Source organism: Phascolarctos cinereus, unplaced genomic scaffold (assembly GCF_003287225.1).
Source record: "Phascolarctos cinereus isolate Bilbo 61053 unplaced genomic scaffold, phaCin_HiC Scaffold_7;HRSCAF=346, whole genome shotgun sequence".
NCBI lineage: Eukaryota > Metazoa > Chordata > Mammalia > Diprotodontia > Phascolarctidae > Phascolarctos > Phascolarctos cinereus.
The window spans coordinates 149430630-149502718 of NW_027556180.1; the positions used below are offsets into that span (position 1 = coordinate 149430630).

At 37.5% G+C, this 72089-nt stretch overlaps 1 protein-coding gene across 1 annotated transcript; it reads left to right on the top strand.

Moving 5' to 3' along the window:
* The first annotated feature begins 1152 nt into the window (after window positions 1-1152).
* RAP2A (RAP2A, member of RAS oncogene family) lies at window positions 1153-42814 on the top strand. Its single transcript, XM_020964018.2, has 2 exons — window positions 1153-1553; window positions 38925-42814. The coding sequence occupies exons 1-2, from the start codon at window positions 1240-1242 to the stop codon at window positions 39160-39162; spliced, it is 552 nt and encodes a 183-aa protein (XP_020819677.1). The 5' UTR covers window positions 1153-1239; the 3' UTR covers window positions 39163-42814.
* Window positions 42815-72089: the final 29275 nt, after the last annotated feature.

Below are 72089 nucleotides of genomic sequence, written 5' to 3' on the forward strand. Positions count from 1 at the left end.
CTGGTTGGCTGGTGCAGATCCAGGCTTCGATGAGATGCCGTTCAAACCGGCTGTTGCTAAGAGGCATGCTCAGTGTAGCTGGGAGTACCTGGAGAATCCGATTCTCCGGGCTTTAGCGACTCCCGACACAGGGGGCGGGAGGGGGGGGAGCGGGTCAGAGAGAGAAAGAGAGGGTGAAGCCCTAGATAAGCATCGCGGGCGATTAAGAGGACAGACTGAGGTGGGAGACAAGTGGCAAAGCAAGGGGGAGGGCGGGCTTTGGCAGAAGATGGACCCGGCGTGACCTTCCTGCTGAAACAGATTGCCGAGATGACTTTTCCCCGGCTGTGGGATGCATGTGATTTCCACACGCCGCTGCAGTATCCCGTGTTTAAAAACAAGCATACAGCCACAGTTGGAGAGTTATGTCTTAGGACGAGTCCCTGCCCATCTCTCTGCGACCCTTAGGGGGACTGACAGTCACCTCCAAATGAAGCCTTTCCGCAAGGGGGTTCACGCTCTTGTGACCAGGGGGCACTTGCCCCCCAATCCCGCTCTTTTTCTTGGTCAAATGCTAAAACCTGGACGAGCGGATGCCGCACGTTTCCACTTGTTCCAGCTTAGGTTAGGGTGTGCGGGCCTGCGGAGGTGGGATAAGGTTGGTTTGTTTGTTTGTTTTCCCTTCTGGGGTCGGAAGCTCAGGCGCTCCACAGGCTGCACCGGGAGCGGGCGCCTCGGGGTTGCCTAGGTGACGGAGGAAGAAGGGTGGAGCTAGCTCCCATCCCGGGCGCCGGCCCCGCCTCGCCCCGCCTCGCCCCGCCCCCGGCAGCACTGCAGCTCGGGAGCTAGCGCGCCGCCCGCCGCCGGGCCGCGGTGGAGGAAGCGGCAGAGGAAGGAGGGCGGGGAGCGGCGGCGGCACGGGCACTGCGGGCCAGCGGCGGCGGCCCGGCGACGGCTCCTGCTTCCGCTCCCGCTCCTCGCTTCCCTCCCGGCGGCGTTCGCGGGGCTGCCTGTCCACCGAGCGCGGTCCATGCCCAGGGCCGCCGCTAGCGCTGCTACTGCTGCTGCCGCCGCCGCCGCCCAGGGGGCTGCCGCGGCCGCGAGGCGGTGGTGGGGGCGGCGGCAGCGGCGGCGGCAGCAGCAGCCGCCCGAGGACACGGCGGCGGCGGCGGCGGCGGCGGCGCGTTCTGGGGTCCCGGCTCGGCGGCCGTAAGTCTATGTCGGCGGCCGAGGAGGCGGCGGCGGCGGCGGCGGGGGACGATGCGCGAGTACAAAGTGGTGGTGCTGGGCTCGGGCGGGGTGGGGAAATCCGCCCTCACTGTGCAGTTTGTGACCGGCACCTTCATCGAGAAATACGACCCCACCATCGAGGACTTCTACCGCAAGGAGATTGAGGTGGACTCGTCCCCGTCCGTGCTGGAGATCCTGGACACGGCGGGCACGGAGCAGTTCGCCTCCATGCGGGACCTGTACATCAAGAACGGCCAGGGCTTCATCTTGGTCTACAGCTTGGTCAACCAGCAGAGCTTCCAGGACATCAAGCCCATGCGGGACCAGATCATCCGAGTCAAGCGGTAAGGGGCCGGAGAACCCCCCACCCCACCCTGGGGAGGCACCCCCGGCTTCCCACCGTCCACCCCCTGCGTAACCCACCCAGTGCAGTGAATGGGGGGGGTCCTGCAGACAAGTTCAGGTCGGAAATAGAGGGGAGGGGCGGCCACCCGGCCTGAAAGACCTGCTCCGAAAGGAGTCGGGGGAGGGGTCGCAGCGGGCGCCTACTTGGAATTGTCTCTTTGGGTGGGTTTGTGTGCCCTTGGGTGTGTGTATATGTGTGTGTGTTGGCCTTTGAGGCTGTTTGTGTGTGTGTGTGTGTGTGGTGTGTGCGCGTGCATGTTGTTGGGTATGTTATGCTTTCAAGTTTGGCTCGTGCTTTGTTTCGCCAACTAAAATTTTGTCAGCTTAGGTCTAGCGAATCCTTTGAGTAAAAGAGCTGGCAAAGAGTCCAAAAGGGAAAAAAAAAGTTGAAAGACTTTCCAAAGGGGGGGGTTTGGAAAAGGGGAGAGGGGCGGAGACAGGTAAGTTCTGGAAAAATAGTTGCTTTTTTAATACAAGTGATTTGGGTAAAAAAAAGCAATTGTTTTACTGTGTTTCACGACAGGGTATTGCAAAAATGTTAAGGTGAAAGGGCAAGCGAATTGATGCCATTTTCACTCTTTTGCCGTTTTGCTTAATAGCTAGTTTTGAAAATGATTATTAACAAAATTTTGGATAGAGAAAGGGTACAATAGCTATCCGCAAGCCCTGTGGGTTTACAAATATGCATAGCCTACATTAGCGTGTGGGCGCATAAAAAGGCTATTAGAGAATTTAAAGAAATTGGAGGGAGTTTTTTTTTTACTTACAAAGGAGATTTTTCTTTCCCGAATGGTTAGCAAAAAGGAAATTCATTGTAAGATTTGCAGGGGAAGTTTCAGTACCTTTTTTTCTGAAATGGGGATTTTTCTCGTTTCTTTTTCTTTTGGCCTTTGTATAATAGGTGCTTAATAAATGCTAGTTCACTAGCTGGCTTTTATCCCCAACACCCTTCTCAGTGCCTGGCATATAGTAGGTGCTTAATAAATGCTTGCTGAATTGAATTGAAATCCTTTTTATTTCTTCTATATTGTGGACCATTTCATGCATTTGAAATATGTGTACCAAAAACCTCTGCTGTAAGATTATATATTCTAACATACACAGTGATCTCAATATCAAACTTGCTAATTTAAAAAAAAAGTATTTGTAAATTTTACTAATTGTCAGTCCAACTTTGGACACCTTATTCTGGCATCTGCAATCACGTTATTTTCTTCTGATTCTCATCAGTAATTAAAGTTCTTAACTCTGAAGATATGCTGATAAATTTGTTAATGTACAATCTATAATAGAGCTTGATCACTAGTTTGTGTTTTCATTTGCCCTGCCATCTAGTTCATCCTACTGTTCCCCCCCACACACACACACACACTCTCCCCCCCACAACCTATGTGGATGTACTCAGATGCCATATACTTTTAAGAGAACAGTAAATCTATTGTGAATACAATTGTATTCTCTGTTGGGTTCTGTAGCTACTTTGAATGGGCCAGAGCCATGTATCCTGTATTCAATGAGTACTCAGATATTAATTGAAAATGAGATTACCTTTAATGCAATTTGTGAGCGTAGAAAAGTAGAAGCAGTTTTTTCAGTAACATACTCAGTATACTCAGTAGTTGCATTAAAATTTTTAAGTTTCTTCCAGAATAACAAAATGAAAAACCAAATGATTATTCAGCCTTATGCATAGCTGAAAATTTTGATTCTGATTGTTTTTTATCTCCTTTCTTCCGCTTCCTTACCCTTTATCTTTGAGATGATCACTTAGCTTCCCAGAGAGGCTATGTCATTAACTTCTGTGGTACACTTTAGTATTAGTTTGTATTATCTGTAAGGATTCACATTTTTAAAACAGAACAGTGCCAAAAAATGTTTTCTAGAGCAAGATTGTCTGGTGAAATTGCCTGTTCTTATGTAGTGACTTGATGCTCCCAAGTCCTTCTTTCAAACTATATCAGATAATTGAACTTTTCTTATTCCTTCCATCCAGGAGCTAATTGGTTACTGTATGAAGAGCATTGGGTTGAACCTAGCTAGAGATAATTTACCCTGTAGACTTTACAGTTAGGGGAAATGACATATACACAAATAACTCAATGAAAATTAATAATATTGCAAGAGGGATGCAAACATTGACCTGTGAAAGCAGGTCCTGGGAAAGGCAGAATTAAGGGGTAGAATCAGGGAAGGATTTAAGGGGAAAATAGAATGTAAGAATTCAGTAGGCAAGCCAAGGCTGGAGGGGAAGTAAATTCTAGACTTGGGGAAAACTGAGCAAAGTCATGGAGATGGGAAAGTGCAGAAATGGAAATATTTGAGTAGAGAACAGGAAGAAATCCAAGGTTGGCAGGAGCATAAAATACATGAAGGAGAGTGAGTAGTATAAGATTAATCTGGGAAGGTAGAATAGCAATCCATGGAAGAACTGAAATGGCCAAGAAGTTTCAACTTCACTCTTTAGGTAAATAGGAGCCATTGAAGGCCTTGGAGAAAAAAAAAAGCCTCTGATCAGCATGCCTTGATGTCACAAAGTCAATACACTAGCTCTTACATTTACAAGAAGAAAAAAAAAAGCCCTTAAATCTTCACTCACAGCTTATATACTTCTATTTTTGTTTTTGTTTTTGTTTTTTGGCTAGGCAGTGGGGTTAAGTCATTTGCTTAGGGTCACAGTATTATGTGTCTGAGGCCCATTGTGAACTCAGGTCCTCCTGAATCAAGGGCCAATGCTCTATCCACTGCTCCATTTATTCCTATTTTTAAGGTGTAATGGTAAGTTTTCATTTTCTGGTGTATAGGTTTGTTGCAAATTAAAAATTGACAGAGAGGAATGGAAGAGCCTTTAAAGGGAAGCTCACTGAAGCAGGAAGTGACACATGACAGCACAGGAAACAGGAAGGAAATAGAACTTAATCAACAAGCATTCATTGAGTGCTATTGGAGGCTCGGGTATAAACAAAAACAAAAGTGAAACAGTTCCTGCCCTCTAGGAACTTACATTCTGGAGTGGGCATGTATGGCCTTCAGTCTACATGTACACATAATAAATACACAATAATTTGGAGAAGTCACTAGCAATTGTGAGGATCTGGAAAACCATGTAGAAGGTGATCCTTGTTAACATTCTTGAAGGGAATAGCCATTTTACAAGGCAGAGGAAGGAAGGAATATATTCAAGGCATCAGCCAGTGCAGAGGCATAGAGAGGGGGTGTCATGTGAAGAACAGGAAGAAGGGCAGTTTGGCTGGATTATAGAGTGGGAGAAGATGTTGTTCAGTCATTTTTTAGTCATGTCTGATTCTTTGTGATCCCATTTGGGGTTTTCTTGGCAAAGATACTGGAATGGTTTGCCATTTCCTTCCCTCATCCCATTTTACTGATGAGAAAATTGAGGCAAACAGGGTTAAGTGACATGCCTGGGGTCACACAGATCAGATTTGAACTTAGGAAGATGAGTCTTCTTGAACCCATGCCTGGCACTCTATCCACTGGCCACCTAGTTGCTGTGGTAATATGTTACTCCAAATATACTCCAGAAAGGTAGGTTAGGGCCAGGTTGTGAAGACCTGTAAATATCAAACTGAGAAATTTCTCTGTGATCCTAGAAGTAATAGGGAACTACTGACATTTTTGAGTAAGGGAGACCTGGTCAGACCCATGCTTTAGGAAAATCACTTTTGCAGGACCTTTTGGGCAAGAGGTAAGAGGGCCTGAGTTAGGGTGGTAGATAAGGGAGTAGAGAGTGAGAGATGGTATGAAGGTAGAAATGACAAGGCTTAGATATGTGAGGGAAGGGAGGCTGAGGATTCACATCCAGCTTGGATGTCTGAAAGTTATGGTGATGTCCTCAACTGAAATAGAGAAGTTTTAATGAGGGATAAGTTTGGGGAGAAGGCTAAGTGGACAAACCTCAGTTTCCTGAGTCCATAAATGTCACATAGCATAGTTTGATCATAGAATCATGAAATTTTAGAATTGAAAGGTCTCAAGTGGCCATATTCATACCCAAAAAAGTACAACCCATAACCTAAAAAAGAATCCCCACCAAGACACATCCAGTAAGTGATTCTCCAGTAGCTTCTGTTTGAAAACCTTCAATGGAGAGGAACCTAGTGCCTGAAACCACCTGAAACGACCTGTTATACTTTGGAACATCTCTAATTGTTAGGGAGTTCTTGCTTATATTGAGCTTCAATTTGCCTCTGGTACAATTAATTTATATTGGCTATATTTAATAACTTCTAACCTACCAAGGAGAAAAATCTGCTTCCAAGTAACATGTGAGCTTACTCAGAATGATCCATAATGATTTTTCAAATATGAATTTGCTCCTGTTTCTTTTTCTCTGGGGTTAAGCAGAACAAGTTTATAATGTTGACCGCAAGTAATTAAGAGAAGTTTACATTACATTGTTTACTCTGATGAAGGGCAGGATTATGTAATACATCTTTAGTGTTTTCTGTCAAAAATGTTTAAAATAAGAGAAGTTTAGGTACTTCAGCAAACTTTACAAATGAACGAACTTGCTCCATTTCATGAGAAGCAGCATGAGGTAGTAGTTATCTCAGTTATCCACTTAGAGTCAGAATGCCAGGAGTTGTGTTTCTATTCCAACCTGGACCTTTGTGTTTCTATTCCAACCTGGACCTCGTGACCTTAGCAAATTCATGTAACATACCTAAGTCTCAGTTTCCTCATCTGTAAAACAGGGGTAATAATACCTTCACTCATTATCTACCTCACAGAGATGATGTGAGTTGTGTGAACTATAAAGAATTATTAAAATGTGGGCCTTGATTATGGAGTCTTGATTAATGCTGGATAAATAAGGAACTGATGTTTTTACTGTTAGGCTGAGCAGTTTATCAGGACCATAATTTGAGTATTTCATTTTGTCAGGGAGTTTGCCACTCTTCACATCTAAACACTGCCCTTGATACAGTATGGCTTAGAACTGACAACAGCAATTTTGTCACTATTTGAAATTTATTTCCTCTTCTTACACCTGGGCCTACCGAAATCACTTCTGCCATTCTTCTAGTCTCCCAGATTCTTAACCTCACTGTTATCCTCAGTTCCTCATTTTCTACTCTCTTGTTAATCACATGATAAATCTTGTTATTTCTGCCTCCACATCTCACATCCAACCCCTTCTTTCTGCTCACATAGCCACAACTTTAGTTCAAGCCCTTACTGCTTCTTACTTAGACTCTTATAGACTCCTGTTGGTTTCCTACCTCTCTTCCACTTCCACCCTTACTTTTCCCAGCTGCCAAAGTGATTGTCTTTCAGGGCAGGTATGACCACATTGGCACCCCCAAGTTACTATGATGAGCTTTATATGGGAGCTAAAGAAAAAAGAACCCACCTGTTTTCTTATTCTGACCCCACTTTTTTTTTTAATTACACAGCATGTGTCTTAAGTTCTCTATTTTCTAGGCCTGTACCATCTTGTTGAGAACACATACATACTAACAAATAATTACTGTACGACAGAAGACACTTAATATTTCTGTTCCTCAGTTTCTTTCTCTGTAAAATGAGATAATCTCCAAGGTAATTAGATAATTTCATAGGACTTGAATGAAAGGCACCTCAGGAACCAGTTAGTCCAATCAACTTCCTTATTTTATAGATAAGGAAACCCAGGTCCAGGAAGATTTAAGTGTTTTGCCCCCAAGGTCAGGACCTTGAACCCAACCCTCAATCCAGAGTCCATCCTCTTTCTGCTAAAGAATTTAAGGAAGCCTTTGAGATCACTTCCAGATACTGGTAATATAGAAGGTTTAATCTAAAAGGTAGATTTGGCTTGGGAATTGAAAGATAAGAAAGATTTGGGGTACAACGGAAGGCAGTATGACATTCTAGATGAAAGAAATAGCATAGGCAAAACCACAATAACAGGAAAACCAAAGCATTCTTTTTCAAGATGGCTTCTAAGTGATGAATTGGGTAGAGTTCCAGGCCTGGAGTCAGGAAGACTCCTAGTTCAGTGCTGGCCACAGACACTTACTAGCTGTGTGACCCCGGGCAAGTCACTTAGCTCTGTTTGTCTCAGTTTCCTCATCTCTAAAATGAACTGAAGAAGGAAATGGCAAACCACTCTCATATCTTTGCCAAGAAAACTCTAAGTGGGGTCATGAAGAGTCAGATATGACTGAAAAACAACTGAACAACACTAGCTTAGTGTGGCTGGCCTTGGAGGTAGGGCAAAGTAGTAAAGTGAGATAAGATCACAAAGGTATTTTGGGGCTGTGGGAGCAATTGAAGGTGTTTGAGTAGAGGAGGGACATGAAGGCAAGTTCATCACGAGGAGGCATCTTTTCATTCTTCCTACGTGTATCACCAGCTCCTAGCACATAAGAGCCTAATAAATACTTGTTGATAGATTGATCAAAGCTAGATGTTAGTAAATACACTTAAGTGCATTTGGAATTGATTGCTTTATCTAAAAAGTAGTCCTTAATGGGATGGTAATCTTGGAAGGCAGTCTCTAGTTGGTCACCCAGGGATCTGTCCATGGCCTGTGATTAGCATTTTTTTTTTTTTACCAGTGACTTGAAGCATGAATGGCATGCTTATTAAGTTTGTGAATGATACACAACTGGGAGGGGTGGTTACTACTTGGATTACAGAATCAGCATCCACAGAAAAATCAGCCAATTAAAATGATGGGATGAGTTTAATAGTATGAAATTCACTAGAGATGACTATAAAGCCTTACATTTTTAAATAAAAACTTCATGTAAACTTATAGAGATGGGAGCACTAAGGCTGGTGAGGTCTATGTGGGAGAAATCTGGGGATTGTGTTAGACTACAAGTTTAACATGAGTTGATGGTGCAGGCAAGAAAGGTAATGCTCTTAAAGAGACATAATGTCCCAGTGGAGAGACCTGATAAGGCCTATTATGGTTTACATGTCTCAGCATATAATGAGACTTGTATTCACTTCTTTGGTAGGTACAGTATTTTAGGAAGGATATTGACAAGTTGGAAAGGTAAGGAGATTGGATATCCTGCCATACAAGGATCATTTGAAGGAATGGGTTTAATCTGGTGAATAAAAGACCTTGGAGAAATATGGTAATGGTCTTTAGATATTTGAAAGGCTGTGATGTTAGAATTGGATTAGATTTGTTCTGCTTTATTCAAGAAAGCAGCAGCTAGAGTATGGGTTATAATTGCAGAAAAGGAGATTTAAGCTTGATTTAAGGGGGAAAAGCTTGAAAACAATTATCCAATGTTGCTCTGAAAGATAATGGATTTCCCATCATTGGAGGTCTTTGAGTGAAGACCCTATAAATAACAATTGGGAATGTCATAGATAGAGGACTGAGATAAAGGACTTCTGCAGTACTGTCTAACTCTGTAATTCTGTGAGTTTGTATTTCAGAGTTTAAAGAAAATTAATCTGTTATCAGTTCATGGGATCAGTTGCAGGGAGAGGTAGGTGGGTGTAGGGCTGTTGTGAGACCAGTTAAGGACTATGGTGATATCAGTGAAAGTAGAAAGAAAAGAAAGGATATGTGAAACATTATGGGAAAAAAAATCAGTAGAAGCCAAGTAGAGGTTGAAGAGTGAAGTTTTAGATGATCCTGAGCTTTTTTGCCTTTATGTCTAGGATTATGGTACCATGAATAAAGCTAGGAGGGAACCTGGTTAAGTATCTGTTAACTCAGTTCAGTTGTGTGCTGCTCATGCACCAAATTTAAGACAGAGTACCTATTTTCATGAACATTATAATATCATTACAGGGCTAAAATACAAACATAACTATAATACATAATGTTATTTAAGAATATTAGAGAATTGCAAAGTGCTAATATGAGGTTAGTAGAATAGATAATAGAATAGGAATAGTACTTCAAGAGGTAATCTAATCTTCTGTTCCTTTTCCCTTCCCCCATTCTCCCCCTCTCTCCCATTCTGCATCCCCAACTTTATTTTACATATGAGGAAACTGAGACTCTGAAAGATAAAGTAATATGCTCAAGATCACATAGCTTATACTAAAGGAGAACGTTGTTGGACAGGCAGTTTTAATGTGGGGCTAGAATTTGAGCGAACAGTCATAGCTATACAAACAGATTTGGAAATCATCTGTGAGCAATGATGGTTGAGCACCTGAAGGTAAGACTGAAATGAAAGGATCACCATCATTTTATTAGACTGTTTCACTCAAAATATTTTTCTGATCTAATGAGAAAAATCAAGTTTCTTAAAGATACTTAATAATACTAACAGTGGTAATGATATAATGAAAGACATTTCAGTAAGAATGACTAACATTTTGTGTGTGTGTGTGTGTGTGTGTGTGTGTGTGTGTGTAGGTAGCTATGTCAAGAGCTTTTTTTCTTTCAGTATGTGAAAACTCGGTTCGTATAGATGCTCACAGTACAGAAAATCGATTGCAATCCCTCTTATACTTAGTGGACAGTCTCAAGAATTGCTTTGGCCAAAAAATTCATTATCCTGATGCCAACCTGGTAATAAAGCTCTCACCAAATCTATCTTGTACAAAAGATAAAGTTCATTACCAGTTTGGCACTCAAAGCTTTTCCACTTTGGTAAGACCTACCAGCCTGTTTGCAGTCGGCACATTGTTTGAGAAGCCGGGGTCACCTTCACAGTATGAGGAGACCTGACGGTGGGACTAAAGTGTGGGCTTGAGAATTTATTATTTCAAATGCTGGTTACCTACTATATTGTAGCTTTATGTTTAATTGAAAATCCTTTTTGAAAAATTGTGCATATTGCTTCAAGTGACTGGGCTGAAAACATTTGTACCTGAAACTACTATTTAGGATTACTTGCCTAGTAAGAAAAATGTAATTTTAAAAAGTCCTGAATTACTTGATTTTTCTTTTGTTGGTAGTCTTTTGAGGATAGCCTTTATGGAGTGCTATTATTATCCTCAATTTTAATTATCATTAAATAAAGATTTAAAATGAGCTTCTTAGAGTTTAAGTTATTCCAGTTAACTGTACCAAATATAACTCCATATTCTTCTGAAGTCATTGCTAGGGAAGTACAGTAATTGTGAAATCAGCATCTTAAGTCTTTGAAAATTTGATGTATTTAGTTACTTAATGATAATTAAGCCTGTTAAAAATATAACTAATCATGCATTGCAGAAAACTGTGTCTGAATAAGCTGTTTTAAATAGATTACAACATGTAAATTAAGTATACTTTTAAATTAGGCATCTTTTTCATTCAAAATGCTGAGCTGAGTTCAGTGGTAAAAATTGAATATATACAATTATATATTGTGCTTTCTGTAGTAAGTTTTAAAGTTTTAACTCACCGAAAATTAACTTTTGGGTTTCTTAGTGGTAAATGTGTTGATTTGAAGTCTTTCATTTCCAAATATCTAGTGCTGTCTATTATATTTGTGCTAAATAGCTCTCAAATTACAGTTTACTTCCTGTTTTACAGTTTATATGACAGAGAGCTGATCATCTGCTTAGTACATGTTATTAAAAGTAAAAGAAACAGTCTCCTATTTAAAAGATTCAGGCAGAATTATTTATTTTCAAAATGTTTTGATTCCTTTGTCTTTTTTTTCTCTTTAACCTCCAAGCCCTTTCAAAACTGATTCAGAACTGCAGTGACTACTGAAATAGATCATTGGAACAGATGGTTAGTAAAGGCTATGGCTATTACAGAGAAGTGGTATTTAGTTGTTAAGCAAAATGATGGCATACCCTGAGAATATTTATTTTTAAATGTAATTTAGTAAAGCATCCTTTATTGTTTTGAATATTAGAAATATGAATTCATACTCCTTTTTATAACATTATTCTTAGCACAAATAAGCAGAATATCTCTTGTCTACTGCAAATAAAACGGAGGAAAGGGATGTCGTATAAGACATTCAAGTTAGATAAATGGAAGAATATCCTTGATTTTAAAGGTATTTCAGGCCTAAAACATTTTGCCACTGGAGATTTAAAGAAACATTTCCTCAGGAGGTTTAAAACAGAGATAGCTCATCATCTATCCAGGGTAATATTCATCCTTGGTCATTCAATCAACAAGGGTTTATTTAACACTTAGTATGTGCCAGGCACTGTGCTAAGTGCTGAGCATACAAAGAAAGGCAGAAACATTGTCTCCTCCCTCTAAGGAAACATTCAAATAGGGAAGACAGCATATAAATAACTGTAAGACAGGTCTCTGAGGGAGGAGACAGGAGCAGCTGGAAAATCGAGAAAAGGCCTCTTGTGAAAGTAGAATTTGAATCTTCATATGAAGACTAGTTGAAGAAACAGACCAAAAAAAAAAACCAAAACTAAATCTTGAGAAGAGAAAAATCATAAGGGATAGGACAGCTCTTTAAGGACTATCGTGTGGGAGAGAGTAGGATTGGAAACACTGGTTGGAAGTTGCAGATGCAAATCTTAAGCTCTAGGTCAGGATGTATTTGGTGTCATAATTGAGAGAGCACTAATCTTGGAATAATTATGACTGGAGTTCAGATTTTGCCTGAGACTCATACTAGATGTGTGACCTTGTCAAGGCACAACCTCTGTTCTTATCAGTTTTCTTATCTACAAAACTACATGGTTGTATTCAGTGGCTTCAAGTCCCTTCCAGTTCTAAATCAATGATCCTATGATTCCTGTCCATCAGAGAGGCCAATGATTGGAATATAGGAGCTGAATAAATTCTTGTTGACTAAATTAGAGCTAACCAAAATTAATGGCTTGTAATGTGATTTAGCAAATTTGGGGGGTTTTTTGACCGTGCATATTTGTTTTAAATATCCTTCTCACCCCCCAATTGACTGAAAGATGTGGAAGGGAGAGAAAATAGCTTTGTTCATTGAAAAAATTTTACTTAAAAAAAAAACCACAAAATATAAATGGCTTGCCTTGGGAGATCATGGGTTCTTACTGGCAGACTTCTGGAACAGATTGGACAACTACTTCAGGGATGTTGTAAAGGGTATTACCTTTTGGGTAGAGTTTAGATTAGATGAGACCTTTTCTATCTCTAAAATTCTGTGATCTGCCGTTAAAATAAAAGCACAGAGGTATGAATTCAACATGTGTTTAATATAGTTCAGTTTTGCTGGTCTGTAGAGTATAGGAGGCAGCTAGATGGTGTAGTGGACTGAGCACCAGGCCTGGAGTCAGGAGGACCTGAGTTCAAATCCAGCCTCAGACATTTAACTAGCTGTGTGACTCTGGGCAAGTCACTTAACTCAGTTTACCTTAACCCACTGGAGAAGAAAATGGCAAATCACTCCAGTATTTTTGCCTAGGAAACCCCATGGACAAGATGGTCCACAGAGTTATGAAGAGTCAGATACAACTGAACAGTAGGGTATGTAGAAAGAATAGTATGGTACACTTAAAAAGGTTCAGGGGTACCAGATTTGGGGGAGGGAGGAGGCTGTAAATGTTTGGCATAGAAGTGGGAATTCTAGTCCAGAAAGTTCTTAAGGTCATAGATTCACTTAACTAGAGCCAGGACTGGAAGAGCCCTCAAAGCCCATAGAAGACTCGACCTGATCTTTGCATAAGAAGGTTTATTGTGTTAGTATGTAAAATATGTATTGGGGCAGGGAAAAAGTGGGGCTGGAATGTCCCATAAGGAGCTGTTGAGAAGGGTAGTTTAGGGAGATAGTGATGTGGCCAGGTAGAGTGGTTACAGAAATAGAGAAAAAGGAGTGGCCTTACTTAGTAGATGTTATGAAAGATGAAATTGATTGGGTCTGTAAGATTGAGAAGAGTCAGAGGTAGCCTCCAGCTCTGAACCTGTGCTGGCAGCAGGAGAAAATCCATACAGGCCAGCTTTTGGCTCTAAGGAATAGATAGTGGTGGGTGGGGACAAGTGGATGCCCTCTGATTAGAGAGGTCAGAGCAAAAAACTCCTCCCAGAGTCTCCACATTAAGGAGGGCTCAGAAACCCTGGAAACTTTTATTTCTCATCTGCTGCATTCTGGATTCCATTCCATTATCATTAGCTCTGGCCCTCCCAATTTTTAGCTTCTTTTTGTATCTTGTCTTCGCCTGTTGGATTGGTAAGCTTGTTGAAGGCAAGGACTCTCTCTTTTTTGTTATCTGTATTCCCAGCACTTAGCACTGTGCCTCACCGAGGAAGGTACTTAATAAATGTGTATTGTATTATGGTATTGTATGTTTGATATTGGTTGGATGCAGCACAGTAATCTGATTGAGATTGATGTAGATTACGGTAGCCCATGAATGACCTTCAAGAAAATAGTAAGGACCTAGTCATGAGAACTAGAGATCAGGGTCAAAATTCTAGTCTCTTAGAGAATCAGGGATAGACAAAGTAGGACCCAAGTCCCAGAAGAAATGGAATATTCAGCAACTACTCCAGTATGAGGATACAAGTTAAGGGAACTGGTTACTGGAAAACTTGTGTACTGGGTAGAATTGCTTGTAAGAATCAAGGCAAGGGCTTCATTACTAGAATCAGAGCGTAGGTAAGAGTGGGACTGAAGCAGTACTTTGATGTTTGTTGTTTTGCCTGTGCTGTGGGTCACTGGATTCTTGTGTTGCCCTTTCTTAGAGACCAGCTCTGTCCTAGAATCTAGGGAATGTAGATTAGACTAGAGCTAGTGGACAGCCCTACTTATTCATGCTGGAAAGTTTTGAAGGCATGGCATATCATTATACATATAATATTGGAGTCTTTTTGGGGGGTGGGGCAGGAGGGATGGGGTAAGGTTTAGATTTGTGATTTCATCCTGCCCATTCACTATAGTCAATCAGTAGTATGCCAAGATACATTTCTTAACTAGGGAAAGAAAAAATTTACCAGATTTTAAAAGTGTTTTAATTATAATTAAGTTCTCGGTGAATGAATTTTATCTCTAACTTTAAAGCATTGTCAAATAGTCATTAGCAGAAAAATGTACTTTAAAACTTAGTAATGCTTGTGCTAATTTATTTTATAAAGTGTTATCAAATGGATTTTGTTAATTTTTAGTAGTTTTTGCCAAGAATTTCTGTGATAGAGTATACTAAGAAGATAGTTTTGTTATATTTCCTGATTAAAGTTGGATGGTTTAATTCATGTACATATTTCTGACCATCTGGCTCCAAAAAGTCTCTTAATGTATTGGTTAGTTGAGTTCTCTAATGTATAGCTTTCAGCTTTTATGTGAACCAGAACCCATGTGGCCAATACTTTCGCACATACAGACAGTTTGTTTTATCGTGTACATGCCCAAGTTTTGAATAATGGGCATCTAACAGCTATAAGGAAAGGTGCTGGTAGAAATGCCTACTAGTTGTATTTACTTATTACGTAAAGTCATAGGATTTAGAGATCATTTAGTTTAGTACTCTCATTTTCCACTTGAACAAATTGAGTCCCTAAAAGGTTATGACTTTTCCAAGGGAAGTCCTCTGACTCCAAATCTGTTGCTTTTCCCACTGTGCCTGTGAGTAAGAGAGAGAACAAAGAGAAGAGATTTTAGGCTGGTGATTCCCAACTCTGGTTTTGTTTCTACTTCTCTAAAGTTATTATATAATTCTCCAAAAATGATTAAATTCAGTTCACATTAATTTTAAAATATGTAATTTTAACTTGGATATTTGCAGAAGGGGGTGGGGCATGAATGTAAACAAAGAAGGGGTATGAAGCTCTAAAAATATTATGAGTCTCACTGATTCAAAGGGGTCTGGTTTGTGCCGGGTTGAGAAGAGAGCTTCCAGGAGACCTGAGCTGCCAAATGTTTTTCTCCTTCTCTCCCCCAACTAGATTATCAACACAAGTGTGGAGGAGGACCGTGTCTTAATTCACTCGAATACTGGCACATTATTCTTTCCGTAGTTGGCACTTACACATTTATTGAATTAAAGTCAGAGAAACCTCTGAGAGGTGGTAGAAGAGATACCTCGAATTTTAGGCCTCTAGTGTCTTTTCCTTCCGGATCCTGAAACAAACTGAGCATAACTTTCCCTGAAACCTTAGTCCCAGGACTGGTCCGGGAAGTAATATTTACTTCAACCCGCTATAGCTCTAGCACCATAGTTTTCCTCAGATTCGCAATGAAATGGTTTTTCTCAGCATTCCTACTCTTTCTAAACTGGTACAGCTTATATGGGTACCTCCCAGAAACCTCTGATCCCAGAGTTTGCAAGGCATTTTACTTGTACTTCTCTTGGGCATTTATATAGTCAAAGACAACTTGCAAAACTCCCTTCCTTCCCATCTTAGGGCCTTTCAGTTCCTTTGCTGCTGACCACTGCATTCAGACACATGGAGAAAGTATTTGACATACTAACAATAGTCTCCCTAATTGTTCTGTGCAAGAGTCAATCATTTTGGCTTAAAGGGCTCACATCTCTAAGGATGTGCTGGGTTAAAAGTAAATTAATATCCTGATTGTGTGAAGAAATTATTTCAGCCAAGTAGGTGGTTTGCCAAGCCAACTGAAATTTGACCCTTTATTGCTTTGAGGTAGGTTAAGCATAATACATAGGTACAAAATATGGCTTGAGGGATTTCTTGATGGTCTTCTGGATTTATAATTTTTTATTTGATTATGTTGTTGAACCTTCTTTTCTCTGATAAGTTTTTATTTTTTCCTGTCTGTGCTTTTCTTTCATTTATGAAGTTTAATTCTGACGTAATATTGGATTCTTTTCCATGAAAGTGCTTCCCATGGAGGAGTTTTAACTTCTGATATACACACACACAAATTAGCTGTGTGACTAACCCTGGTCAAGTCACTTCACCTTCTTAGCCTCAGTATCTCATCTGTAAAATAGGGACAATCACACCTACCTCACAGATTTGTTGTAAAGATCTAATGACAATAATATAGGCAAAATGCTTTGCAAACCTTAAAACTCTATACAAATGCTCGCTATTGTTATTGATTATTTTGATTGTTAATTATTGTTAACAAATATTTGAATAGAATTGGATCCATTTATTTTGTCACTTCTCTAACACATGGAGGCTGGCCAGGTGGTACAGTTGATAGAGCCGTTGGGTTGGAATTAAGAAGACCTGAGTTCAAATGCTATCTCAGACACCAGCTATATGACCTTGGCCAAGTCAGTTAACCTCTGTTGGCCTCAGCTTTCTCAACTATAAAATAAGGTTAATAACAGTACCTCCCTTCCTCTCTCCCAGGGTTCTTGTGAGGACCAAATGAGATAATATTTGTGAAATGCTTAGCATAGCACCTGGCACATAAGTAGGCACTATATAAATGCTAGGGATGATGGTGATGATGATTGCTCCACAGTTTCTCTCTCTATAAAACCAGTGTATAAAAGCCCTGCCAGTCAGTCGCTTCTGGGAAAAGAAAAGATAATATGTTCTGATGATATTTTTCAAACAGTAAATTAAGCCTTCTAGCACATTAGGTTGCAACGAGATATAATAATGGAAAGAAAGCTGAGTCTGGAGTCACAGGGAGGGGATTCAGATCCCACTTTGGATGTTTCTTTGTCTGACCTTGGGCTCCTTAACTTACCTGGGACTCAATTTACTCAACTCTAAAATTAGGGGGGTTAGGCTATAGATGACCTCTGAGATCTCTGGTTTAGGTCTGTGATTCTTGTGAAGAGTCTCTCAGAATGATCTGACAGCCGAAGTTTACAGTCTGTACCACTGGAGTCTCTGCATGAATTAGATGGCAGACCTTTCAAAAGGGTACATCATGTTTAGTGTTACATGTATATCTTATGTTGAGTGTTTTCCTTTATGCCTAGTTTATCTTGGCACACATGGGATCATTTCATAGATGGTGATAGTATCGAACTATGTATCAAGACTATAATCTTTCAGTGATACATTAATTAAATTAAATATAGGTATAATTAGCTGGGGTAGTAACCTTATTGCAAAGGAAAATAACTGGCAAATAACCATCTTCAGTATGATAAGTTATAGTAGGGTGCCGTATAGAAAAATCAATTTTTATGTGGTGGGAAATATTATAATGAAACATCAGGCTCAGAGTTGGGGAATTTAAGTTCTAGCTTTACTATAAATTTATAAAACCTTGGAGCAACCATTTTCTCACCATGCTATAAATTTTTGGTTACATCCCTTCTCTTTAATATTTGAAATGTCAGTGAAACCTCTGGTATTGTTCCCCAGATGAGGTATTTCAATATGCTTTTCAAATTCTTGTGCCCGTTGTCCGTTTTGGTTGAACTTTCAAGAATACCCATTGAAATTCTCAGTTTTTGATCTTTAAAATGAAGTGGGATGGACTAGGTGACCTCTGAGTTCTGTGATCTAATGCATTCTGCTCTTAAATTTGTATGAAATCACCTTGTTGTTCAGTCATTTCAGTTGTGTCCAATTCATTGTGGCTCTGTTTTGGGTTTTCTTGGCAGAGATACTGGAATAGTTTGCCATTTCCTTCTCCTGCTCATTTTACAGATGAGGAAACTGAGGCAAACAGAGTTCATTTCTGACTTGCCCAGGATCACACAACTAATAAGTGTCTTAGGCTGGATTTGAATTCAGGTCTTCCTGACTCCAGGCCTGGTGTTCTTTCTGTTGTGCCACCAAATTATTCTCACTTTGGTTTATGTCTCTTTGCTTTTTTGATTCATTGTAGATACTATAACATTTAAAATTTTTGAACAGAGAAGTGATGACCTGATCTCTGGAATAAGTTTAACTTGACTCTAGTATAAGTATGGGTGGGGGAAACAGTAGAAGCCAGGATTAAGGAGCAAATAACTGATGATGATGAGGCATATAGGTTTTTTTTTCAAGAGGCATGGCAATGAAAGGAAGGACCCAGACGGGACTGTAGGTGAAGGCAATTAGAAGGATCCAGGGAAAGCTGTTTTGTGTTTGGTTTGGAAGAGATGAAGATTAGGGAGATTGGAACTTGTTTATAAGCAGATGGGGGGAGGGGTAAAATCTGAAAGCGGTTTTTTAGTCTTTCTACCCAGTAGAGATATCTTTTTCTGAGATGGGGGGGAAGAAGGAGGGAAAATGGGTGATGATACTGAGACATTTTAAGGAATGGATGGAGGAAGTTAAAGGAAATGGCCTGATATTTTCCATGAAGCAGGAAGCTAGTCATCTACTATAAATGTAAGAGTTAAGGGGTTAAGGAGAGAGGACCTATGGTAGGTAAGGAGAAAGATAAGCAATTGTAGAATAAAATGACTGCCAATTATCCCATAATATAATCTGAATAAAACAAGATCTACAAACCAACTTTGCTTCGTGGATTGAAACAAAAATCAGTAAAAACGGTCATTATCAAATTTCTTAACTTTTTTGTGTCATTGACCCCCTTTGGCATTCTGGTGAAGCCTACAAACTTTTAAATGTTAAAATACACAGGATCACAAAGGGAACATAACATTGAAATTCAGTTATCAAAATACATTTTTTTAAGAGTTCATAGATTTCCTGTCAAGGACCTCTACTTTATGATGTTTATAGGCCTCTGGGTAATTCTGAGAACTTGAGTCTGTTGATAACTTCACGTGGTGGTCAAATTCCAACTGTACACATATCTTTTTGAAAATGTGTGTCGTCTGCTGTACCTAAAGCTATGTGGTGATTCTGTGAGTACGTGGTAGCTAATTCAGAAGTACTTATCAGTCATCAGCAGCAGCGAGATGCCGCTTTATCCATTCCTCTTCCATATGGCAGTAATGACTTTAGTGAAGCCTGTGGGATTTTCCCAGTGTTCCGTGCATCCGTCTCCATCAAGACTTCACTCTGATCCTTCTCCATGGTGTGCAGCTGAGCTTGGTTTCTAGAAGTCTGTGTTCATGGAGCACCCTGTAGCTTTGAGCACAGGTCCCGTGAGGGATTAACTATGTATGGTGTTCTATCGCCTGAGGAGCAGCCTAGCTAACTTGGGAGACACTGATCATTAAAATACTAGGCCAGTTGAGATGATAATTTTTCTTCACCCATATCCACTGACAAATACTGCCCATTGATGATGTTGTAGAAGCACAGTCTTCAACAATGAAGAAAGTACATACTCTAATGAAACCATTAAACCTTTAAATTAATATTAAAACATCAGTCATCTACCTGTTTAAAAACTCTCGTAGACATAGGTAAATATACCAGTAAGTACTCAATAAATATTACCTAGCTAAGAAATTTTAAGTTATGCTATCAGACCTAGATTGTTATTCAGCATTTTGACTTAAGTTTTACTGATGTATTTTGTTTTTATATTACGTTTACAGATTCTCCTACTTCACAAGCAGTCTCTTGTAAAAAGGAAAACTAATAATAGTGATATCAGCTGAAAATGCGTGAAATATTTAACATGTGTAGCACACACACATATACCTCATACCTCTCTCCATTAAATAAAAATATATTTTCTTTCATTTCTACCTCCCATCCAAAGGGGGGGGATTGGGAAAGAAAAAGAAAAAAAATTTCCAAGAAATATGCATAATCAAATAAAAAAATATATCTCTCAATGGCTATATACAGAATTTTGACTTCTTCAAAAATTGAAATAAGATTGAATGATTGCATTTTGTTAAGTTATCTCCATTTTATAAACACTTATCCATCTAGACTGTAAACTCCTTTGGGGTTAAAGATTATGTCTTATTTTTCTGTAATCCTAAATACTTAACATATAGCAGAGCCTTGTACATAGTCAATGAATATTTGTTTTTATTTTTGCTTTGAAAATGGAAGGTATGAATGCATATATTTGGATTTATAGTGCTTTCAATTACTTTTCTGTAATTTTACAGGTGAGAAAAGTGAGTCCATTTCACTCTTCATTGGTTAATACAAGTGATGGATATAGTGATGGATGTAGGATGAGATATATGCATTCTCAGATGTGACTATGGTGATTTGGTTTGCTGAACTACACATATGTTACAAGGCAGGGCTTCTATTTGGAAATGGGGAGGGAAAGTGTTGTGTGGGTAGTTAGAAATATGTCCAAAACAAGAGTATCAATAAAACATTTTTAAATGCATACAGAAAAATAAAAAGACATGCAGCAGGAGATAACAACAGGACAATTTTGTTACTATCTTGTTTAGTATATGCTTCTTTTAAAAAAAAATTGTAGCAGTTCACAGTTACTTATACAGTCTTATTTTTTGTATATTGAAATATGTGTTTGATTATTAACTTTACAATATACAAAGGTGATTTATAAAAATACTTAGGCTGGCATAAAAGGTATGGCACCAGAGGAGTGAATCAGCAGGAATAAGAGATTGGAGTGACAACAAAGAATTAATGACCACTTAATTACAATACTAAGAACTTGAAGCAAGAATACCAGTAGACAGCCCAACAATGGATATCAATATTGAGCAGTAATAAAAAGATATGAGAATCTAAACGGGGAATAAATGAGCCCAGAGGAGTTACAAAGGATACACCAATAATTAGTGTCAGAACTGGAACCGTTGTCTGTAAGATATTCTTGATGGTGCTCATCATGGGGCTGCTCTGGTCGTACCTGGCTCCATGTGCTTACCATTTCCTGGAGAGTCACTTTTTCAAATGGGTATCATACTTATGTTTGTCACTGAATAGCTTTTATCATATTGTTAAAAAAAAAGCTTTTGTTTGTGGTTTTTTTTTTAAATTTTTTAATTTTTTGGTGATTGCCGAATTGAATCACTGGATAGAGTGCTGACTTTAACATCAAGAAGACCTGGGTTCAGATTCTGCATTCAACACAACACTGGCAGAACTGCCCAGCATTGTGCCCCCTTTTGAATTTCCTTCTGTTCTCTTCTGTGTGTTTTTTCATGTTTCATCGATGCCTTTTTATCCTCACAGTCACTGCCCACCCTATGGTCACTTCCCATGCCTGAAACTAGGAACACTCCTCTTTTAACAAATAATTACAATTAAGCAAAATAAATTGACACATTGGCCCTGTCCAAAAATGTAGGTCTCATTTTGTACCTCTGATCCATTAACTCTCAACCCACAGGTTTCTGAGAAGCGTAATTTACCATCAATTTTCTAAAGTCTGGATGGTCGCTGCACTGAGCATTCTGAAGTCTTTCAAATTTTTTTTCTTTATGTTATCATGGTTAATATTCTTTTGTTTCCCCAGTTCTGCTCACTTCCTTCTACATCACTTCTTATACATATTCTCATGTTTCCCTGAATCTGTCATGTTTATAATTTCTTAAAGTAAAATATTATTCCGTTACATTCGTGTACCATAATTTGTTCAGCCATCCCCCAGGATGTGTACTCACTTTGTTTTCAGTTGTTTTCTGCAACAAAAAGTGCTGCCACAAATATTTTTGTATATTTGAGTGCTTTCCTTCTGTCTTTGACTTCTTTGGGACCTATAACATATATCAGTGATGTTGCTGGATCAAAGAGTAGTTACTATTTATTGATTAGATAAATAGGGTTCTAGATCCATATTGGTTTCCAGAATGGTTGTACCAGTTCACAGCGCTCTTGGCAGGGCAGAGGTCTGTATATTTTCCCATGACCCCTCCACTTCAACAATTTCCATTTTCCTTTTTTGTCATTTTTGCCAGTCTAGTTCATGTGAGGTGGAACTTCAGGGTTTTTTAACTTCAGGGTCTTTTTTCATACAAGAGCATATTTTAAAATTTTACTGAGTTTACTTTTTTTAAACTAAATTTATATTGATATTGTTTATTTTTGTATTACCTACTCTACCCAATGTATCCTTCTGCCCTCCCCTCTCACAGGGCCATCTTTTATAAGCAAGAAAAGAAAGAACAAACCAAAATTGTGTGCATTGTTTCATACTCGTAGCCCTTCACTTCTGCAAAGAGATAGGGAAAAGAGGAATTGTCTTTCTCATGGTTGTTTTTGGAGCCAAGCTGTTATTATTTCACAGCATTCATTTTCCATTCTTTTGATGGTGTTCTTTCCGTTTACATTGTTCTCATTTATATTTTTTCCTCCTTGTGCCTTTCTTGTGCATGTTTCTTTGTATTCATTTTTTTTATCGTACAGTAATATTCTGTTACATTCAGGTACCATAACTTGCTTACCCCTTCCCCAGTTGGTAAGCACCAGAGCATCTGATTTTGGTTTATATGGGACCTTTGTTTTTGTCACTGACCTCTTTGGTGTACATGCCCAGCTGTGGAATATCTGGCTCAAATGAGTATAAGCAATTTAATAACTTTCTTGGCATACTTCAAAACTGCTTTCCAGAATGGTTGGGCCAATCCACAGTTCCATTAATAGTCCATTAATGTGTCTGGCTTTCCACCATCAGCACCAATTATTAACATCCTTTGTCATCCTTGCCAAATTTATGGGTATGAGGTAAAACCTCACATTTCTTTTTGTTTGCATTTTCTTCATTATTGGTGACCTAGAGAATTGTTTCATATACTTATTGATAGTTGCAGTCTTTCTTTTGAAAACTGTCTGAACATGTCCTTTGAGAAATTACTTACTGATGAATGACTCTTGTTCATATGTATTTATATCAAATCTGTATACTTTCCAAAAAATCTTAGTATGGTTTTAAGCTTTAAGAGTTTAATCTCATCTCAAACACTAACTAGCTGTGTGACCCTGAGGCAAGTTTTTTTTTTTAATTTGCACATTAGCCGTATTGTAAAGAATAACTAGAATCAATGGGAGAAACCACAAGAAAGAAGAAACAAAATAGAAGGAAAAAAAAGCAAATAGTATGCCTCGGTCTACATTCACGCTCTTTAGTTCTTTCTTCATTGTGGATGGGATTTTCCATCATGAGGCCTTTGGAGATGTCTTAGATCCTTGCATTGCTGAGAAGAGCTAAGTCTATCAAAGTTAGTCATCGCACGATGTGACTGTTAGTGTGTACAATGTTCTCCTGGTTCTGCTCACTTCTCTCAGCATCAGGCCATACAAGTCTTCCCAGGTTTTTCTGAAGTCTGCCTGCATCATTTCTTATAGCACAATAGTATTCCATTATATTCATATACCACAACTTGCTCAGCCATTCCCCAATTGATGGGCATCCTCTCAATTTCCACTTCTTTCCCACCACAGAAAGAGCTGGTATAAATATTTTTATACATGTGAGTCCTTTTCCCATGTTTATGATCTATTTGGGATACACCCCTAAAAGTGCTATTGCTGGGTCAAAGGGTATGCACATTTTTATGGCATTTTGGGCATAGTTCCAAATTGCTCTCCAAAATGGTTAGATCAGTTCACAACTCCAACAATGCATTAGTGTTCCAATTTTCCTACATCTTCTCCAACTTTATTGTTGTCCTGTTTTGTGATCTTAGCCAATCTGATAGGTGTGATGTGGTACCTCAGAGTTGTTTTGATTTGCGTTTCTCTAATCAGTAGTGATTTAGAGCATTTTTTTGCATGTGACTATAGATAGCTTTAATTTCTTCATCTGAAAACTGCCTGTTCATATCCTTTGACCATTCATCAATTGGGGAATTACTTGTATTCCTGTAAATTTGACTCATTTCTCTATATAGTCTAGAAATGAGGCCCTTACCAGAGACACTGGTTGTAAAAATTCTTTCCCAGGTTTCTGCTTCCCTCCTAATCTTGGTTGCATTGGCTTTGTTTGTGCAAAAACTTTTCAATTTAATGTAATCAAAATTTTCCATTTTGCATTTCATAATGTTCTTTATCTCTTGTTTGGTCATAAATTCTATTATTCTCCATAAATCTGACAGGTAAACTATTCCTTGCTCCCTGATGGCGTTTTAATAGCCTAAAACGTCACTAAGACTTTTGGGACACCCTGTGTAACTTGGATATTGGACTTTTATATGATCTTTGTGTAGTAGAAATTATCTTTTACTTTTATGATCATTATTATTCCTTGTGTTAAGAATTCACCCCATGTATAATTGTGAAAGATCTCTCTTTCCTTTGTGATTTGTCTGTGTGACTTTTTATATTTTGATAATGTATCCATTTGAAGTTTGAATCTCAGACTTGTAGGATAGTACTGCCATATAGTATGTTACAGTCATCATACTAATTATTAAGCACCTACTATGTGCCAAGCACTATGCTAAGTGCTAAAGTACAAAAAAGGACAAAAGACAATTCCTGTTCCCCAGGGAGCTCACGATCTAATGGGGGAGACAGTAAATAACTGTGTACAAATAATGAATATACAAGGATTAATTGGGGAAAGTCTCAAAGGGAAGGTATTAAGATTAAGGAAAACTGGGAAAGAGTTCTTGAAGAAGTTGGACTTCAACAGATACTTGAAGGAAACCAGGGATTCTGGGAGACAGAGATGAGTAGAGAGAACATTGCAAGCGTGAGAGGCATGTATTCAGTGAAAAGGCTCCGAGTTGACAGATGGAGATTTGAGCTGAGGGCTTCTTGACTCCTAGTCCAACACTTTACACACTGTGACCTAAATGCCTGTACTTTTCAAACTGTTTTCACCTATGTTAATTTCATTTAATCTCATCTCAGACACTTAAGGGCAGCAAGATGAAGCAGTGGATAGAGCACTAAGCCTGGAGTCAGCGAGACTCATTTTTCTGAGTTCAGATCTGGCCTCCGACACTTACTAGTTGTGTGCTCCTGGGCAAGTCACTTAACCCTGTTTACCTCCGTTTCCTCACGGAGCTGGAGAAGGAAATGGCACACCACTCTGAGTGTCTTTGCCAAGTCATGAAGAGTTGGACACAACTGAAATGACTGAACAACAACAGACACTTAGTAGTTATGTGAGCCTAGGCAAGTCCCTTAACCTCTTTTTCAGGTTCCTTCCTCACTTGTAAACTGAGGGTGATAGTAACAGCACCTACCACCCAGGTTTGTTAGGAGGATGAATTAAATAATATTTGTAAACCACTTTGCAAACCTTAAAATGTTATATGAGCATTAGTCACTATTTCCCCAAAACTATTTACGTATGCAAAAACTGAGATGCTAAATGTCTTTAAAATTATTTAAAACTCATTGGTAACAAAGTAGGGGATAATGATAATAGTACTATGTCTAGATCCCTTTTTCCTCACCGCTTTGAGAAGTTGGTAGCACTGTTAGGGAAACCTGTGTTTCCTGGCTCCTAGTCCAGTTTTCTTGCAGTATTGAAAACTAATCATAAAATAGACTTTATTGTAGACTTTAGTATTCTAAAACCACCAACATAATTTCTTTTCAAGATCTTAGTTTTGTTTTGTTTTGTTTTTTAAATCAGAGGAATTATTGTTGGTTTTTGCTTATTTAAAGCACTCCAGGGGCAGGTAGGTGGGTGCAGTGAATAGAGTGCCGCTCCTGGAGTATGGAGGACCTAAGTTCAAATCGAGCCTCAGACAGGGACTAGCTGTGTGACCCTGGGTAAATCACTTAACCCCAATTATCCCCCAATTTGTTTTTAAAGCACTTTAAATCAGAAAAAACTGCATTGTCAACCAGAGCCAGTGGTCTGGCCAAGTTCCCTAAAACTTAATAGATTAAACCATAGGTTGCTGCACATAGGCCAAAGACTCTAGGATGAATTGTTAAAAAAAAAAAAAAAAGAAAAGAAAAAAAGAAAGAAAGAAACCTTTGTGGTTGACCCTAAATTTGCAGTTGCCCTTTCTAGAAACAGAATGCTATTGAGATTTATATGTGTGCTGAACCATCCATGCTAATAGTATATCACGTAAACCATGCCATCTTAATGATTTGAAATTCTGTTAATGGTAATATTGAAAATCAGCAGTTGATGTTCTATCTTGTAGTTTTTCATTTTAATTAGTAGATGTCTCCTTTAGGTATGAAATGTGGTTTTATGATGTGTGATATGCCATCCTTAATTTCAAAAAGCAAGCTTCAAAAAATTATATAGCACACCAAGAAGAGAAGTAATACCTGGGGAAATTGAAAGAAGATAGTATGAAACCCCCAAAGAATATGTGTGTATGTGGGTATCCAAAGGGATAAATAAGATGATAAATAAAAGGACAAACAAAAGGATAAATAAGATGTATGATAAGAGTTTGAGGGCAGGTGGGAACCACTACTGGGGAGGATGCCCTAGTTTGTGTGTTATTCCCCACCTTCATCCTAGAAAACAGCTCTTTGTTGGAGGGGAAAATAATTGTTTTGGGGAGATAGGTTGGCAACATGATTTAGTGGAATTGAGCAATAGACGGTTTTACGAAACCTGGTATGTTACGTTTTAACCGTCACTAACCCTTGGATAAGTCATCTCTGGGGCTATTTCCCTGGGTGTGAAACAAGGGATTGGTCTAGAAAAGGATCCCTAAGAGTCTTTCTGAACCTAAATTTTGAAATTATAGTTGACAAATTTTCCTTACGTGCTAAAAGACAATTTTTAATCATTTAAATGGATTGAAGTTAGTTATTTACTTGGATCCCAGAATTCAACTAATAAAATCAACCTTATTGTATTTAGGGTTGTGATTCATTTCACCTGCACAACAGGACATTTTAAGTACATTGTATGTGAAGTGTACTACTCTCATTAGAGAAATAAAATGCAATTATATCCTTGCTAGTGGAACATAAATCAGTAGTTGTAGTTGTCTGGCTTGACACTATTGACAGTGTTATTTCCCATGCCATATTTCTCTTGTGTTCAGTTTTTCAGTAGGCCTCACTAGTAAAATAGCATATATGTAGTACTTTGTGATGGAGTACCGTTCATGCTGAGACTTGCCCTCCCTGAGGCCAAATGGCTTACATAATGAATTGACTGCCTGTATTTAGGGTGCTTGTCACTAATGGAGAATGAATGAATGTTCCAAAGACAAGGATTGCTGCTGCTCAGATTCCATTAGGAAAAACTCTGAGGGACTGTTGAAATTCTTCTATTATGCTGAAATTTGTTGAATCAGATATTGTATGATTTAACATTTGGGTCATTGGCTAGTCCTTGGAAACCTTTAGATTTCAATTATAATGTTTGTTAATGGTGTTTAATAACAGAGTTGGCTTTGTAGTCAAAGGAAGACCTAGATTCATTCCTCACCCCCACAGGCTCTGTGATGCTGGACAAGGCTCCCTCTTAGTACCCCCATTCAGCTCTCTAAAACTGTAATTGCAGATGCCAGTCTGTGTTGGCAAAGGGAATTTCTTAGACCAAATAAATCACAGGTCTAGTACTGTCCCCACCTCCACCTCCCTTCAAAAAGAAAAGTTTTAATAAAATTTGACTGTAATAACAATGTGCAGATGAGAACCGTTACCTTCTCCAGTAGGATAATAACTTTTTTTTTGGACTGGACCTTTATTTTTACTGACACAGGAATTGTTAAACATAAGTTAATATAAATAGTATTTCAAAAGAGCTAGTTATAGACTCCTTGCACTGAAAGGGACCTCACCTCTTCTAAGCAGTGCTCAAATTATGAAACCTGTCTAGAATGCCCCTGAGAAGGGTTCATCTCTCCTGTACCTAAGGCCTTTAGTGATGCCAAACTCAACACACTTCCTAGGTGAATCAGGTTATTCTCAGTATCCCCTAATTTTCTGCTTTTGCTTTGCTGAAACTCCTTTATACCCATACGATATACCCATATTTCTAGGCCCACCACATTCTACATGAGAGGAAGCACTGTGGCATAGTAGACACCAGACTAGGTTCTCATGGTGTCTCTGATCTGTATGACCTTAGACAAGTGCTTTAACACTTTGTGGGCACATTATTGATGGCTCCATTTTCTGACCTCTTAGAGCAATGTATAGTCTTGAACAAGAGAGGTGGCGTGATAGGTAATATGTGTGTCACTGGCAGAATTTGGACCCAGATCTCCCTGACTCCAAGGCAGGTAAAATCAACAAGCTTTTATCCAGCACTTACTAGGCACTGTTCTAAGTGCTAAGGATTCAGATACAAGCAAAAAGACAGTCCCAGCCCTTAGGAGTCAATACATGAAAGGGAGCTTAAAAGTGAGCGATTTAGAAGTTGAGCCAGGAGAAGGCTTTTGTGATCCATAGGTGGCAAGTCATTTAATTTCTCAGTGCCCTCCACAGCTCTCTATACAGCTCTTAAGTCGTGCAGTGGAAGTTTCCACATGTGGCGTTCTCAACACTGGGTATAAATGCAGGTATAGATCTTTTTAAAAAAGGTAACGTGCCCCTGATATTAAATAGACAATAAAATAATTTCCTCACAAACAAATCTGTGACATAAGTAGTACAAAATCTATGGATTAAGAGATTCAGATGAAGAAACTAAGCCTCAGGGAGGTGATTTCACTTGTTCATGGTGATAGAGGTATTGAATGTAGGTCCCTTTGAACTACAGAGTAAGTACTTTCTACCACTCCACCACCTCTAGTGATAGAGGTATTGAATGTACGTCCTTTGACTACAAAGTAAGTACTTTCTACTACCCCACCACCTCTAATTTTCTCTCTCCAACTGGAATGTCTACACATTGAGATCAAGTCATCATCATTTAGGGTGTTTTGCTATTTTCCCACTCAGCTTTTTGCAAGTGTTTGCCAAACACTTGGTGATTGATTTAACAGAATGAAATTTTGTGACTCCTAATTATTTGAATGACTTTTAGCACCAAATAGATAAAACACTGTTTTCTCCCCAAAGTGGAATTTGATAGACAATTAGATTTTTAATGCTATAATAATAATGATAACTGATATTTACATGGCATCTTATAATTTGAAAAGCGCTCTATATATATATATATATATATATATATATATATATATATATATATATATATATATATATGACAAATTTAGGCTTGAAGTCAGAAAAGACTTAGAAGATTTAGGGCTTAACCTGTTGGTCAAATGTGCTGTCTCAGGAGGAGGGTAATGAGTTTTTCAGGGGAAGTTGAAGTGGAGGTCAGATAACTATCAGTTATATTGTCATGGGAATCTTTTTGTTGTTGTTGTTAGTATAGCTTGAAGTAGATGGCTGCTCAAATTATCCAATTCTGGCTGGATGACCCTCTGTCAAGTGTGCTGTTTTGGAGATTTCTTTTCATGTGGGTTGAACTAGATGGCTGTTCACACCTCTTCCAACTTTAGAAATTCTGTGATTCAGTGAGTGTGGTGTCTTAAAAGCCAAGGAAGGGAAGAATACACAGAAGATGGTGAGAAGTAAGACATTGAAGCTTCAGAAGTGTCAAGGAAGATCAGAAGAGGGGTGAGGAACATGGGGTTTAAAGAGTTAAGATGTCATTCGGACCCTTGATTGGACAATTTCAGTTGGATGGTTGAGACAAATCAGGTTCCAAGGGATTGAGAAGAAAAAAGAGAGGAAGTACAGCTATTAGATCTAGAACTATATCTGTCTGGCATTTAGCACACCTTTTGCCTTTAGGAATTTGGTGTATTTTCTTTAGCTTAAGTGTGTTAAATACTTTTTATAAGTACAGAGGATCATTGAATTAAAGCTGGAAGAGATCTTTTTGAGGTTGTCTAGTCCAGTGTCATTTTACAGTTGGGCAAATTGGGGCCCAGAGAGATTAAATGCCTCTCAGGGTCACATAGGTTAGCAAGTAGCAAAACTGTTGAACCTAGTTCCTCTGGCTCCAAATTTAGCATTTTTCCATCACGCCAATATGCTTCCAAGCTAATTCTACAGTTTGAACAGAATAAAAGAAAATCCTTGTTCAGAACATTTAATCTCTGGCAGCAAATGTTATTTTTTGTGTCTATTCAGGACATTTGGTTTCTGTCCGTGTTGCCAGACTCTGGAGATGTTCTCCCAACCTGCATGCACACTAGCAAAGTTGTGTTCTCTGGGCTGCATTTTCCCCTAAAGGAACCAGGGGACCCTTAAAGGGAATAGAGATCTGTTTTTCTAATGCCATTGGCTTGAGGCCTTGAGCTGAGGTGTTGTCCCCACTGTTAACTGAGTTACCCAACTAATATCCCTTAACTTTTTTTCAAGTTTCAGAAGCTTTAACGTAAGGGGGGGGAAATGGCATGTCACAAGACAAAAGTTTTTCAGATATCCCAGCGAACAAATTCCTTTACTGACAAAGTAGATTTTTAAAAAAATCACATTTTAAGTTTCCATTTCACAATTCATTTTAATTTTTTACAAACATTTATGAAACATGACATCTCTGTTTTCATAAGCTTATTTGTGCTGTAGCTTTCTATCAAACCAACCTCTTTAAATTATTTTCATAAACTCATCACAAATAGGTGTATACTTATATAACCTCTGCAATAGTACAGGAAAAATGACTGTTGAAAACATTAGATTAGGTGGTGGAAAATAAATCACTAATAACAGTAGCACCCTGGTGTAGGGGGAATAGCACTGGCCCTGGAATCAAAAGACCTAGATTTGAGTTCTGGACCTGAGTCCATCACTTACTGTTCCTCATCTGTCCAAGGGGAGCACCACCCCTTGGCCTGCTTCTCCTCATGGGCTTTGTCATGAGGATCAAATGAGATTTTGTATGCAATGCTTTCAAAACTGTTAACTCACTAGACAAATGTAAGTAATTATTATCTTTTAAAGTCAAATGATTAGAAAATTTATTTTCTCCAGAGGTTTCATTATACGATAATGAAAGTTTGACACAAGTTGATTTGGGGCTTTGAAGCAAGCTGTTTACAAAAATGGAAAGTTTGATCTGAACAACATTAATTTTTCAAAGAGATTTATTGTGAAGGTAAGTCAAGAACAGAAGGTCCAGTGCATTTCCCTTGCCAGAATTGGTGTGGGTGGGGTTACATCCTTCTAAGTGAATCCCTTGGAAGAATGGGTACGCAGTTAAATCATTTGCAACAAATCATTCGCTCCACCAAGTTCACCTGTGACAGAGCTGATGGATGAGTCCATGTTCCTGCAATTTCTGGGTTGGGTTACATAGGTCTTTCTTCAGGGTGAAGCTGCTGCTTCATTTGTTTGCTCAGTCATCCACAAATCCTGTCCTGGACTCCAGCCATTTGTCATACAGAGCTTTTGAAGCTTGTAAGGTTGTAGCTCTCTTCAGTACTCCACCTGAAAGCAGGAAGAGACCCAACAGAGACATAAACAGCAGTTCTTTCCTCCTCCCTTGATCACCACGAACCAGGGAAGAGAAAGAGCCCCATTTTTGCCAGTTAGTGAAAGCACCCATTTCCAGCTCGGCAGCCAAACAACAGGCCATCTATTCACCATGTGGTTAGCAGACCAGAATGTTTGGCCTTGTGCCAAATCAGTAAGCGAGGCCCTCCCCTTCCATTCCATTCCAGTTAGGAAGGCTCCTTAGCCTCTTCCACATGGGCTGACATCAGGCAGAGCATTGCCACGCTCTGGGAATGGAGCTCTATTGGCCAGGCCCCTGTTACCTATAAAACATAAATACTAGATTGTACTTGTAGTAACTGTTCTTAACCAAATGGTTTACCTGCGTCACTGATACTTGTCCTCCTATTAGGAACAACTAGCACTTTTGTGGAGAAAGCACAATTACTGTTATAAATTACGGCCAATCACCAAATGTGGTTATCTTGCCTATAATAGTAAATTCATTTCAGGTACATAGAGAGGGTGCCTGACCTTGCAATTCTGTGCAGTATATAGTTCTTTTCTCCCCTCCCCCCAGTATTATTCCTTAAGGTCAGGGTTAACTTGGTTAGGCAAGGGATCATTTACAGCTTTTTTTTTTCTTTTCCTCATTGCTTATTTTGTGCAAGAGGTAATGCGTTCTAATGAGAAGTCCAGCCTTAGAGAGGAGTGAAGATAACCTCGGTCTGAGTGTTGCCTGTGACAGTGCTAGCTGGGTGACTATGTTCAAGTCTTTCAGCCTCTCAGTTTCCAAGGCAGTTTCTTAAAGACTCTAAGGTGCAGTTGGGTTTTCCAACTACATGACTGGAAGAGAGTTTCCACATTGGGATTTTTTTTCTACGTGATAAAATCACAAGTCAAGACACCCCCCAAAAAAAAAAATCTACTGCATGTATTATTGTGTAATGCTGTTTCTTCCTTTGTGATAGATACATTGTTGGAGAGTGTGATTCAATGTCTTACACATCTTTGCACTCTCTATGGTGTCTAGCATGATACCTTGCACAAAGACATTCAAAGAATACATGCTAATTAAAACTTGTGAAGTTTTGGAAATATTTTCTTCAGTTTTATAAGGTTGAGAATTCTCAAAAATGGGTCTTCCAAGATTTCTAACCTAGGCATTTCAAAAGTAGCATTTGAAATTAGTGATCTGATCAGATGACCCAGATGATAAGTCTTTCAGGTAGCACTGCTACCTGTTATTCATCTGCTTAGCGTAAGCAGAGAATAGAAGAATGTCTGCAGGAAGATACATTGCCCAGTGTAGGATTTTTCCCCCGAGATCTTATATAAATTAGCAATGAGGGAAAATAGCAACAAGGGTAGATTGAACTCACCTGTTCCATGGCAGTAGTTTAAGGACAGAAGTGAGAAGGGAAATCTAAGCTGTTATATCAGACAACTGGTGTCATCAACAGAGCCATGTGTTCTTCAGAACGTTAATAAATTCATATTTAAAAGTATAAAACTGTGAGTCTGTATAAACTCAGTCTAATATTAAACAGGCTTTTTAATTAATTTGTTGGAATGCAAGTTCCTTGAAAGTGTGGATTTTCTTTTCATTTTGGTATTTTGTAGCACTGTGGTACATGGTAGGTGCTTAACAAATGCTGGCAGGTTGGTTGATTGGTGGCATTTCATTTCCAAGCCTGCCTTTTGGCTGCTTTGTGAAGATAAAACATGGATAAAATATTTTGAACCCTTTAAAGTAAAATACTTGATGAAAAGAAGAAAAATATCAAGATGCTAAATGGGATCAACACATATTTCTCAGTCTTTAAATAATGAAAACTTCTCTTTCATATAACTTAAATCTTTAAGGATAGCGTTTTAAACAAAAACCAGGGAGGACATACAGAAAAGGTCAGCACCAAAGTATTAATGTGTGTTTGAGAATGTTAGTGACATCAAAGAAAGAGAATATTATTCTGGAATGTTACATAACTACTAATTTTCAGCAGTATTGTTGAATTAAAGTAAGCACTTAGATTTTCCAAGAAAATAGTGTCATACACAAACATATACATACATAGACAGAAAGTTACTTTTAGTATAGCAGTGGGATCATTCTGGGTTTTTGGAGATAAAGCCACATGCAGTTTTTGTCAGAATCCATTATAAGCATGTTTGTGACATTCATTCTTATTGTGGAAGGACCTCAAAAAGTCATCTGGTCCGGGCTCCTAGCCTTGATAATAATAGTACACCTTTAAGTTTGTAGAGCTGTATATACATTTTTTTTTAAACATCATATTCCTTTTCAAGAATACCTTCTTGCCCCCACCACATTTGCCCCATCCCTTGTTAGAAAAGAAAAGAAAGGAAAAAAGTCAGGTCAGTAAAACTAGCTAACACATTGACCATGTCAGAAAGTATTTGTAATATTCCATACCCGTGGTCACCCACCCACCTCTGCTATGAAGGGGAGTTCATTTTCTCAGCTTTTCTCTGGTGCAAAGTTTGGTCATTCTAATTTTGTAGTCTTTGAGTTTCATTTTATTCTTTTCATTTATGTTGTGTTTGTTTTTCTGGTTCTGCTTTATTCCTTCAGTACATAAAAGTCTTGCCATGTTTCTCTGAATTCTTCATGTGTCCTTTCTCATAGCACTGTCATATTTCATTATATTCATATACCTTGATTTGTTTAGCTATGCCCAGTCAGTAGGTACCTGCTTGATTTCCAGTTGTTTGCTTCTCCCCCCCCAACTTCATTTTATTTATTTATTTTGATGTAAAGATATCTTGTTTTTATATCACCTTTGTTTCCAAGTATAGACCTTCCTCCAGCTCCTACCCAGCAGGCCATTCCTGTAACAAATAATTTTTTTTAAAAGGGTAAAAAAGAAAGCAGTTCAGCAAAAGTAACCAATCCATCCACACATTCTTTCTGATCCATTCTTTTATTCCCACCTTAAAAAAAAAAGGTAGAAACTAGTAAATTTTCTCAACTCTTCTCCATAGCTAAGTTTGGTAATTATAATCACACAGCTTTAAGTCTCATTTTATGGAGGTTTTTACATTTACACTCTTGTCATGTATATTGTTTTTCTGGTTCTGCCTTTCTTTTCCTACATGAGTTCATGTGAGTCTTCTTATGCTTCTGAATCCTCCTAATTATCTTTCCTCACGACACAATATTTTTCAGTTTCATACAGTAATTATTTCTGTGATCTGTCTTTGACCTAGTTATTATTCAGAACACCATTATTAAATCTCTATATGCCCATGTATCCTAGGTATGATCAGTAGCTGCTGTCTCATTCTTCTTTTCTATGTCTTAGCTTGATTAGATTGTAATCTTTTTTATATTAAACATTTATTAATTTATTTTTAGTTTTCAACATTCACTTCCACAAGATTTCGAGTTCCAGATTTTCTCCCCATCTTACCCCTCCCGCCACCACAATATAGCGTGCATTCTGAATACCCCTTCCCCTAATATATCACCCCCCTCTTCTCTTATACCCTTCTCCTTCTGTTTTCCTGTAGGGTAAGATAGATTTCCATACCCAATTGAGTGTGTATGTTATTCCCTCCTTAAGCCAAATCTAATGAGAATGAGATTCACTCATGTGAGATAATTTACCCCATTCTACCTCTCCCTTTCTCCTTCTCCCATTATAATCCTCTCTCACCCCTTAATTTTATTTTTAGATATCACCCCTTCATCTTCAACTCACCCTGTGACCTCTGTGTGTGTGTGTGTGTGTGTGTGTGTGTGTGTGTGTGTGTGTATAAGTATAAACTTTTTTTTCCCCTCTCCAACTACTCTAATACTGACAAAGGTCTCTTGAGTTACACATACCATCTTTCCACGTAGGAATGTAAACAGTTCAGCTTTAATAAATCCCTTATGATTTCTCTTTCCTGTTTACCTCTTCATGCTTCTCTTGAGTCTTGTATTTGAAAGTCTAATTTTCTATTCAGCTCTGGTCTTTTCATCAAAAATGCTTGAAAGTCCTCTATTTCACAGAATGTCCATTTTTTTTCCCTGAAGGATTATATTCAGTTTTGCTGGGTATGTGATTTCTTGGTTGTAATCCTATCACCTTTGAACTCCTCATTTCCAAGCCCTCTAGTACCCTAAGCTGTTAAATATTGTGTTATCCTGATTGTGTTTCTACAGTACTTGAATTGTTTCTTTCTGGCTGCTTGGCAATATTTTCTCTTTGACCTGAGAACTCTGGAATTTGGCCATAATATTCCTAGGAGTTTTCCTTTGGGGATCTCTTTCAGGAGATGATCGGTGGATTCTTTCCATTTCTATTTGCCCTCTGGTTCTAGAATATCAGGGCAGTTTTCCTTGATAATTTCTTGATGTCTAGGCTCTTTTTTTGATCATGGCTTTCAGATAGTCCAATGATTTTTACATTATCTCTGCTGGATCTATTTTTCATTCTTTTGGTTTTGTTTTACAATTTCTTGATTTCTCATAGTCATTCTAATTTTTAAGGAAGTATTTTCTTCATTGAGCTTTTGGACTTCCTTTTCTGTTTGGCCAATTCTGCTTTTTAAGGCGTTCTTCTCCTTGGCTTTTTGTACCTTTTGCTATTTGGGTAAGTCTGTTTTTTAAGGTGTTATTTTCTTCATTTTTTGGGGGCGGTCTCCTTTAGCAAGCTGTTGACTTGTTTTTCATGTTTTTCTTACATCACTCTCATTTCTCTTCCCAGTTTTTCCTCTACTTCTCTTACTTGCTTTCTCAAAATCCTTTTTGAGCTCTTCTGTGGCCTGGGACCAATTCATATTTTTCTTGGAGAGCTTTGACTTTGCTGTCTTCTTCTGATTGTATGTTTTGATCTTCTTTGTCACCAAAGAAAGGTTCTGTGGTCTGACTTTTGTGCATTTTGCTCATGTTCCCAGCCAATTACTTGAGTTTTAAACTCTTTGTTAAGGTCTGCTTCCAGTGTGGAGAATGTACTGTCCCAAGCTTCAGCAGTTTTGTGCAGCTGTTTTCAGAGATACTTCTAGGGACCCGTAAATTTTCAGTTCTTCCAAGGTGGTATGATCAAGGTCGAGGAATTTATTCCTTTCTTGGCCTGTGCTCTGGTCTGTGAGTGACCACAAGAATTCTTTTCTGCCTTGAAACTGTGAGGATTTCCTCTGCATCACTACTAGGAGCTCCACTACACCAGCGCTCCTCCTTGCCCCAGCACCACCACCCAGAACTGCAGCCCAGATCCAAGCAGGGGCAAAACAAGAGAATCCTGCCTCAGCACCAGCGAAGAGATCCCTGCAGTCCCCCACTGATCAGCCTCTTGATCTCCCCTGACTGCGGGCTCTGGAAGCAGCCGCCACCCTGGGGATGTGCAGGGACCAGGACCAAGCATCTCTCTCACCACTTTCAGACACACCTTTCCTATTGACCTTTTAAGTTGTCTTTGGAATTTGTGGGTTGAGGAGTCTGGAAACCACCATAGATTCCCTTGATTCAATCCCCTGAGGCCTGCTCCAGGTTCACCAAGGCCCTGTTTTTGCCTGCATGGCCCACGCTGAACTGAGCTACTCTCCCAGCCCAGTGCAATAGGCCTTTCCAATTAACCATCCAAGTTGTCTTGGGCTGGAAATTTGTTTCACTCTTTTTGTGGGTTCTGCTGCTCTAGAATTTGTTTAGAGCCATTTTTTTTTCAGGGATTTGGGGGAGAGCTCAAGCAAGTCACTGCTTTTATACCACCATCTTGGCTGCAGTCACCTGTAATCTTCTAGAAAGCAGGATTCTTCTTTGTCTTTCCTCTATCCATGACATAGTGCTTTGCTTAGACTAGATATTAAAGCGTTTTATCATGGCCTCATTTATATTTTCTTCTCATTGTCTGCTTTCTACAAACATAGCTAGGCCTCTCATCCTTAAATATCCCTTCATTTGATCCTGCCATCCCCTTGGGCTAACTTTCTCTAGTCTTATATGAAGAACCATCTATTCTTGCTACCACTACTTCTTCATTTCCCCTTCACTTCTAAACCCTTTGCATTCCGGCTTGCTTTGATGACACTACTGACTGCTATTGTTACTCCTACCTGTCTCACTGTTCTTCTTTCTGACTAGTTTGGTGTATCATCATCCATCCTCCTGCCCTTCCTAGCAGTGATGCCTCCAAACACTCTTCACACTTTCTTTCATGGTTATTTTACCTGACTTCATTTCACTCTGTAATAGACAGACTAGCCTACTATTCCTCTTTACTATCTATGAAGCTGACGTTCCATCTCTTAACAATCTGTATTTATCCTCAGAAGGCCCTCTTTGTGTAGGTCTGCTGCTCGGCTGCTGCCCGCTCCTTTTCTGGACCCTTCCCGATGTTCCCATTCTTCATTTTTTAGTGTTTTCTAAAACATGCCATTATATGCATCATAGCCTCCTAGTAGAATGGTTGTTGGAGCCAGAGAACTTTTTTTGTCATCTTACCCTCTGCTCCACATGTAATAGATACTTAAGTGTTTGTTGAATTGAATTGTTGACTTGGAGTAAAACATACCTTTGTATCTATCCACTGCAGCTGAATAGAATGGATAAGATCCATCCAATGAATTCTGTAATAGTATTGTTACTATTCTATATCATGGCCAAAGAATTTATCACCCAGTAGCTAACAGTCTGTCACAGTGGCCAAACTCAGCTTGGTAGAGCTCAACTCAATTTGATAAAAGAAGGCAGGATTTGAATTCTACTGCCATAGCCTTGGGAAACCCATGGTCATTTCTACATCGTTGATAAGAATTTGTGCTAGTGTGTTTTTGGAACGATGTTAATAGTAATAATCATTAAGCTTCCATGAAAAGAATATAATAGCTAACACTCTTCAGCTGTAAATGACCAAAATGTAGTTTACCAAGAATAAATTAGTAAATTATTATTATTGCTATATATGCTTATTTAGAAGTGGGAGTTGAGAATAAACTAATAAAAATTGTCAGTCGATACTTGTGTATCATTAAAGATAACTTTAAGCATATTTTTTTTAAAGTTAAATAGTTTTTATATATAACACATTTGATTCATGATGTTTGGGTTGACTACTTAGAGATTGAAGGGAAATTAGTTTATACAATAGGATTTATTAAGAAGTTTTATTGTACATTGGAAGTATAACTAAGTTGATTTTAGGTGTTCATTATTTATTTAAATAATAATAGGTTTCATAAATCCTACTATAAAGCAGCTTGCAGATATTCATTAAATCAAGGTTTTGGAAGTACCAGACTCCACACATGTTTTTAAAAGGTATTTGTTAATTGTGATTAAGAGGATTTGTTTGAAGAAGGAAAAAATAAAACCTACCTGGGGGCAGCCAGACCTGGAGTCAGGAGAACCTGATTGCCTTGTGAAAAAAAGAAAGCCCACCTTTTCAGTGTAACTTTTTATTAATTCATGATATGTGTTTGTTTTTTTCCATAGGTATGAGAAAGTACCAGTAATCTTGGTTGGGAACAAAGTGGACCTGGAAAGTGAGAGAGAAGTATCTTCAAATGAGGGAAGAGCCTTGGCTGAAGAATGGGGTTGTCCCTTTATGGAGACGTCTGCTAAAAGTAAAACAATGGTGGATGAGCTCTTTGCAGAAATTGTTAGACAAATGAACTATGCCGCTCAGCCAGACAAAGATGATCCATGCTGTTCTGCGTGTAACATACAATAGCATTTAAAAATGGACATGTCCTGGACACAATTTACTCAATTTTTGTAGGTGGTAAAAATCCTGTCTGCTTTACTGCCTGATTTGCAAGGATGTGTGGAATGAATCTACAGTGAAGTTACATACTTATTCAGAGCTAAGCAGTGATTGTCAATCAGTGTCTCTGAATACATTTGGGTTCAGTAACTACATTTTTCACTACCGTCCTCAGTCTCCCTTATGCACCTGCAACTCGAAGGCGTAGCCAGTTAATCTACAGGGTGATCTCATTTGAAAGATATGTTGGCATTGTCCCAGACAGCAGAAAGTATTGCATAAATTGGGAATATTCTCGAGGGAGAAATGAGAAGACCTGCAATGATCATTCAAAATTAAAATATTTGTTCTGTTTTGGGGGGTTTTTTTGTTTTTTGTTAATTTTTTTTTTAAGAGAAAAATATACAAATACAGAATTTTAGGACTTATAGTAAGTGCTTCTGGCCACGTTAACTCATTCAAGTAAAGCAGGATCAACCATACTGCTGACAGCATTATAGGGGACATTCTCTATGAGGCTGGCATATTATTTCTTGTTTGCAAAATCGATGCTGTTAGTTGTATATTTTATCCTAGTCTGTGACATGGAACTCATTGCACCAGTCCTTGAAAATGAGAGGTCTGAACAGGTTGTGGAAAATGCAGTCTGGTTTTATAATGTGTTAAATCATCTGCTTTGCTACTGAAAATGGAAGATCTCTTCAGGTTTTGTTCAGATAAAAAAAATAAGCAAACAAGCCTCTGTTTACAAAGCAGGAAATGTCTTTATCACTTTACTGAACATGGAGGAAGCAACTATGATGAAAAGAAATTGCTTAGCCTTACTAACAAGGAGCATTTTAGTAGACTAACTAGTACCATCTTGTAAGGAAAATGAAGCCATGTTGCATCCAGATGTTCCCATTTGCAGAAACCTCATGGGACAGTACAGACATTCTGCATTTTTAAGTTTGTTAAGACAACAAAATGTTTTTTGCCTTTAAGGGCTATGGTTTTTGGTGTGATCCCAAGCTAACTTTCTTTCAAAATCAAGTTTGCTGTTCCAGAGCTTTAATGTTGACATTTTGAAAAATTGAATAACCATGTGAAACAATTCTGGCTTAAAGGTAGGATATAAGTTGTAGGATAATAAGTAAGGGATGAAAAATCTTTTATCTCTAATTTTCCTGATGTGCTCTACAAAGGTTCTCCTGCACCAATTTTGCCCTGATTACTGAAGTGGCAAATAGAGTGGGAGTGAATATTTTGTTTTGAAAAGGTGCTCAAGCTCTGACATTTTTAGTTTTCATAGCTGTGAAGTATTTATCATTTGCATGACTAATGGCACAGAAATACCTATTCAAAGTTTTACAATCAAGTGTAGATGATTTTTCAATTTTGAGCTTCAGAGTTTTAAATGCTGAAGAGATTTTCTTGAGTTGGTCCTCTGTAGATAAATTTGGCCTTCAAAACTGCAAAATCACTGAGCCTGTGGTCTACATGCCACCCTGTATTTCACTGGTGTCACAATCTCATGTAGTAACTCTAGTTTTTTGTTAGGTAATGAAAGGGTGTGTGCTTGTATGCGTGCATATATATATTAGTTGCCTTCCAAAATTTGGCACAAAGTTAAGAGACACTAACTAGCCTCTTCTAAAAATCTGTCCTTTAGATTTGTCTCAAGGACTGTATTAGCTTTATTTCTTAAATTATTTTAGAGCATTTTTTGAATAAAAAAACTCCCATGTCTCATGTGAATAATTTATATCAGAGTGTTTGGTGATTGGCAAAAATTCAGCAGATGGAAAAGACCTGGTCAGACTATTCTCAGTTAGACTTCTTGTCTTCTGAGAAAAGGGAAAGGATGCATGTGTAAAAATCAGTATTTAGTTCTAATCAGTCTTTCTGAATTTTTAGTTGCAAATTGCTTTCTTTCATGGAGTTTCCATCATCCTCAATTTTGAAGCACCTTGTTCATATAAAATTTCAGCCCTTTATACTAAACGCAATTTTAAGACCTCAGTGTCCAGGGGAATTGAAGGGGTAAGGAATACTACTTGTCTCCTGCAGTAGAAATATCTGTCAGTGAATTAGATTTCACATCCTATAACTTTTTAAAATTTCTCTATTTTACATATTTCCAGATTTCAAATAATTGAATAGCATTGATGGTTCAGAATGCATTTAAGTATACTCTGTAAAGATCCTACAGTCTTATGCCATGGATTGCTATGCAGACAATAGAAATGGGCAAAAATAGCATGAAGGGTCTTGCAGACTCTAAAGAGTAAAGGATTATGTAAAATTTTCAATCGTGTAGTTAAGAGTTTGTTAAATAAAAGTCAGATGAGCTTTTTAATGTGTACATCTTAGTAACCAGTGAATTGACCATCTGGTCGTGTGTTTCATCACAGTCCTACATGTTTAGTGACAAAGCAGGTGACAAAGCAACACTCATTGTCACCAAAAAATGTAAATGCTGTTGTGCTCTCTGTCTTGTGGTTCTCAAATTCTGATGCTTTCTTGGTATTTCATCTGGTGAGAACATACTTTGGCTTGATTGAATGATAGTTACATTTGGTGAGATGTTGGCAAAAAGTTTGAGAACAGGAAGAGTAACCTTCAAGGGCCACGTGAAAGAATTGGTGGCCACCTCTTTCTGCAAAGGTTAGTAACCTTGGCTCATTCTGTTTTGTACCCTGATCAGACTAGCAATTATTGTCAGTGGAAATTTTTCTAACATGCCTTAAAAATATTATGGTTTGATCCAAAGACCCACTTTTACTTTAGCTGTTCTTGTAGGGTTTTGTACTTTCTTACAAAAGCAGCATTTTTTTTAAGTTTTACTGTTTTTTTTCCTTTTAATGTTGCAACTTTAATTCTTGTAAGCTGTAATAGTGATGGTAACTGTTGCCTTTCATTTTGTTCAGCCTGTGCAAAACAAGCCAGCATCTGATCAAAAGTGTTACACAAAAGTCTTTCTTAAACATTTGAAAGGTGCTTTGATCACTTTTTTCTTTCGTTTGTACAATTAGAATTAGCTTTTCCAACTAGTAGTACCACAGTTACCATCACTTATTTATGGGAAAACTACTGGTATCTGCTCTCCTGTGTAAAGAATGTTGCCTAAAGATGTCTGCCATTTGTTTTTCCGAGGATTGTATGTACGTGGGAATATGTGTGCATGTGTGTATGTATGTGGATTTTTATTATTGTTATTATTATTTTGTTCCGATCAGTGTTCTATCTTAGCACTGGTTAGGCTTCAATTGTGAAGCTCCCCAACCAATCAGATGTTAAAAGATGATGGGAGTTCTTGTTTTCTGTTTATCTGTGTCATTGTGCATATGTTAAATCTCGATCAGGGTTTCAAGAGTGACTGCAGTGGGTTTTGGAAACAGACTTAACATTATTGATTTGGGGTTTCCCAGAGATTAATTAAATATAGTTCACAGTTAATTAATGAGCTCTAATACAACTGACCATTTAAAATTGAACAACAGTTTATTGTTTTGTAACAATGTCAGTTGTTAAACCTCGCCGTTTGGGATAAAACAAGAATTATACATAGAACTCAATGCAAATTCAACAGTTGTATTTGGAGTTAAATTATTTTAACAAATAAATTTATTTAATGAAACTTCCTTTGGATTTCTTTGTGTTATCAGCATCCAAAAATGAACTTGCATGGGCTGTGCAGTTATTTCATATATAACGAATTTTATTTCCATGAAGAAATTATTAAGTTTCTAAACAACCTTGCCTAAGTAAAAGTGCTTGTGATCTGTACTAGAGATATGTTCAAATAGCAAAAGAACAGAATGCAATGTACTTTAACTTTTTAGATTTCAAAATGAGATGAACCAGGCTTTTTCATATCTACACCCTAAAATTGTAATGTTCTTAAGGTTTTGAATTAGAAAATGTTAGTGTTCCAAAGGAGCCTGATTATACATCCTAGCAATGATAATTTGAACAGTCATGATGCTCATGTTAACAGGATTGTTCTAGATAATTGACATTGATTAGAGGTTGCATTATAGTCATGCCAATACCACTAAAATGCACCATTGTGTTCCCTGGTGATGGGCTTCAGGCTGGCTTTTTGTTTCCAGGTCATGTGGATCTTAAGGTGCCAGAAGCTGGAGGCTGGTGTTCTGTAGGGACTGTTTGTTCTATAGAGGATTCTGTGAATGTTGACAAATGCTGTTAATTGTACCCAGCCTTCAGCTGCTCTAGACACTGATAACTAGCTCATTCATTCTGTAAACCATTTTAAGTTGTGCCTTTTGGTTATGTTGCCATTGGACTATGTTGAAAGCCCTTGGCAAAATTCCACTAGTTTAGTAGTTTCATTGTTTTAGTATATAAGAGAATAATTACAAGGATGTAACAGAAGCACTATGGAAAAACTTTAGGATATTTAAAGCAAAAATGCAACTATAAATATTTTAATACAGTATTAAATATTTTTAAAGTTGGTTATTAGCTTCATTATTATTTCAGGTGTTTAAAAATGCTTAGGCATACCAATGTCAGGTTGTGCTGAATGGAAGGTTTTGAGACTGAAAAATGTTGCTTTGGAACTCACCCAACTTAGAAATAACTTAAAAGACGTAATGCTCAATAAATTTTGGTGAATTATGGAGGTATATATAAGCAACTATAGGAGGAAATATAAGTAGCTGAAGGAACAGGAGGAGGTGACTCACTCAATTTAGGGTTGGATCAGAATGAACTGCCAACTGACCCCCAAGGCTTGTGAAGCAGAGTAAGTTAAGGGAACTTAACTGGGGGTGAAGGGAGCAAATTAATGATCTGACTTCCTTTGCATGTTTAAATGAAAAACAGTCTCATAAGGGGGTTGGGACATATAAATCCTAACAAAGAACAATGCCTGGCTCCTAGTAGGCTCAACAAGTATTGATCAGATGAATAATTTCAATGTAATTTTAAACTCATCTGTTTGTATTTCCAGATCTTAATACAGTGTTTGGCATACAAAAGTATTTAATGAGGACTTTTCCATTCAATCTGAAACCCTTCATAAAACCTACAACATAACTCATGAAAGTTGATATTTCACACCCATGTGTGAAACTCTGGAAATTTGACAGTAGCCTAATATTTTCCTTATCCTCTTTTACAGTAACACAGTCTGTTTTCCTCATTTCTCCTAAGCTGTCTCATACTAAAATACTTCAAAGGATCCACATATAGGTATTTTCTGAAGTGGAGTAAGTGACACCAGCTGTCCAGACTTTAGTAGATGGTTGTTCACGAGATGATGTGGCCAAAAACAGGGCAAAGCAGTGCAAGCCTCACTGGGGTAATCGTCAGAGGGCCCACACAGACAAGACAGATGGGGAAAGAGAGAGAGCGGGGCGCGCGCACGCACGCACACACACACTCTCCCCACCCCAAGCATGTATTTGAATCATCTGCGGCTTGGTAAAAGGTTTCAGCACTTATTCCACTAGCATGGCCTTTGAGCATACAGGGTCACTCCAAGTCACGATGAGGAATGGCGTTTGAATGAAGGCTAATATATCATACAAGTATAACTTATGTAATTATATGTCCAAACATTGACATAGTTTGCTTTTTATATTGACTCTGGTAATTATTGCTGCAGTTTATTTTACATTGATTTCATTTCTGTTTTACTTGACTCAGATTTGTTCGTATCACAGATGTTCATTTTAATCAAGGAAAATCTCCTCTTTGGATTCTCTCCTTCAGTTTTTTGTTTTATTTTTCACCTGAATCCTGCCTTTGCTATCCTGTTTGTTCAGTTTCTGTGGCATATAGTTGAATCTGGTTGCACCTAAAAGACAAGCTAGTAAATGGTCACTCTGATAATTTTATTTTAAAAGAAACCTTAAAAATTATTCCTGCTTATTGATACCACAGCTTTAGGAAATATGAGGTGCACAGATTGAAAACTGACTTAATGCTGCTCCCACCAAGCTATGCTATATTAGCTTAATAGATGCTTAAAAGGTGCTTTGCAAAAACACAGGTAGACACGTTTCTTCGATGCTGCACTGATACAAGGTTAGTTTTAGGCTGCAGTCATCATTGGAAAGGGACATTAAGAGAAAATTATTGATTGAAATAGAAAATCAAACAGTTACAAGAAACTGAAACCATCTAATCCCACCTTACACCAAATACAGGAATCCCCATTACAACTTCTCTGATAGCAGATAATTCTGTCATAGTTTCAGTCCAGTCTAGTTGTCTATTAGGTGTCAGATGCTGTGCTGCATTATGAGGATTCAAAGATAAAAAGGTTTTGCCTTCAGGAAGTTTACTTTTCCCACCCTGAACATTTACATTTGTGAGGAGCTCACCACCCAACAAAGCACCAATTTTTTCAATAGCTATTATTGTGAATGTATTTCCACAAACAAAATGAAAATATGTTCCTGTAACTTCCACCTTTGGCTCTAGTCAGTGCTCTCTCTCCCTCCCTCTCTCCCTCTCTCCCTCTCTCTCTCTCTCTCTCTCTCTCTCTCTCTCTCTCTCTCTCTCTCTCTCTCTCTCTCTCTCAGGAGTTCTACAAAATAAGTAACCCCTATTTGTACATGAGAACTCTTCAGGCATTTTTTTTTTGTAGGTTACTCTTACCTAGTTCCTTCAAATTTCTCATGTAACTTGGTTCCTATACCCTTTTACCATCACGGTTGCACATTCCGTATACATCAATGCTTATTGATTGTCAGTGTCCATGTCAAAATTTAGTTACCTGAATAGAACACAGTTCCAGGTGTGTTCTGGACGCACAGGTATTAGTGGAACTTCATTGATCTGAATAATTTTTCCTAGTGTGCCTTAAGATTGCATTGGGTTTTTTAATAGTTGAAAGAGATAGCTTATCTTGAATCTTGTCATCAAATGAAGTCCCCATGTCTTTTACACCAATTGCTGTTAAGTCAGACCTACCTCATCCTCTATGTGGCAGGTGATTTTCTTAACCTAAGTGCATCACTGCTTTTGAGCTTAATGAATTTTATCTTGCTAGCTTTGGCCTACTGTTTGAATCTGTTGAATCCTTTTGAATCTTGATTCTTTTGCCCAATAATGTAGCTGTCTCCTCTCTTCTTTTATGTCATCTGCAGATTTTATAACAGTAATGCCTTATATCCTTCAAATAGCTAGCATTTATTATAAAGTGCTTCAAGATTTACAACACACTTTATATATATGCCATTCCATTTGATCCTCAGAGCAACCCTATGGGGGTGTTTTTGTTATCCCCATTTTATGGATAAAGAAGCTAAGAAGGTTAAGGGTCTTGCCCGGGGTCACACGCTAGTAAGTGAGGCAGGATTTGAACACAGGTCCTCCTGACGCCAACTGCAATATTCTATTGATTGTGCCACCTAGTTGTCTTATAGGAAGTCAGTATCAGTGATGACATTAAAGCCAGACAGTCATGTGGCGTGCCATTATAGAGCTCCCTCAAGCTGACATGGTCCATTAGTCAACACTTTATGGATTTCAGCATTCTATGAATCCATTTAACTACTGTTATCCAGCCCGCATGATGTTATTCTCCCTCTAGGCATATCATGATAGAGTTTGGCAAATGTCTTTTTGAGATCTAAATATACTATGACAGGTCCCTAATCTTTCCAGTCAAATCCCATCATTTTACAGTGAAAGAAACTTGTAGAGCAATTCTACTTGAATTCATAGCAAAAAAATTTGAACCCAGGTCCTGTGACTTCAACACTTTTTACATGCATTGCTATCTTCCGGTTAGCCATGTCTGTGTCTATTGGACTAAGTTCCCTGAAGTCAGAAGATCAGGTCTTGGGTAAACTTTGTTTCTTCCCTAGTGCCTATTACCCCACTGTGTGCACACACAGAGCATTTAAATGATGCCCTTCAAAAGACTTCATACTGCCCCTGTGCCAGGAACTTCCCATCTCCATTTGACCAGGCACTGGCCAAAAAGCCATCACTGTTTCTTCCTACATTTATCCATACCCAGATAGAACCTTTCTTGCTTTATTTCTCGCGTTAGTCATCTCACCGTCTATACAGCTTTATAGAAGTTGCAGCTTGCAACTGACAAGACTTACTAACAAGAGTTAATCTGGTAAAAACTGAATACACAGCTACAAGAGCCTAAAATTATAGGTTACTGCCTGGGAAGTGCTTTCAGACTCCAAACATAAAGGCATTCAGTAACTTAGATAAGGCTCTTTTTTTCCTGTCTCCTTCCGCTCATTCTGAGGAAAAACCATAACAGTCCCCTGAGCCTGGTGCCAAAGCAATATGGGCAGAAAACAGTATTTTCTCTAGTTCTTACTGTTGATAAAATTATGTTAGGAATTATCCTTAAGATAAAATGCCAAAGTATATACTGACCCACCCTGTAAGTTCACACGTGCAATAAATTGCTGTTACAAATAGCTACTGTGCCAGAAGACTGGTGGATTGCCAACCTGGCTTCCATCCATAAGAAAGACCTGGGAACTACAGACTACTGAGACAGACTTTAAAACCAAGCAAGCTTGTAGAATTTGTGACAGGATGCCGAACACATAAGTAAAAAGAACACATAGGAAAATGCAACATGATTTCTGTGAGGGGAAATTGGGCATCACTAAAATTCTGCAAGGATGCATTGAGAGTGTAGCACAGTGCCAAGAAAGGAACCGAGGTATGACCTGAACAAGACAGCCTGTTCACAGTATTGGAGGGACCGTCATGGTGAAGGGGGGTTAGGCTTGTTCCACTTGGCCCTGGGAGATCAGATCTAGCAACCATAAGTGGAAGTTGCAGAGAGGTAGATTCAAGCATAATATAAAAGGAAAAACCTAACAATTAGAACCATTCAAAAGGAGACTGCCTCAAAAGGTGATGGTGTCTCCCCCATTAATAGGACTGTAGGTTTAGATCTGGAAAAGGTCATAGAAGTTATCTTGTCCAACCCTTTCATTTTACAGAGGAGGAAACCGAGGCCTGGTTTCCTTGTCTGAGACAAGGTTATACAAGTAGCAGGTGTCAGAGCAGACCCAAGTACAAACTGGACTGCCACTTGTCAGGGATAATATAGAGGGGATTCTTGGATGGGTACAAATAGGACTAATGGTCTCAGATCCCTTCTGACAGAATAATTTATAGTTAAGGATGAATCTGGATTAAATTTGCTTAGATTTTCAAAAGTTCCTTGACAAGTTTCAACACCCAGGCTATTTTTAGCCACAAAGTGACTTTGGGGCAGCTGGGTGCATACGAGGAAGGAGAAACATAGAGACAGGCAACAAATGGGAGAAATAGACTCTTTGGATGGAGAGTGTTAAATAGATGCTTCTGGGATTAATATTTGGCCCAGAATTATTTAATGATTATTGTAAATACCTAGAGTGTTGGCAAGGAGACTGAGTATTCACCACTAATTCACAATCTCCCTTACACCACCTCTAAAGAGTGACCAATGCATTCAACAAAAAGGCAACAACCAAAAATTGACAAAAAGAAAGAAACCCTCACTGGAAAATTAACAGTGAAAACATCAGTTGGTTCTGGAGTTTTGTTTGTGTTTCTATAAGGCTCCGGTAATGAATAAATATGACCTAAAAGACTGCAAAGAAAAAAATCTTAGGTAAAAAAGAGCAAACTGGTAATAATAATTATGCTTCTACAAACAGTCACAAGCATTTATTTTCTGATCTTGTCAGACTGAGCTCAGCTCTGGGGATACCAATGTGAAAGAGACATCTAGTCCCTGCCTTCAAGCAGTTTACATTCTCCCAGGGAAATACAACATGTTCACAGAAAAATACAGAGTATTTGTAAAATAAGGAACATTCATCAGGAAAGGTTTCTAAAAGGAGATGTCATTTGAGCTGAGTCTTGAAGGGAATAATGGATTCCAAGAGAAGGAGGAGTGGAGAGAGAGAGACATCTAGGTATGGGAAGCAGACGAGCACAGAAAGAGAAGATTGCTTACCCTGTGCAACAGAAAGAAAGGCAGTTTGTATGGATTACAATGTCCAATGAGTCAGGAAAGATAGATTCAGAACTTACCAGATCTGTCTGAAATTTAACAATGCATTCCAATTTTTTATGAAATTAATGAGTAAAGCATGACTCAGTGTTTACTTTCTGTCAGGAGACAAGAAGCTATGTTTTTAAAATCATACCTAACATAAACCCAAGAATTTGAAGAAAGAAACTCTTGCAATGGGCATAGACAGAATTAGAGATCTGGAACAACCAAAAGGAAGGAAAGCAGTGAATTTTTTCTTTTTGAAAGTGGGGGTTGAGAGAAGAGTGATTCAAAAATGAAATGCCCAGCTTGGTCTTCATGACTAGAAGAGTGAATAGTATCAGACTATAGCAAAGTTGAGTGAGTTATATCGTGTGTATGTGTGTGTGTGTGTGTGTGTGTGTGTCTGTCTGTCTGTAGGGGTGTCAATTTGTGTAAGAGTATAAGATTGGGATGTTAAAATTAAAACAAAGGAGACCTATAAAGGGTTATGGAGTAAGGAGGTAATATAGGGGCAGCTCTCCCCAAACTTCCTCAAATCATCTAAGTATAAAACCACAAAGCAGAACACTCTGTAATGTCAGGAAGAGGAAATGTAAAAATACCGGCCACATGATAACTCTTACAAAAAATATAACTGAAAACCAGTCGCCAGCCCACTACTGATCATCCTGTGGTGCTCCTGTACCCGACTTCCCCTATCTCTCCCTAGCCCACGAAAGTTGGTGGCTGATGCAGCTTTTGACAGTGAAATTCAGAGGCAATCCCTTCGCAGTATCCCAAGGGGGCACTTCTCCCAAAGTAGATTGAAACCCATGAAACAAACCAGCCCTGAGCCTAAAATGAATGGATGGGGAATTGTTTTGAAAGAATGTGACCACAGGGGACAACATCATGGAAGATGTAGGAGGACAGAACAGCAGCACTGGTTAGCCATTTAATATAGTGTAGGAGTTCAACATAGCATAGACAGTCAATATATGGAATAAAAAAATGGATCAAACCCAAATGTAAAGGTTTCTCAAAACAGCACCCTCAACAGTGTCCAAATAGAAAAGGGACCAGTAATCCACAATAAGGATCTCTGAGGCAGCATATTGACTTAGATAACATTACATTTTAAAACTATGTTTTATTGTATTTTTATTTATTGTGAAATATTTCCCAATTACCTTTTTATCTGATTTGAACCTCCATGCAGCCAGTATATTTGACACTTCTCCTAGGGGATCCACTCCCAGTTCTTGTTTAATAGAAACATTTATCTGAAACCAAGAGCTCGCATTGTTTGCAATGGAAAAATAATTGTTGCTTTCCCAGAACAAATGGATAAAGTAAGAATATTCCCTGCTCCCACTATTATTTGACGTAATTTTAAAAAGGCTATAGCAATAACTCAAGAACAAAATTAAGGTATAAACACTGGTAAAGGAGAAGCAAATGAGTTATATTTGCAAGTGACATAATGGTATGTATGTATGTTGAAGACCCCACTCAGCAAAGAAGTTATATTGAGATATATCAATAACTTCAGTAAGGTTGCAAAATAAATTCACAGAGATCAATAGCATTTTGGTATAATACTAACAAAAACTAGGAAGAAAGCAGAATTATAAAGATTCCATTCAAAATAACTAAAAATACATAAACTATTAGAGTTAAGCTACCATAGAAAGATTTCTAGAAATACAATTAAGAAATACAGAAATAAAGAGAGAAAAATAGATATTTACTATTGATGGTTAGTCTATACTAATAAAACAATATATAATGGTCTATACTAATTAGTCTATACTAATATAACAATATATAATATAACAAAAATTATAATGCTATCCATTTTAATTTGGAGATTTAGCATTATTTCAAATTGTTGAGTGGACACTTGCTAAAGCTAGATAAAATGATTTTTAAAAAAATCCTTGGAAGAACAAAAGGTCTAGTATGTCAAGAAAAAGAATGATAAAAAGTACACTGAATGGGACTTTAAATTATGTTAAAAAGTAATAGTCACATAAAACTATGTGGAACTGGTTAATAATATAGAAAAGTGTATCACTAGAACAAGGAAATAACCAGAAGCAATAGGAGAAAAGCTGTCCAATATTTGAGAAAACCGTGAAGATAAACTATCAAGGGAAAGAACTGACTGCCAGAAAAACTGGAGAGGGATTTGTGAGAAATTAAGTTTGGACTGACATTTTATATCATATACCACAATAAACTCAAAATGTGAAGAGAATGAGATCAGGTATCTTTCATAACGATGGCTACAGGGAGAATTCTTAACAGGGATTTCAGGAAATAATAAAACCTAAGAGAACATTTTTTACTATAGAAAATAATTTTGTAATTTACAGTAACAAAATTAATAAAGATAAAAGATAAATACCAGACTGGGAAAATATTTGCATCAAACTTCCAAAAAGATATTTTACAGACCTAAAAAAAAATAATAATGAAATTCATCTGGAGAAACAAAAGGTCAAGAAATCTCAAGGCCAATAATAAATCGGCCTTTCTACTTCTTTCTATCATCACCAGATCTTAAACTTTAAAATGCAGAAAGAGGAATGTTTCTTGCCTATTTTTTAGAGCTTGTTTTAAGTGGTTTTTTATTTGCATTTCATTTTCATTTACATTGTGTTTATTGGTCTTCTGATTAAGTTTCTTTTGCTCCTCATAAGTTCATACAAATGTCATGTTTCTCTCATTTCCACACATTTGTAATTTCTTATTGTGAAATAATATTTCACTACACTCATATACCATAGTTTTTCAGCCATATGAAAGTATATGTGGGAACAGTTTTTGACAAATATACATTACCTATTCCTGTTAAAAACACTAGAAAATATAGAAAATATAACATCTTATTATAACAAGTAATATCTAAAACCAAGGAATAATCTAACCAACATTCCAATAAAATCAAAGGTAAAGTTAGGTTGTCCATTATCACTTCTACTATTTGATATAGTGCTAGAAAAGTTGATTCTATCAATACAGCAAAGAAATTGAAGACAAGCAGAGGCAAAGGGGAAACAAAATTATCCCTTCTTGTAGAGGATATGATAGTATATTTACAGAACCTTAGAAAGTCAACTAAAAATTAATTGAAACAATTATTCTGTGCCATACCAAAGGATTAGTTTATAAAGCTAGAGAAAAAATTATGAAATTAAACTGGAGCACCATAAGGTCAAGAAACACAAGGGAAATAAAGAAAAAAAAAAGGAATAAAAGGGCCTAGTAGTACCAGATCTCAAACTCTGCTGCAAAGCAGTAATTATCAAGACTATTTGGTATTGGTTAAGGAAAGAGGATAATCAGTGGAACAAATTGGATACACAACATACAGAAGCAGACAAATGTAGTTGTATTTGAATAAACCCAAAGACCTTTTCCCCACCACCTTCAGCTACTGGGGTAAGAAGCCCCCATTTAATTAAAATTGTTAGAAAAACTGGAAAGTGGTCTGAAAGAAACTAGGTTTTGACCATTTCTCACACCATCTACCCAGATAAGCTCCAAATGGATATGATTTAAACATAAATGGTAATATAATCTTAAAAAAAATAGAGGAACAAGGAAGAAATATTCAAATCTATAAATGGGGAAGAGTTCATGACTAAACAAATGAGGGAGAGGATCACAGAAGATAAAATGGACAATTTTGAGTAGATTTGAAAGTTGTACAAAGTATAGCTAAGATGAAAAGAGCAGGGGAATTTAAAGCAAGTTTATCTGATAAAGATCTAATTTCCAAGACATATAAGAAACATTCAGATTTATAAAAATAAGAGTCAGTCTACAGTTGATAAATGATCAAAGGATATGAATAGAAAGTTTTCAAAGGAAGAATCCAAAGTATTAACATCCGCATGAAAAATCATTACTAATTAGAGAAATTCAAATTAAAGGAACACTGAGGAATTCAAATTAGAACAAATACTAGACAGGGCTGTGGGAAAACAGGTACATTAATGCACTGTTGGAGTTGTGAACTGGTCCAACCATTCTGAAGTGCAATTTGTATCTATCCAAAAAATTTCTAGACTGTACATACCCTTCAAACCAACCAGATATCACTATAAGGCCTGTATCCCCAAAGAGATCAGACAAAGAGGAAAAGAACACATATACCAAAGATATTTAAAGCAGATCTTTTTGTGGTGACAAAGAAACTCAAGGGGATGCCCTTTAATTGACAAATGACTGAATAAATTCTGGTATATGAATGTGCTGAAAGAAATGACAAAAGGAGCAGTTTCAGAGAAACCTAGGAAGACTTGTATGAACTGATGCCGAATGAATGAGCAGAATCAGGTGAACAATTTTTTACAATGACAGCAGCATTATAAATACAAACAAATTCAAGAACTTGGATCAGTGCCCTGATTTCAGAGGACTGATGATGAAGAAGCATGCTATCCACTTCTGAAAGACTCATGATAGGCTCAGGTGCAGAATGAAATGTGTATTTTGCACATGACAAATGAGGGAATTTGTTTTGCTTGACAGTGCATATTTGTTGCAAGGATTTTGTTTTTGTTTCTATTTCTTCCATGTGAGAGATAAAAGAAAAATTGATTATTAAGTGATTTTTTAAAAAGCAAAACAGAATCCTACCAGTAGGGGAAGGACCAACCTAGCTGGGAAAATAACTCTTGACCATGAGCTCAAGGCCTAAAAGAAATCAAGCAGTAGGTCTAATGAAAATATGACAGCAAATACTTTAAAAAAAAGCAAACCACTAAATTATATTTTGCTTCTTCTTAAAAAAAAAAAGAAGAGAGAGAGAAATATGATACCACTATATTCAACAATGTCCTGCTTACACAAAATGCATCTAATCATAGGGTCACATAGAGATTCAAAGTGAGAGTCTGGAATTAAACCTATTATACTTTCAGTTGAATTTTAAAAACAACTTGTGATCTTGATTTCAAATAGTGAAACAGTAAAGATAGATAAGAGAGATAAGCAGGCAAATCACATCATGGCTAAAAACACCGTTAATGATGAAATTATATCAATATTAAACATGCATATACCAAATGGCATATATTTCTAGATCTTAAAGGAAAAGCTAACTAAAAACAAACCAGACTTACCTAATGATACACTAATTAAGCCAGCATTATTGTTTCTCTTTTTCTTACTAAACTAGCAGAACAAAAAAGTTGCAAACTTGAACAAGAAATTGAAAAAATTGTATTGGATCAATACTTGGAGACAAGAATATTCTCAAGCTTCCATCGGACACAGAGACAACTTAAGGATTAAAGGTCTCCCAGAAAAACATGACAAGTCAAAAAATATGAAAGCTATAATACAAGTAATAATATGAGAACGTTATCCTGAACTTCTGAACATAGAAAAAGTGCCAATTTAAAGAATCCATGGGTCACTTCCAGGAAAAAAAGAAGGAAAAGAAAAAACAGCTAAGGTTGCAAACTCCAAGAGGCATAGTGGTTAAATTTAACAATTCCCTTGAGACACAACAAATTCTGTACATACATGACCAGGAGAAAGACCTCCAAATACAAAGTAAAGAAAATTGGAATAGCACAAAACTATTTTACACCCACCAGAAGAAAACACAGGGAGAAATGGAATAATGTGTTCTGAAGAGTAATGGAACTCAAGGTGCATTGGAAAACCTACTCTGCAAATATGAGCTTAACTATAAATGAAAAAAGATAGACATTCAATAATAAAGAGGTGTTGAAACATTATTAGAGAGAAATCCAGACTCGAAAAGATCATTTGCTTTTCAAATACCCCAAGCAACAGAAATGCTAAAGAAATGTATCAGTAAATGACAGCAACAGTTAACAGAGTGACAGCAGAGAGACCATTAAGACATTTCTTTCTAAACAAATAAGGATGAAGGTTGAAGTAAGGTGGAGAGGTGGGCCTGTTTTTTAGTGGTATTAAATTAGAAAATAGAAGAGTATTTGGAAGCAGGGAGAGATGGAGGAAGACAGAGGGAAGTGTATGCTATTGCCCTGGTAGAGTGGAGGGCTAGCGATGAGGGAAGGGTGACTCCTATGTTTCCTCAGGAAGAGGAGAACCTACATTGGAGTGGAGGTGAAGGATTCAAAAAAAGAGTGGGGAAAGGGGTAAGGCTGGAGGGGTGCCGTTACTGAACACTCCAGTAGATGAAAAGAGATCTTGAAGTAGTTTCTTGTATCCTTTCTTCTTTCTGTCTTTTCAATTCTTCTGTGTTTGAAGATTATTCTTTAGTTCCAAGATGGTAGTCTCCTTTCTTTCCAGAAATGGTTCCAGTTTTAACTCTTTGATCAGAGTGTCCTACTCTTTTCGATAAGAATCAATTCTTTTTAGGAGCTGAATTTCCTTCAGGCTTTTTTCCTCTGCAATCATCATATCTAGGAGGCTAACAGACAAAGCCTATGATGTCGACACTAACACCTTCACAGAAGTCAGATTGGCAGTATACATCCAGTGTCAGCATATGTGAAGACAAAGCCCTAAGGCCACAAGGGAGGTCAAGGGAGATAAGGACCTTGTGGTCGTTGTTGTCTGTAGGGATTAGATATTTGGAGAAATCACTGCCTTGACATGGGAGGTTCTATGGGGAGTGAAAAGGCATGGACTTAAGAAGGAGATTTTGAAGCAAATAGGAAAACAAGTGAGGCTAGGAGAAGACCCTCAATCAATGGTAGGTTGTAAAATTAGGTATGGAGGTGGGGGAAAGGGTCCTGCCATGGGGCAGTGTGGTGTTCTCTCTATCACCTGCAGGATTTGGCATTTTCTGGGAGGGAGGCACAATATAAAGGAGAGACGGAGAGCAAGATCTACAAAGCCAGGCAGTGGCAGAGGCTGAGCCCAGAATGGATACCTAGGAAGTTTTGGTTCCATAAGGAATTCGAAGAACAGAGAGAGACTAGGTAAGTATAGGGGATGTGAAATAGAGAATATAACTAGAGTTGACAGAAAAGAAAGGATAGATAATGAAGACAATAAGAGAGAAATCCTCTCAGTAAAGAGTTGCAGAAAATGAAAATTTTTGAAACTTATGAATAGGCCCAGTTGAAGGAGAAGAGAAGAAGAGGGAAATCTATGTGACTGGGATGGATAAAAGAGGAAAAGAATTAAGTAACCAAACAAAAACAAGAAAGAAAAAGGAAATAATAAAATTCCAAAGGGAAAAAGGTAATAAATGGAAAGGGGGAATCAGAAGGGGGGGAAGAGAGTCAGTAAGGAACTTTAATGCTGTTCAGTTGTTTGTCCTGTACCCTACCTCTTCATGACCCCATTTGGGGTTTTCTTAGCCATTTCTTTCTCCAGTTCATTTTGCAGTTGAGGAATTGTGGCAAACAGGATGAAGTGACTTGTCCAGGATCACACAGCTAGTAAGTGCCTCAGGCTAGATTTGAACTCAGGAAGAGTAGTCTTCCTGACTCTAGGCCCAGCACCACCTAGCACAGCCCAGTTAGGAATAGGGCCACTTTAAAAAAGATTTAACTAAGATAACTGAAGAGGCATCCTATTCTGTTTACAGTAGAAGGGAGGAGGGGGAATCACAACTCAAAAACAATAACGCTAGAGATAAATGAAGGTAAATATAAACCAGTGTGAGTGGATTAAATAAACCAATAGAACAACAACAAAAAAAGTGACCGATTATATAAGAAAACAAAACTCCACAATCTGTTGCTTACCAAAAAACACATTTAAAAAACAAAGAGACATATGCAGAGTAAAGCTGAGGGTAAGGGGGACGATGTACTATGTATCAAGTGAATTAAAAAAAAAACAGAACCCAGAAGCTGCAATCATTCTATTCAACAAAGCAAAAACAAACATTCAAAAAAATAAAAAAAGATAAACAAGTAAACTAAATTATGATCAAAGACAACAAACGAGTATCAGCAATAAACTCATATGCTTCAAATGCCTTAGCATCCTAATTCATAAAGGAAACGTTAACTGAGCCATAAGAATGTACAAGAGATTTTAATGCTTTTCTCTCCATTTTGGGTAAGTCTAACAAAAAGATAAACAAAAGGAAAATATAGAACTGAACACATTGCTGGAGAAACTAGAACTAAAAGGTATGACAACTTCTAAATGGGACTGCAAAATAATATGCATAATTTTGAGCACCATACAGAACTTCTACAAATTTGACCAGGTATTAGGGCATAGAAATATCGTAAACAAATGCAAAAGAAGTGTAAATAACAAAGACATCTTTAAATACATCTTGTAGCAGAGGTGTCAAACTCATAGCCAATCTGTTTTCCTGAGTGCTACCTAACCAGTTAAACTGTATTTGGAAAATATTTAACAAAATAAATAAAAATGCAACATAGATAACATTAATTTGTGGTTTCCTAAATTAATATGTGATCTCTAGAATTTCTATTTGAGTTTGACATCATTGTTTACAGACTGTAATGTAATTTTTTAAAAAAGGTCATTGTTTCAGAGACCACAGAAAAGACAAAGACCCAAATGGAGAACTTAACAATGAATTTCTAAATAATGAGTGGATCAAAGAACAAATTATAGAAACAATTACTATTTATGTGAAAGAAAATGATAATGATGAAACAATATACCAAAATTTCTGAGACACAAAGCAGTCCCGGGAAGGGGGAATCATATTTCTACAAACATACATTTTTCAAATAGAAAAAAAAGAGAGTATTAATGAACTGAATGTTCGTTTTAAAAAATTAAGAAGCCAACAAACAAACCTAAAATAAATACAAAAGAGAAAACATTAAAAATCAGAAAAGAAATAGATAAGCTGGCAAAAATGTAGAAATGATAAACTAAAAATTGGTTCTTCAAACATACTAGTAAAATGGATGAATCTTTAGCTAACCTGATTTTAAAGACGAGGACAGCAAATCAAGTCAGTAAAATAGCAAAAGGAACAGGTGGAATCACAAGACCAGAAAAAAATAAAAAGAATAAAATCTATTTTGCACAGTTATATGCTAGCAAAACAGAACACAGAAGAAATAGAGGAGTATTTTCAAAAATAGAAAATACCCAAACTGAAAGAAGACCAGATAGGTATCTTAATTCAATCTCAGAAAAGGAAATAAAACTGGTTACAAAGGAACCAACTAACCATTAAGCAAACAAAAAAAAAAAAACAAAACCCAACCCTCCTGATCATAATGGAGTTACAGGATAATTCTATCAAATTTTTAAAGAAAATTCATACCCATATTTCACAAATTATTCTTTAAAAGTGTGAAAGAAGGCATCTTCCCAGAATCCTTTTATGAGACAAATATAGTCCTGATACCCAAGAAGGATAAAACCACAGAAGGAAAATTATAGACTAATATCATTAAGGAATATAAATTCAAAATTTTCCCATTAAATTTCATCAAACTACAGTTATTTATCCAAGAAATCATTCATTATAACCAAATTGGAATTATACCAGGGATGCAAGCCTAATTCAACATTAGGAAAAAAATCAACATAGTCATATTAAAAACCAAAACATCTGAAACCATACAATTATCTCAATAGATGCAGAAAAAGCCTTTGACAAAGTACAGCACTCATGTATGCTAAAGACCCTACAAAGTATAGGCATAGAAGGACCTTTTAAAATTATTATAAGCATCTATCTATAACCAAAAGTAACCAACATATACAGTGGGAATACACTAGAACTTTCCCTAACAAATACAGGAATAAAGCAAGAATACCCAGGCTCTTCACTATTGTTTGATATAGTTTTAGAAATATATAACAACAGAAATAAAAGAGAAAAAATAAAGGCACAAAGATAAGTAAAGAGATGATAAACTATCCCAATTTGCTGATGATGGTGGTGTACTTGGAAAGTACACCTAGGGAATGAGCAAAGACATTAATCAAGACAGTAGCTTCGTCAAAGTTGCAGTCTACAAAATAAACTCTCAAATAACAACAATGATAACAATAAAAACAAGTAATAACAAAATCAAAGAAGCAATAATTGAAAAGGAAATCCCATACCAAATAAACAATAAAATCCATAAAGTATCTTGGGATCAATCTACAAAGCACACGTAAGACCTATAAAAATTCAGCTACAAAGTTCTCCTTAAAGAAATAAAGAGCAACTTAACCAGCTATGGAAATCTTCAATGTTCATGACTGTGCTATGCCAATATAATACAAATGAAAATACTACCAAAGTAATTTATGCTTTTAATGCTATGTTAAATTACAAGGGGATACTTTATAGAATTTGGTAAAACTGTTACAAAATTCATTTGGAAAAAACAAAAGATCTAGAATGTCAAGGGAAAAAATCAAAAGAGGTGAGGGTTAAGGGGAAATAGCCCTTCAATCCTCAAACTATATATATTTCAGCAGTCATCAGAACCATCAGAACTTGGCTAAATAGAAAGGTATACCAATGGAACAGACTAGACAAAGGAAAATTAAGAACAATAGAACTCAATAACACAGTGTTCTATAAAGTAGAAAACAGAAATGGAAAGAACTCCATATTTGACAAAAAAAAATTGCTAGGAAAACTGGAAAATGGTCCCACAGAGACTAACACACCATATTCTATAATACATTCTAAATGGATATACAACCTTAATATTATAGATCATACTATATAAAAATTAGAAGATAAGTAGATTATATGCCTTTCACAACTAGGAGTTGGAGATCTGTTCTTAACCAAAGAGATAGAGTAGATTACAAAAGATACATTTGATAACTTTGACTATTTGAGGCTGAAAAGCTTCTGTACAGACAAAATGAGGTCCTCAGCCCTTTAACTGAATCCAAGGATTTGTTCTGTAAAACTTGGACCCAGCCAAAAGGCCACATCCAAGGACTTAGAAGGCCATATGTGGCCTCGAGGCCACAGGCTACTCATTACTGAGACAGGAAGCAATCAAATGCAAAAAAAAATCTTTACCAAACTTTTCTGATCAGGGTATTGGTAGCCAAGACATATAGTATTAATGTATCATATTACATGTGCATTACATATATACATAGATATGCATGGCACATCATATTTTTATGTATGTATGTCACATATATGTCATATGACAAATAGCCATTCACTAATAGGTAAGTGGTCAAAAGACAAGAACAAACCATTTTCAAAAGAAGAATTGCAAAGTATTAACAACATGAAAGATTGATCCAAATCACTAATAAGAGAAATGCACATCAAAACACACTCTGGGGGCAGCTAGGTGGCACAGTAGAAAGAGCACCGGCCCTGGATTCAGGAGGACCTGAGTTCAAATGCGGCCTCAGACGCATACCACTTACTAGCTGTGTGACCCTGGTCCTATTGCCTAACCAAAAAAAAAAAAAACCAACAAAAAAAACCCACACTCTGCAAATTGGCAAAGATGACATGAAAATAGTTAATGTTGGAGAATTTGTGGGAATCTGATAAGTGTACTAATGCATCGCTGGTAAAGCTCGTACAGCCATTTTTGAAAGCAATTTGGAATTATATAAATAGAATTATTAAAGTGTTCATATAAGAAAGCCATTAATAAGAAGAAAGTCCCCATATACACCAAAATATTTATAGCAGCACCTTTTGAGATATCAAAGAATTGAAAACAAAGTGATGCCCATTGAAATGGGGAATAACTAAATAGATTATGGTATTTGAATGTAATGGATTATTACTGTGGTGTAAGAATTATGAGAAGCAAAGGGGCGGCTAGGTGGCGCAGTGGATAGAGCACCAGCCCTGGAGTCATGAGTTTGAATCTGGCCTCAGATACATAGCACTTATTAGCTGTGTTGACCCTGGGTAAGTCACTTAACCCCATTGCCTAGCCGAAAAGCAAAAAAAAAAAATTATGAGAAGCATGGTGAGATCTACATGAACTGACCTAATTATAATGCAAACAGAGCTAAGAAAACAATACATATGACTACGCCTACATAAATGAAAGAACCACACACAAAAACCAACTAAAAGCAAATGTAGCAAAATTATTAAAATCAATCATTACTTAAAAGAAGACATGAAAAGACACTCCCATCCCAACCCTTCATGGAGGTGGGATGTCCACAGGTGTTGCACATTGCACATGTTTTCAAAAATTCCTTTTCAATGTACTGGTCAGTTATGCTGATTTTTCCTTTTCTTTTTTTTTTGTTTTTAAAAATATTATTTGTTACATGGGATGGCACTCTGGGAGGGGAAGAGGAAGGAAATGAATGCTAGGGAAAACTATGATGATATTAAAAAAATCAAAAGATATCAATAAAAATTTATTTAAAAAGAAAAAGAAAATTAGAACAATTGAACTGACCACAAAAATTATTTTGATTATATATTTTAAGTGTTATAACTCAAAAAAGTCTTATGAACTCCGGTAATTTAATATACTACTTATAACATTTTTTAGATTTATTAGGTGTTTGCAGAAACTACAATGAAAACTCTCACATACAAAAGCTACAGATTAATTTTTCCATTATATAATTATAAAATTTTATCCTACCTATAATTATCAAAATTACAAGTATAAAATTATAAAACTAGTTATAAAGTAATTATGACTGGGACATTCTATAAGAATTAAAAGAAATAATCTGGTAAGGTCTAATGTGCTTACTATTATCTTTAAAATTTCATATTAAATTTCTTTATTTTATGAATGTTGTTAAATATAAACATCATTTTAAATAAGTTGTACCTTGGAAGATGCTTACCATAATATAATATCATATATGAACTTAATTTTCACGTTGGACTTTTTATTTGAACAAAGGTTTTCAATGTTTGGCTCAACATTAGACTGAATCTGTGTCAAGTTTATTTCTGTATTTGGATTTAAAACAAGAATAAAGTGAAAATGCTTGCTCACACAAATGCATAGAAAATAGTAAAATAATTTTATAAGCTATCTTGCTGAGAGATGCAAATTAATTTTTTTTTGTTTTTAGTCACCTAATCAATGAAAATGAATAGCAAGTTAATGATACAAAATATGTACTTTTCTAATTGCAAAGATATATATATATACACACATATATACATATATATATATATATATATATATATATATAAATGATAAATGTATTTAGAGTTCAGTTGCATATATTGGCTCCTTTCTAACAATGTTTATGCATACATTAATCTTTGTAAGGAAAGAATCTCTTTGAATGTGGTTTTCTTCTCTTCTATGGACATAATAGCTACACTCTCACAAACACTACTGAACAACTGACCAGTGGTGCCAACCAGTTCATTTAAAAATCTATCAGATAGAAGAATAGTAACATATTTGAAGCATTAGTACGACAGTGAGAGGCAATATAAGGTTGTGTCTATAGAACATGTGTGATGATATATGATAGCTGAAAGATGATGTGTAATGTGCATGCCCAGAGATCATGGTTTTCATACAGCGTGACATTTGCACTGTAAGAACTGAAATGTTTATAACATTTTGATAATGTGATTACCACAGAGGATGAGGTATGATTACACAGTAACAGAGGGAAATGAGGGAGGTACTCTGGTACGGTGTACAGAATGCAAAGGAGGGTTTGCACCTGCATTTGGCTATCCATTGGGAATCATTGTGCTCAAATGCCATACCCTAATTATGATTTGGAAACAATTTGATGTCAAGTTGAGAAACTTCAAGAACAGATTGAGTCAGAAGTGAATCTGAATTTGATGTAATAATTGTATATGATCAAAATAACTGTGCAAGTGATTATGTTTTCATGCAGTTGAAGAAACAAACATGTAATGCTTCAAATGTGCATATGCTTCCTGTCACAGAGAAAAATAAATATTTGTAACATATTTAGGCAATCATTTATTGCTTAAATCACAATTAAAGAATTTTTGACACAAACCCTTTGGATCATCACTGTGAACCCCCAAGGGGTTTGTGAACCACTAAATGAGAATCTGGGCCCTAGATATTTTTTAGATGAAGTGCTGTTTATCCATGCCCCTCTTATAACTTGTCTTGCAAAGCTAATTTTTGGTACCCAGATGTAAGAATTTACATTTATCCCAACTGAACATCATATTATTAGATTCATCTCAGTATCCTAAGATTGTCTAGATCTTTTTGGATACTGTCATCCAGAGTGGAGATATTCTGCTCAACTTTGTGAATCTAGAAATTCGATGAGCACACCATTTATGCCTTTATTCAAGTCAATGATAAAAATGTTAAACAGCATAGGACCCAGTACAGATCCCTGGGGCACTTCACTTAATATCTACTACCATGATGACATTGAGCTATTCAATGACTACTCTTTTAAGTATGACCATTAAACCAGTTCTAAACCTATGTAATTGTTTTATTGCCCATGGCATATGTCTCCATTTTCTCTACAAAAAAATAGTATGAGATGCTTTAGCAAAAGTTTTGCTAAAATCTATGTATATCTGGCATTCCCCTATCTATCAATTTAGGAACTCTGTCAAAAAGCAGCAGGAACAGTCAGCTGACGAGAAGACTCTGGCTGCTAGTTCATGACTGGCTAAGTAAAGAATGGAATTCCATCTATCATTTTTCAGGCCCTAGAACTTAGGAGAGGTAAAGCCTGTCAGAAGTAAATGTTGTTCTTTCCTGCCTTCCCTCCTATCCCCTACTTGTTTTAGAGTGAAAAGAAGAAAGGGTAAGGACAGATTTAGCCGCTGTTGTATAGGAAGAAGGGGCAGCTGGGTGGCACAGTGGATAGAGCACCAGGCCTCAAAGACCCTCACATTTACTACAACTCTTAACAGGGTTGATGAGGCTAAATATGAGGCCTGGCCTCTTCTGGTGGGCCAGATACTCTGACCCCCTTGCTAAGGGACATTCGTGACCAGAAACTCCTGGTCAGTCCCTATATGTTTGTGTGACAGGGGACTGTGACAAAGACAATCAATAAATGAGATGGGAAGAGCTGGTCACTCTATACAGTATAAAGATGGATGAGAGATGATGGTACTCGTTTGAGGTGGCCTTTTTGTTCAAGAGATAGCCAATATGGGGCAGCTAGGTGGCGCAGTAGATAGAGCTCTGGCCTTGGAGTCAGGAGGACCTGAGTTTAAATTGGACCTCAGACACTTGACACTAGCTGTGTGACCCTGGGCAAGTCACTTAACCCTGATTGCCTCACACCCCCCCCAAAAAAATTAAAAGAGAGAGATGAAGCCAATACCACCTGTTCCTTGGACTTTAAACAAGGGTTAATACACTTGGCAGCAAGAACACGTGGCTTGAGATTGAGCCTCAGAATTCTGGTTGCCCATTCTGTTTTCCACTTCTTTTCCTGAGTCCAGGCCACCAAAAAATGAGAAATTATACTGCTGGTAAATTTCCTAAGAGTGGGAGATAAGGATCTAGTTGTTCAAATAGAAGCTATTTCCACAACAATTTCTCAGATGAACTCTTTAGTTGAAAGGACTAAAAGACCAAATCTGGCTGGCCAGAAGATCTGGATTTGTGTGCTGTTCAGCCAGTACTCAGTCCAGCATAAAAATGAAATATCTGCTGAACAGCCTGACAAAATTGTCTTTACCTCCTGGGAGAGTATAATACAAGTGATGAGTTACTGCTTCATCATTTAAGTAGTTGTCAATGCATGATTATTAGTCTTTTGTGTTTTAAGCAGTGTGTGTGTGTGTGTGTGTGTGTGTGTGTGTATGTAGGGAATAGTTGTCCTATTTGTTTAAAACATTTTCTCTATAACTGCAGAGTAGGGATGTGGTTATAAAGCAGAGAGTTCAAGAAAAAGCCCAAATTGAAGGGCTAGGCTTCTCCAGGACTGAACCTGGTTGTTGTGAAGATCAAATGAGATATTTGTAAAAGCCTGACACATAGTAGGTCCTATATAAATATTAGCTATTATTATTATCCTCATTAATCATTATCTCCCCAAGTTTCACATTCCTCCCTCCATACACTCTATTTTCTAGCCACACTGGCTTACTTGTTCATCACACATGACTTTCCATTTCCATACCTTTGCAACAGGCTATTTCCCATTCATGTATTCTCACCTCTGCCTCTTGGAACCCTTAATTTTTTCCAAGGATCACATCAAATACAAGGATCCTTTTTTAAAAGGATCATTTCCCAAGTCCATCAGTTTTTTGTGCCTCTGTCCCATACCTCTGATAATATTTATTTTGTTTATGTTTTGTATCTACTTACTTTTATACATATTATTTCCTCAGACAGAAAGTAAACTCCATGAGGGCAGGGTCATTTTTATTTTTGTTTTTGCTTCCTTAGTGCCTAAAACAGTGACTCATATCCAGTAAGTGCTTCATAAATCCTTGTTGGATTGAATTGATTTACTAGCATCCTAACCCAGTCTCTCAATCTCTATTCTTCCTTTCTTCTAATCAATTTTGTATACCACTGATAGATTCCTAATTCATCTTCCATACCTCTTATCACATTGTTTTATTGCTCTAAAAGCTTAGTGGCTCCCCCATTGCCTCCTGACTAAAGTTCACATTCTTTAGCCTGGCCCTCAAAGCCCTTCTTAATCTGTTTCTGAACTATTTCACATTATTTTACATTATTCCTCATTATTTACTGGATGAGCCAGACAAAATGGACTGGTTATCATAAACTCAAACATACTCCACAGTTTTCAACCTCTGAACTATAATCATTTTCTGTACTTGGAATTGCTCTTCCCCCACCTACCTTAGCTTGTTGAAATTCAACCCATTCTTCAAGACCTAAGTTAATCCTGGACCATTATTTGATGTGTTAGCTAATTAGAAATTCACTTAGAAAAAAACATAATTAAAAGTCAAATATAATAGAAGTGAGTAAAGTGAGTAGTAAAGCTCTCTAATCCCTCATTTTTAATTATATTTGGATGAATTGGCTACATCCATGGAAACCCCACATCTTCAGCTGTTCTGCAAGGGAAAAGGGTTTTTCCATAGTTTTATGAAACTGTTTCAGAGATTCAATGCCCTAACTTTGCCTTAGATTAATAGCTTCAACTCTCCTCTGAAGATGATGCTGTTTTCTCTGAGTGATGAAAATGAAAGACCTTTAGGCTTTTTATTGTTTATATGGTTAACTTACATGGAATATTTTCTCTGTCTTCTGAGGTTTGTTTGATTAATTAAATATAAAAGCTGCAGGCCCTAAGAAGACTAGAGCTTCATTGTTTGGCAACAATGGGGAACAATGAACAGTTTTGAGTTGGATCTTGGCCATCAAAGACTCTTCCTTCCCTAGTAACAAGTTCCGTTTCAGCCTCTTTTCCTGTAATCCTAAGAGGGGCTCCATTTGCTAAAGAATGAAGGCTATTTGGCTCCCATGCCAGCACTCAGGACCTGGAGGTCTTCAGGCTGTCTTGTCAAAGCATCTCACAGTAGGTTTGGCTCCAATAATCAACTGCTCCCAATGACAATGAAAGCTCAGAGCTGTGGTCTGGTAGTTCCACCCATTAAGGAAGGATTTGGGGTGTATTATTATTAGCATATATTTTCTTCCATAGCCAGTGAGTGAACCCTTGTAGAATTCTAGCTCTCCAAACACCAATAGCTAAAGCCTTTTTTAGAGTCCAAGCTGAGTTTTCCTATTTTTTGCCATCTGGCTATTTGCACCATTGCAGTCCTCATGTTAATTGGGCAGAATGGTGCAATTAAAAAGAGCAGAGGAAGAGAGGCATAGCCAAATAAAGTTCTTACTGACATAAAAGACTTTCTAGCACTTGACTGGCCATTCTTATTAGATGAATTCAGGATGAAATGCACAAACAACAATTCTAATTTTTAATTTCGGGGGGGGTGCATTTCAACCAAAGCAAACTAAAGTTATATGTTAGGTTTTTCTGATCACATATCTAAAGCCCTTTTATGATCAAAGAATAATTACAAAACAGTGTGTGTGTGACTAATATGGAAGTGTTTGCACAACAGCACATGTATAACCTATACAAAATTGCTTGCTGTCTTAGGGAGGGAGGAAGAGAAGGAGGGAAGCAGAGGGTTTGGAACTCAAGATTTTATAACACAAATGTTAAACAAAATTTACATGAAATTGGAAAAAAATAAAATATTAAAAACAAAAAACAAAACTCTGTGTGTGTATGTATGTATGTGTGTGTGTGTGTGTGTGTGTGTGTGTGTGTGTGTGTGTGTGTGTGTGTGTGTATAAGAGAGAGGGGGAAGGAAATAGAAGAAAGAGGAAGAGACAAGTAGACAAAGAAAAGGGAGAGATGGGCAGTGCTACAAATAGTCCAACAATTATTTCCTTTTTCATAGAAATTCATCACAATATTTTCTTGTCAGGGGTCCTAGATTCCTGATCTTTGCCTTAAACTACTATCAGCATTTGGTTTATGTTCCATAAGTATTTGGTGTTTTGATAATGGGGGTAGAGAAGGGCACACGTGCCCCTAGATTACACTACATAGTGCAGATGAAGGCAGCAAGCTAGATTAAAAATTGGCAACAACACATTATGCATGAAGTTGCACATCCACATGCAAATCATGGGGACTTTCACCCATATTATTATACTTGACTCCTCTCTTCCTAAACTCTCTCCTCACTTTAATTCATCACAGCCACCAAAAGTCTGTCCATGTCACCCTCTAACTCAATGAACTCCAGTGACTACCCATCACCTCTAGGATCTACTCTGGCACTTAAAGTTCTTCTAGCCCCAGTTCATCTTTCCAGACTTATTACATATCTCTGTCTTTCACACACTCTACACTCCCATTAAACTGGCTTTCTCTCAGTTCCTTACATGACAACCATCTCTTGGCTATATTGATTTTACCTGATTTTGCCCCCTATGCCTAGAATGGGTTCTATCTTCTTGGAATGCATTTTTTTTTGTAATCTATAATTTCCTCCAAGATTAAAGTTGGGTAATTCCTATTAAGTGCCCCCCCAAACTCCTAATGCTTCCTCCCAACCCCAGGTTACCTTATATTTGCACTGTATGCATTTCATATGTGTGTGTGTGTGTGTGTCTCTCTCTCTCTGTATGTATATATATACACATATATACATGTATATATGTATATATGTATACACACACACACATGTTGTTTCCCTGAAAGCTTAATGAGGTCAGAGACAGCTTCCTTTTTTTTCCTTTGTAATCTCGGTGCCTAGTGCATTGTCTGCCACACAGTAAGTATTTAATAAATACTTGTTAATTGATTATATGGTATTTGACCTATGTTTTTGTGCAGCGTGACAGTCCTTTGTAAGGTGTTTGCTCTTTTTTAATCACTAAAAACACCTGAAAAAACCTATTTACATACTTTAAGGTAAGAGAGCATAGCAGCATCCATTCTCCTTAGAGGAAGAAGCTGCAAACAAGAGACATAGCCAAGACTGGCTTTACATATCCAACAGAGAAGCATCTCAGAACAACTCGGTGATATCACCAGAGTACAAAGACATCAGCAACCAAAAACACTGGTGGCATGCGCCGCCTTTCCGTGAATGTGTTTTGGCTACATGTGTTCCTTAGGTATGCACCCTTCTAGATACATGCCCTTTTCACACGTTCCCTCGCGTAAGCCTTTCCGCACTGATGCTGTGTGTATTTGTGAGAGAGAATGCCCCCATGTTTATGGAGGAGATGTTTTGCTGCTGTTTTCTGACTATCTCATTTCATCAAATTACCTTAGTTTGAACTATTATGTCCTCTGGCTGACTACTAATGTTAACTACATTGGTGTATACTACAAAGAGCTCCAATAAAGAGCAAAAAACAAACCCCCAAACTGAAGTCTGAGGGGATAACCATCGACTGCAACATGGCTGAACAAATTGTGGCAGAGGGAGATGATGGAATTCTATTGTTGTAAGAAAAGATTAAAGGGACAATTCAAAGAAATGTGGGAAGACTTGCATGAACTGTTGCAGAGTAAATTGAAAAGAACCAGAACAATTTATAGAGTAACAACAACATTGTAAAGACAAACAACTTTGAAAAGTTTAAGAACTACTGGTCAATGCAATGACCAATCATGATTTCAGGAGACCACTGATGAAGCAATGTTATCCAACACCTGACAGAAGTGATGGATTCAGGGTGCAGAATGAGACATATATTTTCAGACATGACCAATGAGGGAATTTGTTTGACTTGACTGTAGATATTTGTGTTAAGAGGGTTTTTTTTTTCCTTTTTGTCCTCACTGGCAGAGGAAGTATGGGGGAGAGAAACTGGTTTTTTGATTATGGAGAAAAGTGAATTTAATTTAAAAAAATTAATGGAAGAGCTTGGATTTTTTTGGAGGGAGGGAACACATCTGTAAGGGCTTGTGAACTAGTCAGGGAATGTAGACTCACAGAGTATCTTGAACTGGGGTTCATTATCCATTTGGGGGAACTACCCTAAAATTGGTCTGATGGTATCATGGTATCTGATGATATCCCCAGGTAGTATATAAAAGAGCCAGGTTAACATAGTGAACAGAGAACCAGCCTTGGTATCAAGAAGACATAGATTCAAATCCTGCTTCTGACATATGGCATGTGACCTTGGGCAAATCATTTAATATCTCAATGCCCCAGGAGACATTTTAAGGCTATATGCTTCAGCACAGTTGCAGATCCTCATTGTTGGAGGGATTTTCTTTACCAGGAGTTCCCTGAACCAATGAAGTGACAAATGTGGTTAAAAAAAATTAAAGCAATTTTTGGGGTTTATAAGTTACATGATTTTGAACTGTTCCAACCTGCAGCCACAAAGGAAGATGTCACGTCATGTCAATAGAATGTGAATTTGAGAGATGAGTGTGAAGTTTGAATATGTGCTGATGAAGGAAGAAAAGGAAGTCTATTCTGAGAAAGGTTTTTTTCACTGATTTTAAATGATTTTAAAGCTCTAATGTTATAACTCTAGGTCTCCTAGATCTACTATCTCCCTCCTCAACATAAACACACACATATGCCTGAACTTCAAGAGAGTAGAGGTTGATTAATCAATCAATCAACCAGCATTTATTGAATGAACACCCTACAGCAGGCATAACTTGTCCTAATGACCTCAGGGTCTCAAAAGCTGGGATACGTAGCCAATCAGAGAATCTGTTCTGAAATGGGACCCACAACTGGGCTTCATAAGTACCTTGCACACTGTCCAACTCTACTTATTGTTTAGGCCAAATCCAGCCTAATTTCCACAAGCTAAGAGTATTTATTGAAGGTTTATGAGTATGTGGATGACAAAACTGAATGAAATAAAAAATGAAATGCAGGAACATTTTTCTTCACTAATGGACTCATCTTTCAGGAGACAAAGGAAGACAGGACCGGCAACGACTCATCTATTTAATATCTAGTGGGTAATGAGACGAAGGCTGAGCATTGATAACCACGAGCCAAAAAAATTTGTCTTTCCCTAGCTCAAAAATGTTCCCTGGAGGGAGCACACACCATGGAAACAAGGCCATGTGAGCCGTGCTTGGCCAGACCTTGACTAACTGGAATGGTTGCAGATTAGGCTGGTGCTGCTTTAATTTATCTCAACCCTAGGAGAAAGTCTTTCAAACTACATGCATCTCCCCCATAGACAAATCAAGTAGGACAAACACTTTATTCACTGTTTCAGGGTTTTGTTTCAGACTCATCATTTTGAATAGCAACAAGTCAGTACTCTAGAGAGGTGCAGATATGGAAGGTATAACAGACAAGATAAACTGTATAATGACCTGAAAGCATATCATGGTTGTTTTTCCATTAAATCCTGCTGTATACTTGTTACTTTGTCATCCACCTCTTTCTTCTAAAGATGTAATAAAGGATGGGGCAGCTAGGTGCCACAGTGAATAGAGCTCTGGCCTTGGAGTCAGGAGGACCTGAGTTAAAATCCAGCCTCAGACACTTAACTCTTACTAGCTCTATGACCCTGGGCAAGTCACTTAACTCTGATTGCCTCACCAAAACAAAAAAAAAACCGTAATGAAGGAAAACATCCAGTTAAATGAGATCAACAAACATTTATTAAGCAACTACTGAGTGTGGAGCACTCCGATAAATGCTCTTGAGGTTTCTATTCTGGAACTGGTTCACTGAAGTTGTTTTGTGCCTGGCCTTTGAACATACACACACACAAATAATATAAATTCCTGCTTATTCAGGATAGGTTGTGAACTTTATCTTTTAATTTAATTGAATGTTCTGATTAACTAGAAGTTACCATACACTTGACAAAAAAAAAATTAAGTTGTATTGAGATGCAGAGTGGCCAAGATGAGGAAGGAAATACTTCTACTATATTTTGATCAAATTAGACCACAGCTGGAGTGTTATGTTTAGTCCTAGGTACCATGGGTACCATGTTCCAGGAAGGACATGGACAAGTTAGCAGAGGTGTGGCATCAAGGCCCTCTAGGTCCTCAAGTGCAGCCCTTTGACTGAATCCAAACTTCACAGGTCCTTGAGGACCAAAAGGATTTATTCTGTGATATTTGGGTTCGGTCAAAGGGCCACACTTGAGGACCTAGAGGGCCACATGTGGCCTTGAGGCCTCAGGCTCCCCACCCCTAAGCTAGAGCATATACAACAGAAGGCGATCAGGATGCTGAGATAATAGGAGAATATGGATAAGCCAAAAGAACAGTACACATTTAATAATAACACAGTACACATTTTCTATTCTATAGAATATAGCTAAATTTTCTATAGAATAGAAAAGGGGAGGCTGTGGTAGCAAACCAAGTACTATATTTGAAAAGCTGTGTGCCTCTGAGGTCTCTTCTAGTTCAAGATATATGATGTTATGAACTCAGAACTTGTCTTCTGCTTTGTCTCAAAGGAGAGAACTAGGAGAAATGGATGGAAATGACAGATGGGTATATTTGGTCCTTGAAGTGAGGAAAAAGTACCCAACCATTAGAACTGTTTAAAAATGAGCTATTTACTCAAGGAAGTAGGTAGGGAATTCACTCT

Bases quoted from the DNA above. Each gene is read 5' to 3' on its own strand.
- RAP2A (XM_020964018.2), top strand. From the start codon at position 1,240: ATGCGCGAGTACAAAGTGGTGGTGCTGGGCTCGGGCGGGGTGGGGAAA. The intron at 1,554-38,924 runs GTAAGGGGCCGG...TTTTTTCCATAG, and splicing joins CAGATCATCCGAGTCAAGCG to GTATGAGAAAGTACCAGTAA.